Source organism: Numenius arquata, chromosome 24 (genome assembly GCF_964106895.1).
Source record: "Numenius arquata chromosome 24, bNumArq3.hap1.1, whole genome shotgun sequence".
Classification (NCBI taxonomy): domain Eukaryota; kingdom Metazoa; phylum Chordata; class Aves; order Charadriiformes; family Scolopacidae; genus Numenius; species Numenius arquata.
This window is the reverse complement of record NC_133599.1, coordinates 6,205,227-6,270,267: the sequence shown is the minus strand read 5'-3', so window position 1 is coordinate 6,270,267 and position 65,041 is coordinate 6,205,227. Positions and strand designations below refer to the sequence as shown.

At 47.1% G+C, this 65,041-nt stretch overlaps 1 protein-coding gene across 1 annotated transcript; it reads right to left on the bottom strand.

Moving 5' to 3' along the window:
- Positions 1-6,315: 6,315 nt before the first annotated feature.
- On the bottom strand, positions 6,316-44,704 carry IGFN1 (immunoglobulin like and fibronectin type III domain containing 1). The gene is made up of 34 exons (XM_074163366.1): positions 44,528-44,704; positions 39,281-39,420; positions 34,526-34,595; positions 33,884-34,006; positions 31,182-31,321; positions 30,829-30,928; positions 29,928-29,975; positions 29,318-29,363; positions 28,371-28,545; positions 27,648-27,761; positions 26,491-26,662; positions 25,625-25,897; positions 23,476-24,132; positions 23,101-23,394; positions 22,909-22,932; positions 22,810-22,860; positions 22,687-22,749; positions 21,856-22,518; positions 21,490-21,801; positions 21,184-21,417; positions 20,482-21,111; positions 19,651-20,421; positions 18,733-19,431; positions 17,332-17,456; positions 15,734-15,875; positions 14,906-15,202; positions 13,856-14,155; positions 12,782-12,955; positions 11,718-11,846; positions 10,961-11,263; positions 9,480-9,568; positions 8,056-8,251; positions 7,152-7,451; positions 6,316-6,656 (listed from the first exon to the last, which is right to left on the bottom strand). The coding sequence occupies exons 3-34, from the start codon at positions 34,542-34,544 to the stop codon at positions 6,316-6,318; spliced, it is 8,004 nt and encodes a 2,667-aa protein (XP_074019467.1). The 5' UTR covers positions 34,545-34,595; positions 39,281-39,420; positions 44,528-44,704.
- Positions 44,705-65,041: the final 20,337 nt, after the last annotated feature.

Here is a 65,041-nt window from a genome sequence, read left to right as displayed (position 1 = left end):
CGGGGGGGTCGGACTAGATGACCTTTGGAGGTCCCTTCTGACCTGGACCAATCTATGAATCTATAAATGACATAACAACTGTGCAGGGCGAACAGATGGACATGGACATCCACAGTGCACAGGAGACTGGGAACCTGTAGAGGAGGACACAGGGGCTTTCTGCCCCATTAGAGCCTTGGTCACTGACTGTGATGGATGGAGAAAAGCCTTTGCTAAGTAGGACCTCAGAGGAGAAAATCAAGAAGGAAGGAAAGAAGGTCCAGAGAGACCCTAGAGCTGACGTTGCTCTCAGAAAACAGCACAGCCAAGCACTGCTGATTTATAAGCAGACCTGATCGCCTTCTCCAGGTCACCAAAGATGACAGAAGTTGGAGCCCTAATGAGAGAATTTTTTATGCTGCAAATCAAATACACCGAGCACACCTACTGCCAGGGAAGGATCCTGCGTGAGGACCTGCTTTCTGCCCTAAGAGCATCCATCATCACGTACTCAGGGGCTAAGAGGGGATTTTTGCTCTTACGCTGTTGAAACCTGCTCTCCAGCTTGTTCATCCCAAGCTGGCACAGCTGCTTACCCTCAGCAGGGATACGTACGTCAAAATGAGCCAGGCCCAGCCCTACCTGTGAAGAGAGGGGAAAAAAAACCCAAGCGCTGGCAGAGGAATGGCTTAGCACATCCACCAACACGCCCCGTGTCCTCCACCTGGGGTGGCAGTGAGCAGAAGAGCTCGCTTGTCCCTCCCAGCTCAGAAGCAATGCTTTCCTTGGTGCTCAAAACCCGATTTTAGTGACAAACTCCACTAATCTGGTATCGCTGCTCCCACATCCGATGGGAACATGGGGGAACGGCTCCGAGGGACCGCAGAGGCTGGGCACTGCCGAGGGAAGCTGCAGCAGAGCCACACACCAGCAGCCTGACTGTGCCCTTGGGGGCATGAAGCCACAGGCTGTGGCAACCGAACGACTTCCTTTGACTGTGACGAGTGGTTCCTGGATGGAGGAACAGTCAGACTTACCCCAGCTCCCCAGTTACCCTCTTCCAAAGTTAAATAGTGACTGCAAGGAGTGATGGCAAACCATGGAAAAGGGATGTGGAACATGCTATAGGCAATGGTTTCTCTAATTCTCTAAGGCCACCAAGCTGGAGTAGGAGTTCAGCCACCCCCAGGGTGTCAGGAGCCATTGGCCAACCCAAAGGGAGCACGGCACGAGACCCTCTTGCCGAGCCACTGGCAAAGCAGCAGCACCAGGGACACGAGAGGGGTTTATCAGCAATGCCCGAGCAGCACCATTCCTCCCTCTCATCTGCTGGGTGATTGCTGCCGGTGCCGGCATCCAGGGAGCTGGTTTGGGACCGCCTACATGAGATTTTTGCTGCAAGAAGTGAGGGAAATGGAGCTCAGGACATCTCTGAAGATCCCAAGGTTTTTGTAACCTGCTTTGCTGTTTGTGATTCTCGGAGGCCGCTCATTTTCAGACCGGGGAAGTGTTGACTGGCAGCTCTCCCGACCCTGCTGCAGCTCTCTAGGGGCCACGCTTTCTCCCTTTGGGCTCCCCCTGCAGCAGGAGCTGCTCTTCCACTGGGGAGGGCGATTCCCGGGAGGGGGAACACCACTTTGCTGTAGCCAGAGTGCACAGGACAAACAAGCAGCGCTGCTGACTCCGAAACACCCGCTCACCTGCTTCTCACGCCGCCTGGTCACCCCAAGTCTTACCCGTGCAGTCACCCCGAGTCTTACCCGTGCAGTCACCCCGAGTCCTACCCGTGCATAGCCTGTTCCTCGCTGAATCACTGCCGATGTTGGTCGGGCTCTCGGTCCTGCTCAACACTCGCTCAGCTCTGCTCCCCAGGCACAAAGTACCAGCGCTTTAAGGACATGGGGCTGAAATAGAAACTATTTAAGAGAATAACAGCAGAGGACTAGCTTGAATTGATGCTTACATCAGGGATAAGTCTGAACTCTCAGCAAAACCCCCCGGCTCCTGCTGTGCCAGGGCCCTCCAGATATCACTCCAGCTTCAGTGTCAAACATTCAGGCCCCTCCAACAATCTTAGCCCTTGCAAAAGTAAACCAACTGCTGGAGATTTGCTACACAGAAACTACCACACGCTCCAACAGCTTCTCACCGGTGTAAGTCAATCTGAATCTAGTGAAAACTTGGTGTTTGTCACTCAGCCTCTCTCTCCTCTTAGCGTATTCAGAGTACAAACAGCAGCAAGTGCATCTCCAGGTATGAACCCAATTCAGGCCTGCTGGGATCCATAAACATGCAGATTCCAGGGAAGATTGTCAGGTCATTGCCAGAAGGGAAGCAGAAACAGCGACGGTCCTCCTCCAAGGGAAAGGAGCAGCATGTCCTGCTCCTCACAGGAATTAGTTTTCCATCTTTGCACGGAGCTCAGACCAGCTCAAAAGAAACATCTACATCCCTATGGACCCTCCTCCAGGAGCAGTACTGCGGGTCCCGGCTCAGCACGAAGGAGTCACTCAGCGGTGAGAACAAGCATTTGCTTTCCTGGCCACGGTCCCTTGCTTCTGGCCCAGCACAGACACCCCTTTCACCCACCAGCCCGCGGCAGACGGCTCAGTGGACACTCGCTGTCTGTGCCTGGTCTCCACACTCCGGAGGACAAGGAGCACGTCAAGGAACTCGACTGACCTGGCTACCAAAACTGCTCGAGATGTCAGCATGTCAGGGACAAGTGGCCTCATCATCACAAAGGGCACAGGAGCACCCACACTGCTCTGCCCACTTTTGTAGGATGGCACAGGCTGCAAGGCTGAAGCCAGGCAGGTCCACGCTGGCCCTCCTGGAAGCCCCATTCTCCTGGGAGATGGTTTCTGTAAGGAGATTTGGGGGGGTTAGGCAGCTGGGAGCACTAACCAGAGGTGACCACACGTGGTGGGAAAGCAAAGAACAAGACAGCTGTGGCCCTGGTGGAAGAAGACACTTAGAAGGGAGTAGCCCTGCATTTCTCTTGCATATGGACCGTACATAGGCTTCATCTGGTGGATCATGGAGGGCCTGAGACAGGGGTCACAGTACAGTGGTGAGTTATCAGGGTATAAGTAAGACAATCCTTGCTTAAGATTAGCACACAATATACATGTTCCCAATAGCTTCAAGGAAGGAGGTGTGGGATCGCTTGCCATGGGTACATCCTGACCAGTAAGTGTCTGACTCATGCTGCCAGGCACATTGTTATATTTTTTTGAACCTAAATTGCATGATTAGAGATGGCACTACTCTGCCACTCCGCCATCATGCTCAGATATTAGAGAGAAATAAACTTATAAAAGCCTTCTATCTGTTGTTCTTCTGTTCTTCCGAGATTAAACAGGAACCTACATACGCAGTACAGGGTGAGAGTGAACTCATACAGCCATTAGGTGTGAAAACTGCACCGGGCATGGATCGACATTCGGGAACTGGTTGGGCTTCCAAAATAAACACTTACTCACAGTAGATTTTACTGAATTATAGTTTAATTTCATAATCTTCTGTTGCTTTGTCTGTACAACATTGTACTAAATACAATCCAAAAGAATATTTCAGCCCCACACGGATGTTTGACTGGCTGAGGATCCAGTGGCTTTGAGTCGTTGATCCATACTCTCCTGGCTTCTAGATGCTGTCATCAAAGTCCTTTTGGTGCTAAGGCTACGATGCTGGATGTTGGGACAGTCACCATAACGTTTTTGTTTTCCAGTCCCCTTCTCTGCGCAGTGATGGAACCCCACAGCCATGGCAGAGGATCTCTGGTGGTACCTCACGCTTCTGGTCAAACATGAAAGACTTTTAACCTCTTTGTGCATTAGGCAAAAACATTCCAGCAATGTCACGAGGCAGGGGCAGTTGTGTTTCAAAGGTGATAATAATGAGGTGGTTGAGGACTGATACATCCTTTTTTACAGCACTTGCCATAGTAGGATTTTGAAGTACAGCTCACACTAATACAGCTGCTTCTAGATCTCCACTTCCATCCCCATCAATGCATTTTCCCCATGAGCAGCACTACCCCATGTCAGCCTAATATGAGAATTTATCTCTTGCCCAGATAAAACTAGCAGGCAGATATTCTTTACAACTTAGAGGTTAAGGGAAACAATATATTTAGCTGCTGCTGGTAGTGGAAAACATGCAGAACTGCTTCTACCAGAATTAGGAAACCTGCTGAGAATTGCATGGAATCTAAAATGATTGCTTCAGATTGGAAAACCACACGTGAAAAGGCCAGTTTCATACACCTGTGGTGTTAAAAATATTCTTGGTGCAGCCTGACAGCAGGTGAGCAGGGTGGCAGAATGATCTCTCGTGCCTGTCCCCTCCATGGAAAGTTTTGTTTGGGTCAATTATTTTTCCTCTCATCTTCTGTGCTCCTGAAGCTTCTCATCCATGTTTTAAAGGTCTAGTGGAAAGCCATGATCATTACAAAAAGATACAATTCTCTTAAAGCTTTTCCCCCCCACTTCCACTACAATGCAGCATCATGTTCAAAATGCAACTACTGGATCTGAAAAATGAAACACTCAGGCTATAATGCACATCTGGAAATAAATTCATAGCCTTCGTCTACAGCCAGTTCTCAGTGACAACCTCCTCGTTCGCATGGCAGTGCAGAGATGTTCTCAGGAAGGTCAAGCTACAGGGTGGAGTCTGAAAATAAGAGAAAGAGACAAGTGGCTCAATATTGCAATGAGGAGACAGTCTGGAACACACACTGGAAGGGGGTCCTGAAATGTCACAGGGCCAAAAAGACCAGTGTCTGCAAAAGGATTAAAGGGATTTAACTGACCCGTCTTTCCATTCATATTATCCCAATTGGGTATTCTGAATTGCATTACAGAATCACAGAATGATATGGGACTGGAAGGGACCTCTGGAGATCATCCAGTCCAACCTCCTGCCAAAGCAGGTCCACCCAGAGCAGGCTGGACATGTCCAGGAGGGTTTTGAATGTCTCCAGAGACAGAGACTCCACCACCTCTCTGGGCAGCCTCTTTCAGGGCTCTGCCACCCTCACAGGAAAGAAGTTCCTCCTCATATTTAGATGGAACTTCCCATGTTCAAGTTTGTGCCCGTCACCTCTTGTCCTGTCACTGGGCACCACTGAAAAAAGACTGGCCCCATCCTCCTGACACCCACCCTTTAAGTATTTATAGGCATTGATGAGATCCCCCCTCAGTCTTCTCCAGACTAAAAAGACCCAAGTCCCTCAGCCTTTCCTTGTAAGAGTTCTAGCCCCCTCATCATCTTTGTAGCCCTTTGCTGTACCCTCTCCAGCAGTTCCCTGTCCTTCTTGAACTGGGGAGCCCAGAACCGGTCCCAGTGCTCCAGATGGGGCCTCACCAGGGCAGGGCAGAGGGGGAGGATGACCTCCCTTGACCTGCTGGCCATGCTCTTCTTAATGTCCCCCAGGATGCCATTGGCCTTCTTGGCCACAAGGGCACAGTGCTGGCTCATGGGCATCCTGTTGGATGACTCAAGTAAAGGATATGGGTTTTCACACAGAAAAGATGAGGGGTGATAGGTACAAGTTACTCCTGGGGAGATTCCGATTGGACACGAGGAAAATTTTTCACACTGCGAACAATCAGCCATTGGAATAATGGGAAGTGGTGGATTCCCCAACATTGGGCACTCTTAAGATCCAGCTGGACGGGGTGCTGGGCCATGTTATCTAGACTGTGCTTTTGCCAAGAGAGGTTGGACCAGGTGGTTCTTGAGGTTCCTTCCAGCCTGGGATTCTGTGACTCTATGATATTTCATTATGAATGGAGTAAAATTGCCAACCGTATTTATCCATAAGTGTACCCACCATGTGTCTGTCCTCAGCCAACTACACTGGTTCTCTGTCCACACCAGGATACCTAAGGACCCCCTTTAACTCATACCACGTTCCTCTCTTTCCTCCCTTCTCATTGCCTTTGGCCACCTAACACCAGCATCTCTGCTTCACCCAACCTTGCACATCTGGCAGAATCTTCTGTTCCGCAGCTCCTGCACTGCAGAAAAATCTAACCCAGATATTATCTTGTTAAATGAAGATAGGATATTTCTTTCTAAAAGATTTGCTCAAGGGCAACCAAAACCTCTGGCTCATGTAGAAATCAAGTGTTTCTCTCACATCTGCCTTTTCATTCCTATTTCTGTTTCACACCTTACCACTAGTAGGTTAATTAAAAAATCAATAAAGAAGTCCAAATATACACTGCCTTATAGGAGATCGCTCTTGTCAGTATGGCTGCCATTTATAAGGCACCTTGACAGCAATGATTTATTTTGACATCACACGATGAAGGAAGAGAAGCATCAAAGATTGTTACCTTTGATAGTGAGGGAGGCTTTGCTGAATGCATGGCCCAATTCGTTGGTGGCTTCCACCTTATATTCTCCTTCATCTCGCTTTGTGACACCCAGGATGACCAGGGAGCAGACACCAAAGTCGTTTGTGCAAAAATAGGAAGGATCATTGGAGAGGTCTTTATTATTCTTGTACCACGTGACCTTTGGGGGCGGGTGGCCTCCAACCGCACAGCTCATGTGGCACTCGCTCCCGGTGGTCACCACGTGAGGCTTCAACGGGACGAGGAATCTCGGGGGCTGGTTCTGATTAACTCCTTTGTATTTCTGTGGTTTGACTTGACATTCAGCTGTAAAGAAGAACCAGCAACACACAAACACACACTCAGGTGCTGCTCCACAGCAACAGAAGTCAGGGTTTAAAGGGCTGGGTTTCAACCATGACACTTGGTTGTGCGGAATGTTCTGCACTGCAAATTGCCAGAGATCCCATGCACTGATGGATTGTAATCTGAGTTTCTTCTCAGATTGGCCAGAATTTAACTTTGAAGTCAGAAACTTTGGTTTCTACAAAGCTTAAGCCTCAGATCTGGCTGGGAATTAATTCTGTAATGAATTACGTGATATAATGACTGGAAATAAAGGATCTAGCTGCACAATGTCCATGCAAAAAGGACAAGCCTTCCCTGCCCAACTGGAATTTTTTAGGGTATCTCTACGCACTTTTGTTCTGGGTAACTAAATGCTCGCAGGAGGAGAGACCCATTTCAGGATGGTCTGTTAGAAACAATAAAAGAAACAAAGCATGACAACACAGAGATAAATACTTGTAAAAGCTGTTTTACCCTTTGGTTTTTGAATTCTCCAAGGCTGCACAGTTTCAGAGGGACCACTGGTTCCCAAGTTATTTTTTGCCACAACCCTGAAGTAGTAGTTGCGGCCTGGGATCAGTTTGGTGAATGTGAACTTGTTGGTGTAGATGAGGTCACCTATGACGTGCCACACGCCCTTCTGCGATTCGCGTTTCAGGACCGTGTAGTAGAGATTACTTTCCCATTTCTCAGATGCTGAGGGCGCCCAGGTCACTGTCACCGTATTTGGAACATTCTCTTGCAACTGAATAGGTCCAGGTGATTGGGGGATATCTGTCAGATGAAGGCAAGTAATATTAAAGGTGTAGGGAAATGGCACAGAACAGAACCCTGAAAACTTTGAGTGCGTTCTGTGTCTGGGGGCTGAGTCATCCTGGTCATTAGAAGGGGCAAAATTTGATTCCTTCTCCAGACACACAAGCTCATTTGGTATTGACTGAACTTGTGCTGCATTTCCTCTGCATCGCCGCCTCCTTCCCTTCTCACGGGGAGGAGACGAGGGCTGGCACAGCTCAACGTTTTCACCTCTTAGGGAGCCAGCACATAGAGTTGTAGCTACAACTAAATGTCCTACAGCCTGCTGCTGACTGTCACAGGGCACGAACTGCTCTCTGTGGTTTCACTCTCCACCTGTGTGATCGTGTTTTTTTAAGGAGAGTCACTCCGGAAGCCGGGTGTAAGTTTAATCAGTAGATTTCTCTGTCCTGCAGGCACAGGCAAGTGACAGCACAAAGTGCCCAGGCTGAGTCTTACAGAGAATTGTTCTCCAGTTGTCCCTGTTCCTGATGGGTTACCTGCTCACTGTGCTGAGCTCAGCTCGTTGCCTGCTGCCTTTCCACAGAAAACCTGTATGTATTTATGGTAATGAGTGAGTTACCTGTAACTTGAACTTGGAAGCTGAATGTTTCCCTTTTCCCTAACCCGTTCTGGAGCTCAATGGTGTAGGTGCCGGTGTCAGTGAACTCGGCGGCTCCAATCAGCAGCTGGGCGGTATCATCTTTAGTGTCTATTGTAGCCCGGTCTGTAAGAGGAAGCCCATCCTTTAACCAGGTCACCACTGGATCTGGAGATGCCTGGAAAGAACAACACGAGTTACAGCCCCCTTGTTTTGCCTCCAGATTGTGTCTTTACATCTTTAGTTTCATTATCTTGTCCCAAATGGATAACTACCTGACACAGTAAAGTAATATTTAGAAATATGGATCCAAGATGGATCTAAAAGCCCTGGATAAAGGGTTGATTTAAAGGTTCTTTGTAACTTTTCTCTTTCTCTATGTCTTTTAAGAATGTTACTGTAGTAAGGTGTTCAGGTTAACTATGTCAAACAAGGTGTGCTAGATCAAGAACAACAGATGAGCTCAGTAATTCAGATGAGTTCGGATGAGTTCTACTTTTAAAAAGATCTGCTGGTTTTGGAGAGAAAAAACATCCTCCAAGTCTTTATTCCCATTGTGCTGTAGGTGGTTAGGGTCTGGCGACCGGAAGATATCGCGCTGTACGGAAAGATAGGGCCCCTCCTCCAATAGTGTTTAGTTCATGACATAAGCGGACGGAAGTGACATCGCAAACCCAAGCTATATAATGCCATGCCACCTATCAATAAACACCATTTGCCGTCCACCATATTGGTGTCAGCGTGCTGATGGACCGAGCGGCCTGGGGTTGGTCGCCGTGCCGTTCCTGAACCAGGTCACCACGCCTGCAACAGGCAACATTGTGCCATCTTTGGTCTCTATTCTCCAAAAGATTAGCAGAAAGGCCAGTAAATACGCACACTCTGCCTTCCTCAACCTCTTCTTGATATCCCAGACTTGATCCATGGTGTTCCAAGCTTACGTCAAAGCCCACAGGACTCCTGTCACTGATGCCTATTTCTCAACTCCTACAGTTTAAGTCCTGCTGCTTAGAGAGACAAACACAGTCCAGAGGATGTTGCTAGAAGTGCTACCCCAAGGCCTTCCGAAAGAGCCAGAGGGAAATCAACTGATATTTAAACAGATTAGTTCCAGATGATGACAATGTTGATACGGGTGGATGGACAGCACTGGGCCTTGTTTGCAGAGGTTAATAACGAATGACCACAATCTCATAAAACACTAATGCCAAGAGTGACAGCTAAATTCTTGTTCATGTTTTCCTCGTGCAGAAAGGAACACACAGCAGAGGCAGGCTAAGGGATTTGCCCAGTGTCTTGTAAACAAAACTTCACGCCAAGAAAATAGTAGCTCAGTTTTCACGTCTGCTATTGACGACAACGTAGAAACAGGCGGGGAGTTCCTACAAACACATTTGAATACTTACTTCAAAGGGAATATTCACTCGGATGGCATTTCCTGCTTTTATAACCAGGAAGCTTTTCACGGTGTCATCGATTAGGAACCTGGGAGGCACTGGAAAAGACAGTGATTACAATAAAAAGTTGGGCGTTATTACAGAGTCACTGGGTGACAAACTCATTGCCTGTGATACCCAAATACCTTCCCAGCCACCGCTCTGCAGCTGTCCGTGAACTCACAGTAGCACCGGGGGAAAAAGTACCTTGATTCAGAACCAGAGTTTACACCTTTCACATTTTATTACTATTCGTTTATCACTATGACTAAACAAGGGGAAATGATGTAAAAATACATTCACAACAGTGTTTGTATACATGTGACGTCTCAATCACAGAGAAATTGGCTCTTTGACACACTTTACCCCATCACATGGATGATCTTTTGTGTAAAATGATATTTGGGGAAAAAGAAATTGTAAAGGACACTTATGAAATATATTAACATCCTCAGGAAACCAGCCTGAGTTTATCAATTTTTTTTAGTATTTAAAATACTTTTTCTTTCTTTTCTCTTTTCATCAACATAATATACTATTGTATTTAGCATTTTCCTAAAAAAATGCTAAATAATAATAATATTATACATATATTATATTTATATATAATATATTATTATATTTATAATATATATTAATATTATATTATTTAGCATATAAATGCTAAATTATATTAAGCATTTCCAGTTTCAAACTGAAAAAACTACTTCTCAGATGGACCTATATTTATCTGTTCACTGATTCTTTATAAAAGGAGTCTCCAGGCACAGGTCAAAAATCGATGTTTTCGCTTAGGACCCAAGTTGAGGAAGATGAATCCCTCACAGAATTATCTCTTATTTCTGTATTTCTGCAACATTCCCAAACAGCAGGGAAAAAAAACCCAAAACCAACAAAAACAGAGCTACAGATTGTAAATAAAGACGAAAAAGTGAAAAAGGCGAAAACTTTCAAACTAGAAAACTAAAAAGGAAAACAAAATTTACAAAAAACAATATAACAACTACAATTAAAGAGAATGAAATAAAATGCTTAATTCCACAAGACGGTATAAAAATAGACTGAAAACTCCATTTTTCCCATAGAAGAACAGGGGTAGGCATAAGGCGTGAGCGGCTTCTGTCTGTGATCATGACTGTGGTATAGCTCTGCGCAGGGGACAAAATGTAAATCTGAGGAGAAAATACCGTTTTGGGGGTTCTTTTATCCTAATGAGCCCTTAACACAAGCTGAACACTGGGCATTGCACATTTATTATCAGCTAAATCTTCAGAATCTCCTGATGAGGTGACCAAATAGAACCATACTGTAGAGGAACAATGAAGTACTTGTCCTTCTGTTACAGTCTGGGCCTTGAAAGAAGCTCATCACAGTGACCTCTGGAGCTTGCCTGCATCCTCCTACCTCTAGAATGACCAGGTTCGTTCTGATCGCAGCCCTCTTTGACTCACCTACAGGGGCAGCAGCTTCCACGAAAGCTTCAAGCTCTGCGGCTTCTCCTGGGCCACTGTCATTAAGGGCTCTCACCCGTAGGAAGTACCTCTCCTTGGCGTGGAGGCCTTTAACTGTGTAAGTGGTCACCTCTATGGGAAGGGCGTTGCATTTGGTCCAGTTGAGGTTGGTAGAAGATCGTATCTCCACCTCATAGCCTTTCACATGACTCCCATCTTTTGCATCAGGTCTCTTCCACGTCAAGGTGACACTAGTGCTGTTACTGCTGCTCACTTTAAGGTCCTGCACTCGACCTGGAGATTCTGAAAAGAGAAATTTTATTGAAACTATTTTTCTAGGATTTCTGTCCCCTCTTCTCAGTCACTTCCTGAGATCCCCCAACATTCCTGAAGTGGGACATCCACCCTGCTGTATTGCCTCCCCCTTGTCCCAGCTCTTCAAGGCTGGATCCAGGTGCTGCCGAGCTGTGCAGTAGGATCTGCGCCTCTCCTGAAATGGTTCGCAGCCCATCCTGAACACCTCTCCGTCCTCCATGTCTGCCACACCTTGACTTAGACATCACACAGGAAACCCTTCCATTCCTTCCTCACACTGACAGCAGATTCTCAGCCATGAAACATTCCCCAACTGGTTGATCTTTGTCTTCACATACTTTTACAAAGCATTTAAAAGCATCGCCTCTCCACTAACGTCACCCATCTACATCGCCAGCTTTACGTGTCCCCAGGCCAGAAGGATGGGACACACTGCACTTACTCGTGGAATCCCGCGCAAAGACAGGCTGTGACGGTTCACTGGCATCTCCAACGCCAGCAGCGTTGACAGCTGCCACCCGGAATTCATACTGCAGACCTTTCTTCAGATTGGTCATCTTCAGCTTCTTGTCTGCAGAAAGAAAAGGAGCACGTTGGCTCAGGTGACGTTTACTCAATGTAGAACCGTACAACGTACAATGTAGAAATGCACAATGTTTACTCCATGAAGAATTGTGGACTGCATAATTCTCAGGAGCTGTCACCCAATTCCCTGCCCTTTCCTACCCTACCCTACTGCACTGGGACATGTTCACTGTAGTTCCTTTCAAATCAAACAGTATTTGAGAGTTATTAAGTTGGAGAAAGGATAAACACTATTTTTCCTCATAGGGTAATCCTAATGTCTTCTCTACCAGGTAAGAAGTCCTAGCTTGCAACTGGTAGGTAATTGATAGCTATAGCCAAAACACATTTTGTGGAGCTCATACACATCACTTGGGTTTCTCTGTCTTCCTCATATTTGTAAATTCTTGTCTGGCAAGTTCCTAGCCTGAGGGCTAAGGACAGTAGTCCTGCATGGGAAGACTTTAGATCCAGAAACTGAAGACATCGTTTTATCTATAGAGGAGCCATGTCCCAGGGTGCAGCACTGAGCTTCTCCACATTCTTCTCCAGCCATGGGCTTGCACACAATCTAGAAAATATCATAATCGTCCTCCCAGGCATTCAGCTGTAGATAAACCCAAGACCCGGCCTTGCTATGGCACGGTGTAACGTTACTTGTGAAAAAACGCTACACTAGAGCTGTGAAAGAAAAGAAGGTAAAACTTCAGCCAGGTGTAATGTGGTTGTGATGGGGACAGTCAGCAGCTCGGGAATTCAAGAGGAAAAACACTGATGTGAAAAGGTGTAAGATCCTAAGCAGAAAGTGAGGAGTTAGAAGGCAGCAACTCCTCAAAGATCAGCATGTTACCTCCTTGTTACCCCCTTGCTACCCCCTGAACCCAGCTGACCCTTTTGTCTTTTCCAAGTCCTCCCATCTGTTCCAGGATTTAAGCTACCTACCTGCTATGGGCACGTTGTTGACCGGCAGCCAGGTTGTGGTGCCCTTCTTGCGTTTTTGAACCATGTACCCCACAATTCGGGAACTGCCGGTTTTACGAGGTGTTTTCCAGGATATTGTGATGGTGTCTCTGCTGGCACTGACAATCTCAGGGGGATCTGGGGCACCAGGTGAAGCTAGAAGGAGATCAGTGTTTCATTATTAGCAGATGTATTTTTATTGCGAGATAAGTGTTCTGTGTCATTTCTTCTTCCAGTTTCCCCAAGGTATTCATAAGTATGTGTTCTGGAAACCTGACTGAAGCCTGAAGTTGTGTATCCTATTCCCCACACAAACACGATCCAGCATGGACCTCTGCTCCTCAATTTTGTCTCACAACTGATCTGCCATCATCACAACTGACAATTCCACTGGCAGCCTACGGAGTGAGGCACGTTATTCTTACAGGGTAGGAAAAGTCAGCGTTATTCTTCTTTTTAATGACAGAAACTGGAAATGGCATGGATTTTCTTAACTCACAGGGCTTCTCATAATCATGAGAAGGAAAATGTAGTAAGAAGAAAATTGGTAATAGAGTATTGTTTTCTCTCTAGAACTACATTCTCGCTCATGGCAAAACTGTTCTAGTATTTAAATTCATTGAAGGACAAAGAATAGAATTAGCTGTTTGGAGATGAGGGGAATTAAGTTGTCGTACTGAAGAATGCTGCACGTGTGGAGACACCCCTTTGCCTGTAGAGTTAAGAAAAGGCCTCACATGTTCCCTTTGTAGCCACCCCGGGAAAAATTTTCTCTGATCTTGACACATCCTGCAATTCCCCCCTGAAACGCGCTTCCCAATTCAGAACGGAGCAAAACTGAGAACGTAACGCCATCTCACTCAGCATCACCAAAGCCTACAACAAACTCCTAATCTCTGTGTGCAACCTCTCAGATTCCTGTGAAGACTTCACAGCCTTGATTCAAGTTTAGGTCCATAGCAACATTCAAAGCACAGTGAGTTTTCTTTGATGTCAGCTTTGTTAATGAATTTCCCAAACGGTTGTCAAACACAGTCATGAGAAGTTCTTCCTTACCTTTACTGACAGCCTTCACTTCCTCTGATTCCAGCGCGTCACTGGTGCCCTCGGCGTTCACAGCTCTCACCCTGAAGTAGTAGCTCACGTCTTGTTCCACTTTGTTGGTGGTGAAGGTAGTGCAGCTCCTGGGGGTTTCTCCCAGAGTCACCCACTCGCTCTTCCCCACCTGCTGTCTCTCGACAATGTAGCTTTGCACTGGTTTGCCCCCATCATCCTTTGGAGGATTCCACTGAATGGTGATGTCGCTTGCGGAGCTTTCTACAATTTTCATGGGTCCTGCAGGTGGCTGTGGCTTGTCTGGAAAGATGAACACAGAGACACTGTGAGCTGGCTCCAGACACGGACGTGCTCCTGGGTTTGGAGCAGACACTATCTCTTTCTCACCCTCTGGGAGACTCTGTTTCTGGTGGAACACACGCAGAGTTGCAGAACAAGGACTGGGCACTTGAATTGCCTCTTCGAAACTTCCACTCTTCTAACTTTTGTTAAGGAAGAAGCAGGGGGAAGCCAGGTCCTTGCCCCATGGGCTAATTGTTCTCATAAGCACTGCACCAATTCACCTTGCTCATAAGGAAGAACAACATTTGTGGTCTTCCAAAAGAGCACAGACCTTTACTGTAGAGCTGAATTTGGCCTCGATAATCCATTTTGGATTTGCTCATTGTGCATAGTCCCACCTCCCACAGCCACCCAACATTCAAATCTCAGCTGCTGAGGCTGTGCAAAACCAAACTAGATTTGTGTTACCTGGTATTAAAGGGCAAGAAACGTGTCAACAACCTTTGCTTGTACCCTGATTTAGTGGAAAATTACATAGTCTTGTTCACGGAATCACGGAATTCTCAGAGTTGGAAGGGACCTTTAGAGATCATCTAGTCCAACTCCCCCACTAAAGCAGGATTGCCTAGAGCACATTACTCAGGACTGCATCAAGGCTTGTTCATCTCAGAACACCCAGTAGCTCTAAATAAGCTTGTCACCAGTGTTGATGGGTTTCCTGCCTACGCTTTACAATGAAAGCCACAGTGGATGTTATGGGGCTCTTACCTATCACCACAAGCTTTAAGCTGATATCCAGGACTCCACTGTCATTCTTCAGCCTGACTTTGTAATCCCCACAGTCCTTTCTGTTACTGCTGGAGATGGACAGCATGGTAAAGGTCTCTGTTTTGTCAACACGAATCCTCGTGTCGTCCATGAGCTCCATCCTGTCCTTCAGCCACGTTGCTCTGACCGGCAGGCGGCCCTCAAAAGGGATTTTGATCTTCACTTTCTCCCCTGCCTTGGCCACAGTAGGAACACTCGATAGGTTTTTGAGGAGAACTTTGTCAACCTGTGGAGGATCTAAGCAGACAATACAAGGTCATTAAGAACTGCAATCCAAAGAGGATAAGGCTCACCTTGCATCCCTGCAAGGCTTCCCTTAGGATGCTGCCAGTAATGTTTAGAAGCTCAGATCATTTGAAGCTTCACCTTTCATTGCATGCCCAATGCTTCACATACATGCATGTACTTTGCTACAGGATAATTGTGACAAACTATTTGTGGTATCATATTGTCCCTTTTCACTGGAGCAAATTTCTCACAGGCAATACACTAAGCACAAGAATGAAAGCTCTGGTCTGACAAAGTGTTATGTGCACCCCAAAATCTTTGAGTTAATAATAGAAGCTACTCAGGTCGGCTCCCTAGTTAAACTTGTAAATACAAAATGCACCAACCTGTACAAAAACTATCATCGCCCATTTACATGGTAATTCTTTATAATAAAGTTGTTCAATAACAACTATAGATCTCCAAGGAAATGTATTACGTTTAAAAAATGTTTAAAACACATGAAGACTGGCAGGCTGATTGGGGTGGGAATGGACTCACCTTCAACAAAAATTGAAGCTTCCGTTTTTGTATCTCCGCCTTCAAACCTGTATTTCCCAGCATGAATATCTTCCACTTTGTTAATAATTAGTTTGTGGACTAGACCTTCCTTTTCAAAACAGACTCCATCCATGCTTGTTAACTACAAGATAAAGCACAGAGACCCATTCTTAAAAAAAAAAAAGCAACCCAAACTGAAACTGGACAGACAAAAGTTTGAAATGTAATTGAAAAGACTTGTTAATGACATGCATTTTTAATTCCTATAATATTCTGGGATTACTCATCTGGTAACGTTGCATATAAGCATTATCAACGTACTCCCCACAAAGACTTGATTCAAAGTCCATTAAAATAAATTTTAGTAAAATCTCCAAGCTCTCTCTTTCTATCCTTAATGACAAAACCTTTGGCTCACGCTCAAGGTCGACACCTCTGAACTCCTACAGTCCCGTCTGGATCCCACAGCTGGAACTACTCTTCAATGCTGCTTTGGAACAGGATATGTCTATGCTTGACCTTAAGCACTAATTTGAAAGAGCACCCTTCATGTTACACCTGCCTGAAGGATCCTTTGAAGATTTTCCCTCACTTTTTGCATATTTCTCTCATTCACCAAGGAAAAGAAAAAGGATTGCATTGCAAGGGAGAGACCCACACCATCTCCCTCCATGAAAAAGAATGGAAAACACAAAGCCTCCTGCTGTCAGCAAGAATGGCAATATCTTGTAGCAGGAACTGGGAGAAATCTTGCTGGGTTTCTATCAAGAATTTTATTACCAACAGGCTCCTGCCTGGGCCATCCTCAGCTGCAGTAGGTCTGGCAGAGGGAAGGACACCTTGACACAACACTGAATAAAAGGCAGAGCCAAAGAGCAGAGCATTGCTAACCCCATGTCCTGCTTTGAGTGACCCAGGGCTAATTCATCTTTTAATGCTTGCGAAAACTGCACTTTTAGAAGACTCCGGTGTCTGAATTTGTGACAATATTTACTTTACAGCCAGCTCTGGGTGCAGGTTTCAAGGTCTCAGTGTTTTCAAGCTCCCCAGGTGCGAGGACGAGGAGAAGCGAGACCCGGGCACTTGACCCAAGCTGCCAACAGGGTTATTTCATACCATGAACGGCACATTCCATAGAAATTAGAAAGTTTGCTGGGTAGTGCTCTCTCTCTGTGTCTCTCTATCTCTATCTCTCTCTCCCATGATGGCTGCGACCCTGAGAACTCCTTGCCCCAGTGCCAGAGCCCTGAGCCCTTCCCTTCCTCCCGAAGCCGCAGCGCTCACAGTGTCCCACATTGGCTGTTCCTGCTGGGAGGGCACAGCTTCCTGGGATGGAATGGGCTGGGGATAGTCCTTGTGTGTTTTATATTGGTATCAGGATCAATATTGATTCTTTAGTATTATTAATGTTAAATATTTAGTCTTATTCTATTAAATCTATTTATATTTCAACCCTCAGGTTTCCTTGTTTTTCCTGATTGCCCTTCTCAGGTGGAAAGGGCTCATCGGGTGACAGAATAATAGTCTGAATGACGATAAATTGTTGTGGGTTTCTCAAACAAGAACACTCAAGAGAAGAACAGCTAGAGGACACCTACCTTCAATCCATCTTTAAACCAGGTTCCTATCACATCATGTTTACTGACAGTGCAAGACAGCTCAGCTGGTTCGCCTTTCTGGACTCTGACGTCGATTAAGTGTTTGTTGAGATGACAGCGTGGTGCTGAACATTCAGAAAAGGAAATGGTGAAAAGATGCTAACTCTGTGTTACACTGACAGAGAGAAATACCTAATGAAAATGCATGTGCACGTGAGGAGAAAAGAGAGCTTTTAAAAACTATATACTGTAGCCATGACAGGCTTTTGCACCACAACCCTGTGGGCCAGTTGGCATCAGCTCATGGCAGTGAAGGGGCGCTCCAGCTGCCCCGCACACAATAGAGTCCTCACATCAACCTCACGGGCAATGGATTCATCACAAACCACATTATCCATCTACAAATTTGCTATTTAAGTCTATGTTAATTGTCTGGGCTCCCTCTACAGCCAGTGGGAATAAACAGGCTGCTCCAGGATATGGATACATCACTTCATCATTCTTTTCCTCTGCACCGACCGACACAGGCTGCCCAAACACCTCCCTGTAACCAGCCCCAGCTCACACTGTTCTCTGTCCCCTTTATTCCTCTTTCCCTTCCCAAATTCTTCTCCATTAACAGCCTCATTCCCCTCTCTAATAAACCCCCTACCTCCTTCCCCATTAACTCCAGTTTTGTTGATTTAGTTTCCTTATCTATATTGGTGTTTTAGCAGCTTTTATAATTTCTGATTTGTCAGTAACTCCCTTAGTCAGTGGTCCCCTTCGGTTGTACATGTGCAGCTTCTCACGTCTACAGTTTTCACATTCTCATCGTGCCAGTGTAGCCACTGGTCCTGGTGAAGCGGCTGCACACACTTTACTCTCACTATATCTAACACTTTATTCTTTCTCCTGTCACAAGAGAAAAGAGCTCTTTACATCAGGCCCAATGTGCACATTAATCCAATATAATCAGGCACAGATTTGTTCCCAGAGCTTGGAAAACCACAGACATTTGCACTAGATGTAGAAGAAATAAAGTGAAACAACAAGGTCTAAATTGGAACAATGCCAAAGACACATGGCCATAATCCTCGGAACTACATGGGAACCAGTGTGTTTGTGAACTGAAGTCTGTTCCGTGTGGAACTGAATAATTTATTTGAACAGATGATACCTGTTTTAGATATTTTAAATAAAGATCATTTAGACTTGTAAGGTACTTTGAGCAAATTGTGTAAAGTCAAACAGCAAATCGGCAGTAGAATTAGGAATGGATCTCAGTAAAACCAAATTTCTACATAGAGCTACCTTCGTCGAAACCTTTGTTGAAAACGATTCAATTTCTCTCCAGGATGAGGAATGTGAGTATCAAAACAGAATGACCAGCAACAGAGAAGCCAGCAGTGAAACACATACCTTTCAGATCATCTAGGCAATAACGTCTTCTTTTTCCAATACTTTCCGTATTTGTCAAGAAATCATTTGCTTTAATATCAAGGCCAGGTTCCTCTTTCCTCTGGTTTATTGAAGGAGGTCCACCATAAAGATCTGACATCTGACCAAAATCCAATGAACCTTGACTAAATCCACCTGAACTGCTCCCACCAACAGCTCTGTTACGGGACTCACTCCCTGCCCCTCCAAAGGCAGCATTTTTGCCATAAGGGGAGCCAAACTGTCCTAAATCTCTGCCCTTCCCTCTGGCATCTCCTTGACCTGAAAGTGAATCTCTGTCGTCCGATGAACCTTTGTGCCCCGATCCTCTGAAATCACCACCCTTTCCAGTTTCACTTCCCATAGAATATTTGCCAGGATGGGAATCCAGCCCACGTTCACCACCTCGTCCACCTTCTTTACCATGGACTGAACGTAACTCCCTTTCGTCACCTCCCAACCTGCCAACACCTCCCCCGACAGCCCTGGCTCCATCTGACCCACTGTCCTTGCCATAGGGAGACCCAGCACCCCGTATTGCAGAGCCACCAACACCACCACCTTCTGAGGAAAAGCCATCTCTTCCTGCTCCACCTATATACCCTTGAACTCTGCTCAGTGCAGCATCCCTGCCATGGCGAGATCCCATAAGGTCATCACCTCCAAAAGGAAAATGAGCAGCTCCTGCCCCAGCCCCAGTTGGAAGACCATCCTTTCCATAGAAAGAACCAACGCCCCTTGCACCAGCAACTCCATCAGCGGCCCCTGCTGGGAGACCATCTTTTCCATATACAGAGCCAAAACCAGCTACATTGGTACCAGTCCCAGATCCCATCCCCACTGGAAGACCATCCTTTCCATAGGGAGACCCAACTCCTCCTGCACCAGCTATACCAGCACTGCCATAGGCTCCTCCAGCTGGGAGACCATCCTTTCCATAGGGAGACCCAACTCCCCCTGCACCAGCTACACCAGCACCACCAACACCAACACCAGCTGGGAGACCGTCCTTTCCATAGGGAGACCCAATTCCTCCTGCACCAGCTACACCAGCACCACCAACACCAACATCAGCTGGGAGACCGTCCTTTCCATAGGGAGACCCAACTCCACCAAAACCAGCTACACCAGCACCAGCTGGGAGACCGTCCTTTCCATAGGGAGACCCAACTCCACCAAAACCAGCTACACCAGCACCACCAACACCAACACCAGCTGGAAGACCGTCCTTTCCATAGGGAGACCCAACTCCACCAAAACCAGCTACACCAGCACCACCAGCACCAGCTGGGAGACCATCCTTTCCATAGGGAGACCCAACTCCTCCTGCACCAGCTACACCAGCACCACCAACACCAACACCAGCTGGAAGACCATCTTTTCCATATGGAGACCCAACTCCTCCTGCACCAGCTACACCAGCACCACCAACACCAACACCAGCTGGAAGACCATCTTTTCCATATGGAGACCCAACTCCACCAAAACCAGCTACACCAGCACCACCAACATCAACACCAGCTGGAAGACCATCTTTTCCATATGGAGACCCAACTCCTCCTGCACCAGCTACACCAGCACCACCAACACCAACACCAGCTGGAAGACCATCTTTTCCATAAGGAGACCCAACTCCTCCTGCACCAGCTACACCAGCACCACCAGCACCAGCTGGGAGACCATCCTTTCCATAAGGAGCCCCAACTCCTCCTGCACCAGCTACACCAGCACCACCAGCACCAGCTGGGAGACCATCCTTTCCATATGGAGACCCAACTCCTCCTGCACCAGCTATACCAGCACCACCAACACCAGCACCAGCTGGGAGACCATCCTTTCCATAAGGAGCCCCAACTCCTCCTGCACCAGCTACACCAGCACCACCAGCACCAGCTGGGAGACCATCCTTTCCATAGGGAGACCCAACTCCTCCTGCACCAGCTACACCAGCACCACCAACACCAGCACCAGCTGGGAGACCATCCTTTCCATAAGGAGCCCCAATTCCCCCTGCACCAGCTACACCAGCACCACCAACACCAGCACCACCAACACCAACACCAGCTGGGAGACCATCCTTTCCATAGGGAAGCCCAACTCCCCCTACACCAGCTACACCAACACCACCAACACCAACACCAGCTGGAAGACCATCTTTTCCATAAGGAGACCCAACTCCTCCTGCACCAGCTACACCAGCACCACCAGCACCAGCTGGGAGACCATCCTTTCCATACGGAGACCCAACTCCTCCTGCACCAGCTACACCAGCACCACCAACACCAGCACCAGCTGGGAGACCATCCTTTCCATAGGGACCCCCAACTCCCCCTGCACCAGCTACACCAGCACCACCAAAGCCTCCTCCAGCTGGGAGACCATCCTTTCCATAGGGACCCCCAACTCCTCCTGCACCAGCTACACTAGCACCACCAGCACCAGCTGGAAGACCATCCTTTCCATAGGGAGACCCAACTCCTCCTGCACCAGCTACACCAGCACCACCAACACCAGCACCAGCTGGGAGACCATCCTTTCCATAGGGACCCCCAACTCCCCCTGCACCAGCTACACCAACACCACCAACACCAGCACCAGCTGGGAGACCATCCTTTCCATAGGGACCCCCAACTCCCCCTGCACCAGCTACACCAACACCACCAAAGCCTCCTCCAGCTGGGAGACCATCCTTTCCATAGGGAGACCCAAGTCCTCCTGCACCAGCTACACCGGCACCACCAGCACCAGCTGGAAGACCATCCTTTCCATAGGGAGACCCAACTCCTCCTGCACCAGCTACACCAGCACCGGCACCACCAGCACCAGCTGGAAGACCATCCTTTCCATAGGGAGACCCAACTCCACCAAAACCAACTACACCAGCACCACCAAAGCCTCCTCCAGATGGAAGACCATCCGTTCCATAGGGAGACCCAACTCCTCCTGCACCAGCTACACCAGCGCCAGCGATGCCTGCCCCAGCTGGGAGACCATCCTTTCCATAGGGAGACCCAACTCCTCCTGCACCAGCTACACCAGCACCACCAAAGCCTCCTCCAGCTGGGAGACCATCCTTTCCATAGGGACCCCCAACTCCTCCTGCACCAGCTACACCAGCACCACCAAAGCCTCCTCCAGCTGGGAGACCATCCTTTCCATAGGGACCCCCAACTCCTCCTGCACCAGCTACACCAGCACCACCAACACCAGCACCACCAACACCAACATCAGCTGGGAGACCATCCTTTCCATAGGGACCCCCAACTCCTCCTGCACCAGCTACACCAGCACCACCAAAGCCTCCTCCAGCTGGGAGACCATCCTTTCCATAGGGACCCCCAACTCCTCCTGCACCAGCTACACCAGCACCACCAAAGCCTCCTCCAGCTGGAAGACCATCTTTTCCATACAGAGTCCCAACTCCTCCTGCACCAGCAACACCAGCACCACCAAAGCCTCCTCCAGCTGGAAGACCATCTTTTCCATACAGAGTCCCAACTCCTCCTGCACCAGCAACACCAACATCACCAAAGCCTCCTCCAGCTGGAAGACCATCCTTTCCATAGGGAGACCCAACTCCACCAAAACCAACTACACCAGCACCACCAGAGCCTCCTCCAGATGGAAGACCATCCGTTCCATAGGGAGACCCAACTCCTCCTGCACCAGCTACACCAGCGCCAGCAATGCCTGCCCCAGCTGGGAGACCATCCTTTCCATAGGGAGACCCAACTCCTCCTGCACCAGCTACACCAGCACCAACGACGCCTCCTCCAACTGGGAGACCATCCTTTCCATATAGAGTCCCAACTCCTCCTGCACCAGCTATACCAGCACTGCCATAGGCTCCTCCAGCTGGGAGACCATCCTTTCCATAGGGAGACCCAACTCCTCCTGCACCAGCTATACCAGCACCACCAGCACCAGCTGGGAGACCATCCTTTCCATAGGGAGACCCAACTCCTCCTGCACCAGCTATACCAGCACCACCAGCACCAGCTGGGAGACCATCCTTTCCATAGGGAGACCCAACTCCTCCTGCACCAGCTATACCAGCACCACCAGCACCAGCTGGGAGACCATCCTTTCCATATGGAGATCCAATTCCTCCTGCACCAGCTACACCAACACCACCAAAGCCTCCTCCAGCTGGGAGACCCTCCTTTCCATATAGAGTCCCAACTCCTCCTGCACCAGCTATACCAGCACTGCCATAGGCTCCTCCAGCTGGGAGACCATCCTTTCCATAGGGACCCCCAACTCCTCCTGCACCAGCTACACCAGCACCACCAAAGCCTCCTCCAGCTGGGAGACCATCCTTTCCATAGGGAGACCCAACTCCCCCTGCACCGGCTACACCAGGACCACCAAAGCCTCCTCCAACTTGCCAACCACCTGGACCATATAAAGCCTCCATCTCCCCTATAGAACTGCCATCTTCACTAGATATAGCCCCATCTCCAGCTGGAAGACCATCTGGGCCATACATCAAGCCAGACCTTCCTGACGCACCTAAACGACTGCTACCACGAAGCGGCCGGCCATCGTTACCATAGGGTGTCCCTCTTTGTCCCTCTCTGTTTAAACTTGCTCCATTCATATCACCTTCAGTGGACAAACCATCCTTGCCATAGGGGGACCTCACTCCTCCTGCAATCTCTGTACCTGCAGCATTCTTTCTAGCTCCAGTCCCTGAACTAGTCCTACTAAATAGATCACCCCTACCATCTCCCATTCCAGTTGAATCTGGATCAAGGCCATCTAACACAAAACTTCCATCAGTAGCACCTAATCTTCCAACACCCCCAAAGCCAGCTCTGTAACTAGTATCACCTAATTTCCCATCCTTGTTATGCTGGGAGCCCACACCTTCTTCATCATCCATGTCAATGTTATCGGCATCCAGCATACCCTCATGTCTGCCACCCCCAGAGTGCCACTCATTTGCTCCTCTCAATTCATCACCAGTATCTGCTCTGCCTGTCATACCATCCTTGCCATGGACGGGCCTTAATCCACTTTTGCCTCCAAAGCCCTTAAATCCAAAGGGACTACCAGCATTTTCCACTGACTCTCCATCTAGGTCTGCTCCAGAAGACTGCCCAACCCCCATCTTTTCATTTCTGTCTACTTTGCGTAGCCTCTCTTTTCCCAAAAATCTATGGCCTCCATCAGCATCAGTGGAGTGGCCCTGACTGCCATCTTGACCATTTCTGTACCAGCCATCATCTTCCATGCCAGTGTCCATAAGATGATCTTCATCACCATGATATTCTCTGCGTCGAAGTTTCTTAGCCACTTCTATATCTGGCAATGTTTCTTTCCGCCACTCAGATTTCTCTCTTTCACCTCCTTCATCCTGTCTCCTCTTTCCTTTGGCATCTGTATTGAAGATGCATTGTTTGATTGGAGGAGATATAATTTACAGGAAGAGAGGAACAAAAAAAGAATAGACAAACAATGTCATGTACTGCGTCAACAAACAAAGAAAATGTGTTAGCATTTGTTATAATTTCATTCTAGGACATAGAAACATAATATATTTAAATACATTTAAATTCAATTCAAATCCTGAATTTTTTCAGTGTCACATTCAGACATAATTTTACATTTCTTAGTTAAAAAGATGATGATTTTTAGTGGAAACATGCTTATTAAAAAAAAACAAAAACAAAAACAAACCCCAAACAATCAAACAAAACCAAAAAAGCAGAAAAACAATGCAAATTCCCAGCATGACAGGTCTAATCTAAAGGGACTTAGATTGTATTTGGGCCTCATTAGTTCCTTCTGCCTTCTCCCTCCAGCCCTGGAGGAGATACAGAATATCCCAGGCACAGAGTGGTCTCAGTTCCCACCCCTGACTTAGGATCTCCCTGCCACCGAGGCAGCTGGCCCGTGTGGTGCCTGGCATTTGACAGATGGCCAACCTCGAGACTAAAGATTCCAGTTCTGGGAACAGCTTTGCATTCACCCCAAATTCAGGTTTCTCTGAGACAGAGAGTGGAGCTGGCAGGTCAGGCCCGGTTTTGATTTCCAGGTTGGATATCATTCCTGTGGAGCATTAACAGCTCAGTGAATGCAGTGGGCAGTTTCTCTGTATCTCATACTCAACCCACCCTGTTTCTGAAAGGTCATCAAAGAGCCGTTATGAGAAAGATCACCTTCTGCTGTAGCAAAGTCTCAAAAGAAACCAAAGCTACTACCTTTTGGAAGCAAAAAATATAAGCCAGTTAAGTATTAATCTGCTTGCACTGAAAGGAGTGTTTCCCATCGTCCCAGCTTCCTTTGAGCTTCCTCTGAGCTTCCTCTGAGCTTCCTCTAACATGCTGAACCGCTAATTTGGAAAGCGAAATCCTATCTAGTGAGATAGTATTGAACAGTATTGATAGAATTGATAGAACTGAACACTCCTGGATCCCCTGTATGCTGTGTTCACACAGTGACAGCTTCATCAAAACACATGTTGAGATACAGAGTGCTTTTTGATAACTGACGGAGAACATGCTACTGCACAGCAGCTGGAGAGGAAATAAGCCAATAGGATTTGTCAGGACCAATCATAGAGTCATAGAATGGTCAGAGTTGGAAGCGACCTTAAAGATCATCGAGTTCCAACCCCCCTGCCTTGGGCAGGGACGCCTCCCACCAGACCAGGTTGCTCAAATAATAAGGGAAAAAAAACTGTCTCATCTGAAGAGGAAAGAGAATCTAACCAGACCTTCATTTTTTGAATCATAATTTAGGAACCAGAGACTTTGCATATCATTTCTCAGCATAGAACCATCTTAGTGAGCAGTCAGGCAGTGAGAGAAATATTATTTTGTTAGCACACCTCAAGAAAACACCGCAAGAATAATTCAGCGTCACTTACACTCCACGATAAGCCAGGCATTTGAGGAGCAGAGCCCAGTGTCGAGTGTGTACATGCCATTGTCAGAGGGGACAACGTTTTTGATGACGAGCTTGTGGGTGAGGCCATCAGGCGTGATGGAGATCTGGTGCTTCTCACTTTCCTCCAGGAGGTGGGTTTTGTGCAGCCACACAGGGTCAAAGCAGGGCGTGCGTAGGACACACTCAAAGACGGCATCTTCTTCCTCGGGACAACGCATGTCACTGAGTGGCTTCTCAAATCTCACAGGGATGGCTGCAACGGGAAAAGCAAAAGCTATAGAAAGGAAACACAGAGCTATCTCTGTTATCCAAGAAAAACTTGTTGCAGCTGAAGGAAGAAAGACAGGAACTTGCCGTGCCTGTGAGCACTGGTTTAAGCAGAAAAAGGTAACACTGAGATGTGCTCCTGTGCCCAGTTCTACAGGACAGAAAAGCAGAAAAGTGGATTTTTGTCTTAATTATCTTCTGAGCCATTTATACTACACATCACTCTGATGTGCTGTTTTTTGTAGTGATGAATGCATTCCAGCAGCGTGATACCTGTATCAAGTTGGTTAGTTATTATTCTGAACTTACAAAAGGAAACTACAGCATAGGGTAAATTTAGCTCCAGAATTCAGAGCCAAACTGGTACTTGAGCCTAGTTCTTTGGGCTACAAACACAACACCCGTATCACAGAATCATCCTCCTGTTTTTTCACCCCTTGTCTGGCAACACAAAAAGAGTCTTCTGTAGTTATCAGATTTTATTGCTGAGCTTTGCATATGTTCCTAGATAAAATTTTCCAGCAAAAAATAATTTCTTGTTACAGTGGCACATCACATATATCTAATTGAATTCCTTACCTTCAGCTTCCAGTTCAGTTGAGAAAACAGGTACGTCCTCTACCCTGACCTGATACAAGCCCGCGTCTTCTGGCTGCACATCGTTGATAATGAAATTATACTTTTTGCCAATTCGCCTCAGGCAGTGCTTTCTGTACTCATCCCCCGTTCCGTATCTGAGCCTCTCACCATCCTAGGAAGAGAAAGAACGTGCTCTGAAAGGCAATACACAAATGGCGCAAGGTATTTCAAACAAATCAGGCCAAATTTGTGCTACGATTGCCTTATTGATATAAATGAGTAACAACAGAGAAGTCTAGACTCTACTGCTACTTCCAGCGGAGAGCTGTAAGTGGACGGGGTTCCCGCTTCCGTGAGACACGGGCAATAGCAGGCTGTGCAGTGAGTCCTGCACAGAACAGAGCATCAGACTCGCAAACTAGGCAAAGCAATAGTACTTTGTGAAAGTAATTTAGAAGACAAAGTCCTCTCCTTGCTTAGGTTTTAGCACCCCCACAGATGGATAACGAGCTCACCATGTTCCCAGCTGTAACCCACTTGGGTTGCCTTCTCCACATGGCGGCCGCATAGACTTCATGTCATGTGTTTGGTTCAGAAGTTGATAGAGTTAGCCTGACCTCCTCTTTAAAGAATTCTGATTTCCCCTGCATTAAAGCCACTCACCACAGTTTGACTGAAATGCATCTTCCAGAAAAACCTCCACAGCACTGATCACCCTGGGACCACATCAGAATAACTACAGAACTAGAAGGGATGTTTTACTTCCTTGAGATCTTCTCTCACAGAAGTGAATTATAGTGGAATAACACACTTGAGAAAGTGAATAAAATCAGTCTGTTTTTCTTATATGAGACTGCAGAATTTCTGCAGCCTGAAAGACACCATTAAAATTCCCTCTTACTGGAAGAGCTCTTGATGCCAAAAGGATGTCAGTAACTGACCATTTCCCCTGTACTTGGATCTACAAATCCCAAGTGATATTCACCACCAAGGACTACCTGGACCCCTCACCAACACTTCTCCCCAACCAACCAAGGATCCTGCAATGGACAAACAACCTTAAGAAGCTGATTTGTTCTCAGCCACCCCCAGCAGATCCAGCATTGTCTGTAGAAGCCTTCAGCTGCTGCTGTGAGCATCTCATCTCGCCCCCTCACCTTAAGCAGATAAACTTTGCTGTTACTGCTTTTCAGGACCATCTCCAGAGAGAACGTAGCTTTTCCCTCCTTGTTGACTTTGATGTGTTCAAAGTTTTTGACACTGTTTATTAACTGCAAAGAAAGATACAATAACCCAGTAAATGATAAGGCTGCCATGAGAGAAGCTCTTCAGCTGTTGAACCGATGTGGAATCTGCTTTTTATCTGCATAGAAAAAAGCTATCTCTAATGTCGTGTGTAGAAGAAGCACCCGTAAGGTTCCACAGTTTCTTCCTTATATTCCTTATATTTTATGTGCTACCTCCTGGTCATTCACACACTGTGCAACCACTATCTGTCCAGGTTTCTACATGCCCCTCTATATGAAGGCCAATTTTGACCCTCAGGCATATAACTTTTCAATTTGGGGTCTGAATTCTCATCAGAGGCAACTGAATACAGAATTTAGCCGTGTGGTTTAGCAAAAGGGATACCCCCAAGGTCAGTATCTCCTAAAATTTATGAAGCAAACTTCAAAAAAGTCCATAGCATTTTCATCTGCATAAGTATAGAAGTAGGACTTTTTAAAACATTGTCATAAATTGTTCTATGTCATACAATAAAATTTTCATCTACAAACCCATTTAGGAAGGTTTATCCTGTTTTCAGAAGCTACTGAGGAACTGTAGGACTCTGCGGTCTGTTCAAAATCAGTGCTTTCAGTGGTTTCAGTTTATCTTACCTCTCCTTGTTCACTCTCTGTGTCCTTCCTCAACTCCTGCAGCCTTCTCAGCATCCCACGAAAGTCAACAATTCCATATTTCATACAGATTTTCTCATAATCTCTCCTGTCTGCATGCAGCAACAGTTGCCAGACTGCTTCTTTGTCCAAAGGTTTTGGTTTTGGTGCTGGGGCCCTTAGAAACAGGGGAAAGAAAATAATCTAGACATTTTTACAGACAACAAGATGCCTTGTTTTTCTATACTTAATCCTCTCATGTCTCTCTCCATCATTTCTGTAGTTCACTGGGCCCTGTAGATGTAGACAAGAAAGAATAGGACTCTTCCAGAACAGGTTTTCTGCATCTATACTACAAGCTAAATGCTGCCAGGGAACAATCTTGCCCTGGACCGTATGGGGCAAGACTGTAAAGCACTTGTCCATGCTGTCAAATGATCAGCAGAATCACTGGCACAGTTTGGCCCCAGCCACCGTGCACTCTCCCAAATAATTTCTCAGCACAGTTCAGGGTTTTGCACAGGCCAGAGATCATTCCCATTAGGCAACGTTTGGAGGTTCCCACCTGGGAAGTGAAGGGATCTCTGCAACGTGCAGGCGGCAGTTTGTGCAGCTGGCCTGGGAGCCAGGGCTCAGCCCCTGATTAGCCAGAAAGATCATTACGTGAAGCCTTGTCACTTGGCTTGTGAGTTAAGTTACTTGTGAGCTAAGAACAGGAAAGCAGAGAAACAGATCTTTAAATCTTGGGGTGCAAAGGAACATACACCTCAAAAGGAGGTTGGTACCCTGTGATTATCTCAGCCTCACAAACTGTTCTGTTACGTCTCTCCATACTGAGTCTCACAACAATTTTGGACACAAGAAGAGTTGCTTTGAAGATCTCTGAAGCCATCCCCTATCATCAAGAAACGTATAGGAAGTGTAACAATGGCTTCCTAATGGAGCCTTACCGCTTCCTCAGCATCCTCCTGGAGTCCTGAAGCTTCTTCTTTAACTCTGTTAAAGAGGAGGAAACAACAAACATTCAGATACCCAACACAGTGAAATATATCCCCAAAAAGAAGATAATGCAAAATACCCACTGACATTAGGCCATCCAACTATGCTGCTTACTCTGGTGATTTTTTCACACTTTGCAAAAAAGAAAAGTGTCATGAAACTCAGTGACAGTTTTCTGTGCCATACTCATGTCTTTTGAGTGCTATTAAAGTTCTTCGCTTCCCAAGAGGCTTTCCTCTTTCTAGAGAGGACACTCTAGAAACCCACTATTTTCCAGCTGTGTTAACATGTTTGATCCAGCTGTATTTGACATCACCAAATCATTTTCTAGCACTAATGATTCCAGAATCATCAACTAGAACAGCTCAAAGCCATGTCTAAGATCATCACTTTACCCAAAGGTAAATACCAAGCAGAAAGAGACAATAAAACATTAGATTAATTAACCCTTCTCTTACTTTATTCTTTACAACTTTGGGGTAGCAATAATGTGGTAGACAGAGGAACATTAACTATACCGCCAAAAAATAAAATATATGTATATAACTAACACTAACTTACCATCAGCAGCATGAACAGGAACATATTTCGCCTTCCTCTTAAAGCCAACTGATTGTTTATAAGAAAAAACAGGAAAAACAAGCCATAAGATGAAGGAGGTAACGGTCAGACTAACACCAGAAAACCAATGAACTATAAAACATCTGTGTGTTACCAATGCAAGAGGAAATCCCAGTCTGGATTTCCTTGTCAATCTGACATTGACTCCTATTAATCTCCATCTATAAATGCAATATTTCTATTGCAATTGACTCTGCGCCGACTGGATACTCTACACAGTGGAGGAGACTCTTTCTGCCTTATGAAGCTCATGGTTTAAGGAAAGGTAGGAAATATTAACAACTTGTTTTAGAGATGGGGAGCCAAGGTGCAAGGATTATCTGGCCAAATGCAGCCAGTTGCCTTCTAAATGTACTTTACAGGCACACAGGTAAAACAGACACTTCCAACATAGTCCATCTCCTGCTCAAGTGGATCCCAAGAATAGGTCAGTTATATTTTAGCCACAAAGGGGCCATTTCTCTCTCTTCCAAAAAGGAAAGCAAGGGACCAGGTCAGGTGGACACAAGAGACATCTGAAGTGGGATGGATCCCTCTGAGGAGAGTGGTTTGTTCAATATCATAAAGAAAGGATTGAGCCAATTCAACACTAAATCCAGAGCCTCTGGTTATGGTCTAGTGCAGTGACCACACCACCACTTCCTTCTCCCCAGAGCTCATTCAGCCATGGAGCCACCAAAGTGGGGGGAGTCACAGAAGACCCCAGTCCTCAGTGAGTGGAAAAATAGACCTTCACACCAAGGATAATTAGACAATGCTCTGGGTGCCCACCCCCAGAGGACAGCAAAGCCAACTACTTGGGACCACAGGACACAGGCAACACAGAACTGCTAAGTCCTACCTTGTATGATCCTGAGCCCAACAGAACAGTAAGCTTCCCCGTAGTCATTCACAGCAAAGCAACGATACAAATCGCTGTCACCCACAGTGATCTTGTTTATCTTAAAAAGAAGAACACAGTATGAGCTCAGAGCTGTTGTTCAATTCACACACCTTCAGCTTCTAACAAAACAGCTACTCAAAGACACCTCAGATCTTTCCTCTGTTCCCAAAATGACTCTAAAAAGCTTTGTTTGCTTATCTTTGTGCTATCTCAGATCTGGTGACATTTACACATCTACCTGCCCAGTGCAGTTTGTCCTTTCCATTGCTCTCTCAGTTCCATGAGTCCTGTCCGAAATATTTGATCTTTACCTGCAGAATGAATTCATTTGTGGCGTTATTGAAGAATATTCCATATTTGGCAGGATCATCCATTGCTCCTTGGGCACGTGCCCATTTCACCTCAGGGGCTGGGACACCTTTGACCACAGCTCTGAAAATGGCATCTTTACCTTTGAAAAGAGGCAAGAGATTAGTTATTTAAGACATCATGTCCAGGCTTGGACATGAGGACTCTCATGCCAGGCTCCCTGTGTTATCAACAGAGTGATCCCCAGAGTAAGGCCTCTCTGTTGTTTTAGGCAAAAACATTCTTCAAAAATAATTCTTTTTGTTTTCTCTGTAAAAGATGCCTAAATTTAGTTGCATTAAATGCCCAATTCCTGCAAGACATTTGCCATAATCTCTGCTCTAACTGACAGACTTTCAAAGAGAATACTTGGAAACTAACTTTAAAATTCACCACTGACACATACAGGGGTGACACACAGGTCTCTGCTGGTGTTTTTACTGCACAGCCACGTGGATGGAGAAATTATGTACCCAAGAGAGCACATTTTTGGTATCTTGGTCCGATTTTGAACTCCCTCAATATTTGAGCAGGGTCAAAGAGCAAACAGTTATTAGCTCAAGTCCAGGCTGGGCTATCTTTCCCCACATCAATAATATCACAGTTTGCCTGTATTCAGCAAGAAAAGACCTTTAAAATGTGGTGTTAGCCCGACAGACATGGCTGTTAACATCCTCCGATCATCTCTGAAATCAGCAGCGCTAGAGCAAGCTCAGCCCAGGCTTGCTTCTGGCAACATGTACACACTGCTTGCCCCACAGCCATGAAGCGCCCAAATCCATTCTCACCACACACACGTTCCCCTACAAGCTCCCATCGCTTCTCCTTTCCTTCAGACTATACCCTTCGTTGTGACCATGCTGGGCAGGATGTTAAATGATACAGGACTCACTGTGCTGGAGTCTCCTCTCTCTACACATCAGTAAATTCATCTGTGAATAGTTGCAGCTCCGATATCTTTTTCATTTGGATAAATTTGGATTCATTAGGAGGTGGAAACAAGAAGATACCCTCTCTGCACGCTTAAGAAAGCATGTTCATAACAGAAAACACTGCACCACAACGGGGAGGACCCGTGTGGGATGGGGTGTTTCCCTAGGTACTCCCTGCATGGCATCTTTCTGCAGAGCCTTCCTCCTCTGCCAGCCTGGCACCACCTCGCACCCCAAACACACCAGGATGGGGTTGACCTGGGAGCTCTCTCCTTCATCTCCGCTCCCCTCAGAACCCGCGTATCCTGCAACTGCCCACAGAAACCTCCAACAGCTTTACCACTGCCTCCTATAAACCTTTCCTTGCTCATCCACAAGGCTCTAAAGACACAGGAAACACTACGACCCAACACAACAGAGAAGTGACTCAGGTGTAGGTAAGTGGGAGTGTCACAGGGGAATCGAAATGGAGATGAGTGACCCATGGATAACTCAGGGAGGAAATGATTACTGTCTGTCTTTTGCAATAGTTTTGGTCTTCAGGTGACCAACACTGTTAAAATTTTTCTCCAGAAGGTCTTGCAGTGTTTCCCACACCCTTCTGCAGTCACCAACAAAACACTTGATGCAGCAAGCTCCTGTCATGTACCGAAGGGCATCTTGCAACTTTTTCTGAGACTGCAGTACTATCTATTATTAAAGTCTCTTTCCAATTGATTCTACCTTTGTCAAATGTTGACCATTCTGGGCTGCAATTTCCCATGCTTGCCGTCCACAGCTAGAACTATCAGCTAATCCATGCACCGAATGCAATGGGGTGATGATGATATAATTAAAGACACTCATCGTGCATCTGCATGGACACGGCCTTCAGTTTCCACAGTGACTGACCAGAACATCCTAACATTTTGTATGTGAACTATGAGGAACCTACTGTAAATGGAATAACTTGGAAAATGTAGATAGGATGACTGGCCACTGCCTTGGTTCATGCCTGAAACGTGCAGGTGGAGGAAGGTGGAGGAGGAGGAGGAGGAGAGAGGTACCACTAGAGGCCACTGTGCTCCTTCATAAAATCTCAACGGCCGGTGAAAATCAACAGATGGGTGTGACAACACTGAAATCCAGGGTGCTACGAACGGCTCAGCCTTGTGAGGGAAGAGGAGCTACACAACGTGCCCTGGCTTTCCCACTCCACAAAAGTAAGTGTCTCTCTGCAAGGGCAGAGATTGCTGAAAGGCTTCCAATCACTTTCGGTCTTGGCTCATTAGTTGCCTTCTCTACCCTATGCAAGATCCATATTGCTTCTTGAAGAAGAAATACAGTCTAAATAATACCAGCAGTCAGTATATCTTACTTTAAAAAGCAGTTAATTTTATGTGCTGAATACTCATAAATTAATTCAATAGGAAAAAACCACCTTTTTTGACATGCTCAATCTTTTGCTGCAAAACACTCTGGAGTGGGAGCTTCCTGCAAAAGTCACAGCATTTCTTGTATACATTAGGAGCCAGTTTTTGATCTCACATACACCAGGGGAAACTCGGGAAACCTCCATCAGTATGGAATTTTCATCAGTACAACAAAGATTTTGGCCACACAACACTTTTTTATGTTATAGTCAAATCTCTTTAGAAACTTGCTTGATTTAATTATGATAATTGTTTCATATAGGTTAGATGTGGAGCCAAGCCTCCCCGTCTATGACTTTGACTGTTTTTCAAGAATCTCACCTTCCTGCAATGTCAGAGAAACAGGTTTCCGCTCAAAGTCAGGTGTACTGCATCCTTGTGGAATACTATCCACAAACTGGGTGATAAGAACTCCTGGGACAGAGGATTTCTTGAAGGATTTTACTAGAAAGGCAAGGAAAAATACATTTGATTAAGATAAAATGTTTGTCCTTTAGAAACAGTCTCTCAATCTGCACTGCCTCCCTGCAGAACAGGAACTGTCTCTGCTCGGCTCCTCCTGCGCTACAAAGGACCCATCTGTTCTAGTACGACAGGCTCCAAGTGTGTCCAAAGGCTGGAGCACGAAGGTCAGTGCTTTTTGCTGATTTCATGCAAAGGTAGGGCTAAAGGGGGAAAATCTGCAATCAAGATCACAATCCAGGGCCACATTGTCTTACAGGTCTAGCACTGATTTGGATGGAGAATGCTTTACATCAGTTATTGTTCCAAATAAAACTTCAGAATCTGGCATGAGAAAGACGGTATTGGCAAAGGTCAGCAGAACCTGATGGGCCAGTTACTGGTGTCTCTCCTCATGGTGGTGGGAGACAGACACCCAAACACCAAACAACAAGCAAAGCAAGTTGGGGTTATTCTTGGGGATTCCCCAGGCAGTTTTCACAGCTGTGTCTGTTGTCTCACCTTCCCGATGACTTGTCATGGTGCTTTGCTCAGCTCCCTGGGGTCAGCACAAACAGACTACGGGGTTCTCCTGTAGAAAAATGCAAATCGTTTCATTATTTACAGCTCACAAGGGAAATGACAGACCTTGATGCTGCTCACTTTTGCAACGTGTTTGCCCTTCCTCGCTCGCCACACCCCAGCAGCCAAGTGGAGAGAGGGCTGCCAGTCCACATATGACATGTCTTTCCAAAACACGTTGTGACACAGTTTTGACCCACCACAAAGCAGGTATGAAAATGGCCAGCAGGGCTAACTGGAAAATACACACATCTAACAGCATCCCTCTGTCACCTCTTCCATTTCCATGTCATCTGGCTTCCCTCCAAAGACCTCCTCTCGTGTTTCAGGCAAATATTACACCACATGGCACTCACGTGGTGAGTTCTGATGGATGGCGAGAGCAGTTGCTGAGAAGAAAGCCACAGAGATGGATGTCTAAACTGAGGCATGAAGCAGAAGCACATCCTGATCTAAATTAGCTTGTTTAAATTAGCAACAGGCCTGAGAGCAGACTATAAGCTACTAATTACTTTAGAAGGAAATGGTGAAGTGTGAAGTTGGCATTAACTAGTTATTGTTACAGATCATTCGTGACCTTCTGCCAAAGGTGCCTCTTTCTCCATATTTATAAATTGGACAACATGTAATGTAACACATCACTATCTCGCAAGCAAACTGTGAAGGCAGATTCCTTGTCATATGAGAGATGCTCAGAAACTATAGAGTTACTGCAGCTCTGAAAGAGCAATTAGATTAGATTCCCCTGTGGGATTAATGCCGTGTCTCTATTTACCCTCTGCACTCCTTCAGTCAACACAGAGTCACACGAGAACATGCAGCTTTTAACACTTTTAAAAGGCAGATGGACGTGGTCAGCACATCTGTGATCTGAATTCTGCTCCCTCCATCAGACCTTCATCCCACCCGGCATTGCCACCCCACACCTGAGGAAAACTCGGTGGGATCCCAACATTTCCCAGTTAAATTTACTTCGGAGTTGCATTATCTGTGTGATACTTGGTTTCAGCTAAGGGTGGAAGACACCTAAGCTAATAAAACTCATCCACACCCTATGGCCCATGGATAGGCCAAACAAAGTGTAACTCACACTACTCATGCGTCAAATTCTGAACCAAAAAGATAAACTTTGTTTTTCCATTCATCAGTGGTTGCAAATAGGAAAGGAGACATCTTTCCACAACAAATCGCTGGCTCCACTGTTGTCCTTAACACAAATCTTATTTTAGGGCTCTGCACACTCTACAAATCTCATAAATAACTACCGGATCATGACTGATTACTTGGAAAATCATTCTGGAAGCCTCACTGCCTTCAGTGGAAATGCACGTGAAATAACGGGAATGGGAAAGGACTGTGGAACGACAGCCAAGTCCTCTCCTTCTGTCCCCCCCCCAGCCTGGTGTCCGGGGGCGGCTTCTGTTGCTGTCCACCAAAACAAGAGTTTTACATTTCGGTGTCCCAGCTTTTGTGTGTTGATATTTCAGCATATCACGTAGTTACTTCTTGATATTTTGGCGTATCACGTAGTTACTTCTGTTATCTATTTGTAGATGTTTTAAAAATTGCAAATGAAGGGAATGAACAGCTTGTGGGAAGGAAACCACACACAAATTAAACGAAAATAAGACGATTCCAGGGCATCCTGCCCTGTACCGGGCAGGGCATTGCACAGCAAATAGCAGAGATTTTCAGAGACTCTTGATCACCCTCTTCTGATGGACTTAATTTGTCCTCCAAAGTACTGAACTGTATTAATAGCAAACATTATAATCCCCTATTGCCTTTTGCAATCTTGTATCTTCCTAAACTTGTCACCACTCCTGGAGCTGAAATGTCTAATGCTTACAACTTTCAACAAACATAATTACTTGACAGTAGCTTCCAACAGTATTCCCTGAAGCTCTTCTTACGTTAGGCTCACATTTGTTCTTTGCTGCTCCCGACTTCTTCCCTCCACTCCAGGCAATACTGACAAGCATCTACACTGAAACACCAACATGATCCAAATTCTCAGGTCCAAAGCCATCAAGAAACTTACTATTTTCTTATGTTACCAAATGCACCATGTCAGACAGTTGTTCTCAGTCTGGTGTGACTGTGGATAAATGTTAATATAATTATAACCTACTGAGAGATGGCAACGTTTACATCTGGTTTTAAAAAAAAACAAATACTGACAATATTTTTATTGATAGTAATAGGCACCATGTACGCATCCTCCCAATGTACAACATGCACTATGTGCACTACGCGTATACTGCTGGCCTTAAATATTTCAGAAATTCATTTGGATTAAAGATAAGCTGCTGTGAGTCCTTAAACTCCTGTGAATTCTTGCCTTCTGGTGAGTGAGACAGAAGCATGTTAATGCTACACATTGATTGCACAGTTAAAATAACAGTGCCAGGATATGCAAGAGAACATTCCTTCAGCGTAATTAATCCAACCACATCATATTTTCTAGTGTCTTCTGTGTTAAATAAGGACCAGAAAATAATATATCAGCTGGCACAGAGTCATTCAGACCCTGCCCTGTTTACTTTTAACATTTCTACTCCCTTGTTACACGAATAACCATGTTTTTGCTTTGACTTCAGTTCAACCCCAGAAAAAGAAATCAGATTTTTTTTTTTAAAAGAAAAGAAAGATGGCAAAAGCCTTCCAAAAATTGTCAGAGTGTAATTCATATCTCTATTCACAGCTGCTTGAAACAAAGGTGTCCACAGCAGGATGATCACTGAGGCTCCTATTCAACAGAGGCAGACAAATATTTGCACAACGCAACCTGCCCCCCGAGATGAAGTGCTGTTGACCAGCACGCCCAGCGCTCCAGGGCTAACGCTGGAAGTAGCTCAACACTCTCCCTCCTCTGACAAACACATCGTTGTCATCCATTTGCCTTGCTCAGCCAAGACCTGGCTATTTCTCATCCCAGGAGTCTGTTGGCTTTTCAACTGTGGAGACATCCCCTTTGGGGACAGTGGCAAAACTTCCAGGGCTTCGATTGTGGAGCAGGAGCGAGCCCATGACTGCTGACAATATGGTTAATCCACCAGAATAAAGGAGGTAGCCTGATGGGACCAGAGCTCTGCCCTTCACCTTGTCCATCCATCAATCTCTCTGGATGAGACGGAGCGAGAGCCCGTTCCCTTTCACAGTCAGACGGGACATTAGAGATAGGGCCATAAATCAGAGAAGTGAATAAGCAAAACATTTGGGAGTCACAGGATTTGAAGGTACTAGTGCTGTCACATCCAGTTATTTATGAGGTTCAGACAGTGAAACACACAGACAAGAAGTGACATAATTGCTGGCAGAGACTGGTGAGCAAAATTAGCCAAACTTGTAGAGAAGTGCCAGGCAGGGAGGGGTCCGAATGGCGGCGATGGTCCAGAGGCTCGGGCTGTCCCACAGACATCGGCACAGTAAATGTGGGGTACAAAGCCATCAGGACAGACCACGGTAGAAGACTTGAATCATCATTATAATAAACTCAGCAGCAGCAGATGCAGCATTCTCTTTCTCTTTGTAATTCATAAAAGTCAGGACAGACCCGACACAGTGAATGTTCTAAGCAAAATACTAAATTGTTCTGTGCTCAGTCTCAAATTCTAGCTGTGCTTTACACCAGAGGACCCAGATACTCACTGAACAGAAGGATCTCTCACCTAAAATTTCTCTTTTAGCTTTGGGTAGGCTTTCTTTGCTTATTTGTTAACTTTAAGTAGTATTTTGTGCTTGAGTCTTCCCATTTCAGAAGATTTTTAAAGGAAAAACCTCAAAGACTTCGGTTAGAACCCCAGAGCTGAAGGCCACCAACTGCAGAAGTGCAGCTTCATGAAAACTTGTGAGCAGGTCAGAGAGGGGGAACGTCACCAGCTCCCCAGTGATGAATGGAGGGCTTGTGGAGAGTGGGGAGGGATGCCCAAGGATCAGATTTTGTGTGACTTATCCCTGCGGTAAATCAATACTTGACTTGATCTTCTCTTCTGCCTGAGGGATTAGGAATATAACATAAGCGATGGCTCATGCTGTCCACAATTTACGTACACATACACCAGATACTCCATAGCTATTTACTCATGAAAGTGGCATTGATATAAAATGCCAAAAGGAGACACACACCATCTATATTTTCTACGTGAAGGAAAGCAAGGAAGCCCTGACAGCAGTGAACAGGACAGTGAATTCACGCCAGTTTGGTGAGGCAGGTCTGGGATGAGAACACAAGAACAGGTCGGTCTGTTCCTTTCATCGTCCACAACATACCCAGGAATCCTTTCATAGCACAGACATGCCTTTTCATACAGTCAATAAATTTATAGAAATATTGCAGAGCAAATACAACCGAGTGTTACTAAATGTCCAGAAGTAAAAATAACAAATCCCTACTTATTGTCCCAAGAAACAACACATCCAAGATAAAAACCATTAGAAACCAGAGCGTGGCTGTGCCACAGGTCCCACGTTAGCTCCATGGGACAGTTACAGCAGATCTTCAACTGCCTCCCACCTTACCATGGAAATCAGTGTACGCTGTAGGAGATAGCTCCACCTGGAACATTTACAACAACGTTCAGACCTACTGCAACACAGAGCGATATCTACCGCGCCAGTGAAGGCGACACTTCATATCCCAGCTCTGTAACACTCCCACACAAATCCCTGTGGTGACACGACCAATCTCATTACCTTACAGGTTAGGCTTCTGAGATGATCCTGCTTGAAGTCAGTTCTGTGTCTCCCAGGACCACGGTGGCTTTGTCCGTTGATTCAGAGCGCAGAGCTCCTCATTGCCATTCACCAGGTTTCTGGGTCTTGATATTCACAATCTATATGAAAGAAACCACCTCCCTTATTAGTCTGTTGTAAATGTGACAAAGTGGTAAAAGAAATGACAAATTCTTGTCCCGCTCACACCTCTCCACTCTCCTAGAAGCTGGGTCTGTGCTCAGGAGCTGCCCAGCCAGGATGTCTCTATACTGCGCCGTGCGCGGTTGTAGGGGGCTCATTATACACCCCGGCTTCCTACGGCACCAGGGGAGGTGCCATTGAACCCGGTGCCTTTGGCAAGCCTCAGCCAAGGCAATGGGCCAGCTTGGTCAGATGCGACCATCAGTCAAGGCAACACTGGATTCCCAAGTGCAAGCTGGGTCAAGACTTTGTGCCTCAAAGGACAAACACTTGTGCAGATCAATGGCTTTTCCAAGGAAGGGACAAGCTGTACATCCAAGTTTTGTAGGACACGCCACTAGACTGGTTCTCAGAGGCCATGAGTCCTTAGGAGATCTCATCATTCCTTAGAAAAGAAGTAAAACCAGTGGATTATTGCATTTGTGTATGGGTCAACCATGCCTAGGCTTGGCCTTCATAGCTGGAGTCTTTCAGTCTGAGCTATTCTGAGAGGTCTGAAAGAAATCCAGTTCCTCCTAGAACAGCTTCACTGCTACAGCCAAAACAGACACCTCAATCTGCAGACACCTCAGTCTGCCATCTTTCCTTCCAGCACAGCCACAGGCTGATCCCTATTCCCATGAGCTGCTTATTTCCAAGGACAGGTGTACCCTAGGGGTGCAAGTGCAGCATATTGTGCTCCAAAATCTTTTGCTTCCAATCTGTAAACCTTCCTTCCTCTGCTCGGAAAGCTCAAACGGCCTGAGCTCACGTGAAAGCAAAGGTACCTCTATCTCATTCCTGATGCTCACAGAGATGGCCATTTTGGGAGAGAATGCTCTCTCCTCCCAGCAGCACTGGCAGCCCAGCCTGCTCCCTCTGGGAGTCTGCTTCCCTCCACTCTGTCCTGAGACCATTCGGTCTTGTTTCCCTTTGCATTGTGTGCATGTGATTCCTATTAAATCCTCTTGTTCAACTCTGAGATGAAGGGCTGAGTCCAGAAGTTGGGAATGGAAGTATTTTTATCATGGTGACCATAATTCACATGATGTCTGGGCTACCAGAACCAGAACAAGGCTTTCCTCTGGTATCCCATCAGATTAGAGTTCTAAAATATGTGGCTAACGGGGAAGGGAACATAGAGCAAAAGCCTGGTCCTACAGCTAAGACTCATGTTAGACAGGATGAAGATGGAAGAACCATTTCTTTTAGAAATGTTTTAGAAAGACAATCTTTCAGTGGAAAAGACACTGGTGGCAGCAGTATGATCCCTCAGCTGTTCTCATCCAGATATCAAAACCTTCTCCTTTGCAGGGCTGGGGATCACCATTTTAATCAACAATTTGAAACATGAATGTGAAAATGAGATTCTGGAGTAATTTTCTTCATTCCTTCTTTCTGTTTGACAGTTATTGCTGGTGACAGTACTTATACCTTCCCAGTTCAGAAGAAAACAACATCAATAGAGGAAAACGCGATTGTTCAAACTGCTGCCAGGGGTAAGATCATTCAGATCTACACCCTTCGTTACATTTGCAGTGATAGAAAAGTAGAAACAATTCCAAAGTCAAATGTAAACAACTTGGAAGTCAGCAAGTCAAGAAGCAAGGATTCTCCATTTGCTGCTGGAACATCCTCTCACTCAGTAGCAGACACTTTTCTAGCAGTGTCCCAGTGGGTTTCCCACAGCCCCTTCCTGTGGGCCAATGTTTCTGGCCAACGACCATCCCAAGGATCCTTCCACAGACATTGTCTGACTGGTCCAGGGCAGCATTTCTGTCACTCTGTTGATCGGATGCTGTAGCCTTAACATTAAGTACCTTTAATAAATGCAGTTGCTACACAAGTCTCCCAAGACGGTAACACTTCATGAAGCCATGGGAACGCTCCCAGAGGAAGCATTTATCAGTTCCTACTGAAACCTGCATCCAGCTCTCATCAACCGCAGCAGAACCTTCCACTTCACAGCATCAGCCCGACCAAAGGACCTGAGCCATCTGGAGCCACATGGTTTTCTGTGGTTCCCCTGCCCGTGTACCCTCTTTCCAGTGATTTGTCCCCACTGAGACGTGCGCCGAGATGATATTTAGTCTCAAATCGCATCTAGCTGTTGGGGTTTGCTTGAACAACTGAGGAACTCCTAATTAGGTAACTCCTAATTAGATAGCTACTTGGGTCTAGCAAGTACAAGGAGAGCCACAATTCTGCCTGGTCCACTGAACCTGGACCCGGCTGGGCTTTGCCTTATTTCCAGCCCTGATTTTACAGTTTTCTTGAGGGGACAAGAATGGAGACCTCTCCTACAGATGGACTGATAACTTAAAACCATCTGTGACAGAGCAAACTCCTGCAAGAGACTGACCTTCTTCCATTTCACAGCTTGTTTTCCACCCGCCCACCCAAAAATCCCGTTAACCCCTGCATGCCAGTGGATAAGTCATCGCATACCACTGAAAACCTGCAAAATGTCATAATGAAGCCTGGCACATTCAGCAGCGGTCACCGAAGGGAGAACGTTTTTCCCTGGAAGCAAGTTCATTCCCCTAATGAAGGGCAGTGAAGAACCGTCAAGAGGCAACAGCTGCAGGACAGTTATTTCAGGACTGAATTTAAAAGTACGTTTTATCTGGAAAGGAAACTCTTCCGATCTTCCCTGTAATTGCCTTCTTCTTCCCTATATCAATACGAAGTCTACCCCTTCTGACCGGTGACCACTGGCACAACTCTTCCTATAGACTGTTGGTGCCTACTGCACAGCTTAGAGCAAGAAGTGAAGAAACCAAGACCTGGTAGGACCAAAAACCTGTCTGGATTTTCCATCTCATGGTCAGAGAACCAAGGTCAACAGCTACTCTCATACATGAGTCACTTGGCCAAGCCACGCCATTCCCCTGCAGACGGGTGTCCGCTCAGTCCCCGTGCTGAAGGTCAAGGTGATGTCAGGGAGGTCTTGGGGCAGAAATATTCAGTTCAATGGCCAGGTTCAAAGTCTACTTTGACATAATAGCAAAGGGAACCCCATAAACACTACACAAAAAAAAGCTGCATTCATTTAAGGATGGGCAAGGGCATGGAAAATGGAATAAAGGTCCAAATTTAGTGAAGACAACCAGTTACCTGCACCCCTACAACCACCCAATGTACTGTATTGAATCAGGTGACTCTGACTGCTGGTCTTGCTGGTCACGTAAAAGGCCATCCTTTTGGTCAGATCAGGCCATGGACCAGGTGGGTCACAGGATGACATTTTGATTTTACCAGGAAAATGCCCTGCTCCAGGATGAGGAATAGTCACACCATGCACACTGGTGCCCCTAATGAGTTTTCTTCACTCATAATATTTGATTTTAAATAAATGTGATGCATTTAATAAATGTATTGAGTATTTGCAGCTCCCTCTGATTCCAGTGGAAGATGCCCATGCTCAGCCCAGTCCCTCAACACCACATCATCCATGTTGTACCATCCAGAAGAAATTTAAGGGACTATTTTAAGGCTCGAAACCTTGGTTATTTTACCTCCCACACCCAAGATGCCAGTCCGCCCCTTTGACACCAGTAAGCTGAGGTCTGTCATCGCTGTTCACACAGAGCCATGATTAGACCCACTGCAGTTGGCTGGACTTTCACACGCTGAGATGCAACTCAACATACGGAAAAGCTTAGAATCAGGGTAACGAATTCAAGAAGCAGCAGCGCTCTGCTTTCACACTGCAGATTAGCTGCCTCCTTCCCAGGGTGCACGGGATTCCTCCTGTTCCCCTGTTCAGGACGGATTAAATCTGTTTCCATCTGTGACTGAGCGGAGGGGTTTGCCAGCACAATCCATGATTTAGATGGAGCCTGGCTGCACATAAACCTGACATTCCCACCTTGTGAGAGCTGCCTCATGACTCGCTTTCCCGCATGCTCCAGCGCCCGGGCTGCCCAGCGGTGGGGTTCACTTTTCCCCTTCCATTTGGACAAAAAAAAATAATAGAGGGCAACAGACGGTTAATATAGACTCCCCAAAGATGCGATTAAGTATCAACATATTACAAGACATATCACCCCATCAGGACTTTTCACCCCTCCTTGAGACACCAAAGAAAACAACATTTTAACCCATCGTGTACTTTAATGAATGTAGAGACTCAGGCTTCTCTGTACCGCTTTCATTTGACCCTATATGGCCACTGGACTTTGCTGAATGTCTTCTTTTCCAGCTAAAATTAACTATGTACATTCGAACCGCTTTGCATTCACCAGCCCTCAGCCATGCTGAGGGTTAATAAAACTCACTGCATGCAGTAAAAAAAATATTGTGCTATTCAGATGCCACAAGGGATTAAAGTTATAAGGCTTTTTCTCATCTCCCCCCCCCTTCAAACTAGAGCACATAACAGTACCCCAGTTCTGATTTATTTATTTGTTTCCCCAATCTGCCAGTGGCAACAGATGAAAAAAGCCCAGTTCTCACACGACGAGCTATTTTAATATTTCATGCCCTAATGTGCCAGGGAGTTTGACACTGAAACAAATGCTAAGAAAATCTCTCTGAAACCCCAAGAGGCCACAGTATGTGCCACCTTCCTGCTTTCTTTGAGGGACACCTGAGCATTATTTTCAACATTGTTCTAGCACTCTCCTGCCTGACCTATGCTGCACAAGTTAAGGTCTGGCACCTACGAAGGTGCCGGAGGACTCCCGTTTCTGGGAATGCTGTCCCGTTCATGCTGAAGGTTGTCCTCTGTCAAACCCTCACCTTATGCAGCATTGAAATATCAGAATAAAGTAAGTGTCATCCAGAGACAGAAAATTATGCCAGCATCCAATGGAGAAATAACCAAAACAGAAATAATCCCGGTGGATTTTCACCCCTACTTGCTCCAGGAATCCGGCAGTTTCACAAAAGTGTTCCCCTTCGTGCAGGCATGAAACAGGCAGGGTCCGTCACTCCCCATCGGTCACCTTTTCTGCCTCGTGAAGGTGACCACAAGGACCTCAAACACACTTTAGCTCCCAGTAAACACAGCTACTTGTCTGAAAGGTCCACAGCAGCACTCACCTGTGTGTCACCCCAGGGGTTCTCTGCCACCCGGCTGTGTCAGAGCTGCAGCTCAGCCCTCTCCTCTCTGCAGCCAGTGATCAGCTGCGGGATCAGCCCTGGGATCCTTCTCAGCTGCTCCCTCGCCTTCTGCCTCCCCTTCTCTCACACTTAATCTCTCTCGCGCCCTCTCCCTCCGGGAGATGAAGCCTGTCACAGGGCTGTTATCCTGCCAGACATCCAGATCTTTTTATTTTTTTTTAATGGGCACCCGATGCACCTGCCTCCTATTCGTTATTATTTCAGTCCATACCAGTAATGGTGCCGGACAAATTTGAGATTAGCATAATTCTTCAACGTTTCACAAGTCAGTTGGAGTGGTGCTTTTTCTGCAGATTGTGTTTCCTCTTCACAGTGACTCATTAAAAACTTCCATACAACTGAATGGCTCTGGATGTTTTAAAGGAAACTGCAGCTTAATTGGCTTGAAACCAATCTCAAAAATAACTAATTTAGAGATGTGACTTCTCAAAATACTCTCCTTTTTAAATAACTCTTTGAAGAGCTAGTATTATGAATATAAGAGCTGGACAGAGTACTTCCCAGCCCCAGCTCACAGTGCTAGTGTGAATTTATTGGGATGTAGTTGGGAAGCATGAGCCTGCACTGCAGTCACACAGTGGAGAATAAAGGGGAATAAAAGGCACCTCAGCAGCACTACCAGGGGACTAGGAAACATGAGGTCAGACTGGAAATGGAGATCAGACGCACGGGTAGACAAGGTTCGGCTCATCCATAGAAGCTTCCTCTGCTACGGGACATTTATCCAGAGTCACCTGGAGCTGACCTAAATAAATCTTGAGAGAAACAAGACACAGTACCAGAATAAAAATGCCCAAGTCAGGGGATGAAGAGGTTTCACAGACAGTTTCCTCAGCTTGCAGAAGGCAGTGGGCACCCATGGACCACCCAAAGCTCTCCTGGCTCCCACTCCTTCCCAGGTCTGCAAGTTGCAGACATTTCTGGTATTTCATTGCCCACGTTGCTCACCACAAGGAGTGTCACACCTTGGGTGACCATGTCAGTCATATTCAGCAATTTCAAAGGCAACCCCTTACAATACTGTGAGGGAGGGCAGAGATTAGCACATCGATGCCTCCAAAAAGCAGATGGATAAAGTTCAGCAGCTCTTCTTCTTCAAATAAGAGTATGTGCCTGTGGGACAGGCTGTACACGAAGCACTTCAAGCGCTGAACAGTGGGCAAACTCCACGGCTCCAACGATGCCACCTGGCCTGGATTCACACCACCCAGTCCAGCACCACCCAACAGGGGAGGCAAGAATCTAAAACAAGCATCGTTTTCAAAGGTTTTGCTTCTCACCAATTGAAAGTAATCCCCCCAACACCAATGGGCCTATTGCCCACCTGCATGAAACTACATCTCCAATGCACCAAGCCTTGGTAAACACTTAGTTGTAAGAAGGCACAGCAAGAGGTGCAAAGATGAAAGAGCAGGAGGACTTCTTGTATTTTCCAAGAAACCAGATAACTGAAATGGGGTTATCGTTCCCTAACTCTTTTACTTTAGATTAACCAGTTTTTTGAGTTTGGATTCTCAGTTCCTTGATGTCACAGAGGCCAACTGAAATCTACTGAGGATTCCCTACCTTGCCCCCCAAGAGCTGAGCATCCTTCCTGCTGATGGGAGAGCTGGAGCTGTCGCACACTCTGCTGAGGTTATACTGTAACCAATTTAAGCCATAAACTGCAGGCGACACATCCCAAAGAATCACATTTACACACCTTTATGCACATTTACAGTCAGCAGAACATAGAAGGTCCCATTTAATGGTGTAGGAGAGCTAAACTATCTTCTGCCTCAAAAAGCAGAGAAGTGCTAACAACCCAGGAGATGTTAAAATCAGTCTCATAGACTGGAAAATGTGTCCCAGTTACCAGACCTCAGAAACCCAAAGGGCAGCCTTATGTAATGTGCTTTACATAGCAATCCCCTGACACATCCCTTTCCAATAGCCCACTTCAGTGATTTGTAAGCTGGGGTATTCCCTTCCCTTTGACAGCCTCATAAAGATTATTTCCTATCAGACATGTGAGAGGACTCTACTGGAAACCCACCAAACACTACGTCTGAGCTGCCCCGAGGATGTCAGATTCCAATTCTAATTTCATCTCAAATTAGCAAGTGGTTATTGGTTGTCTCCAAATTGCATTTGTCAGGAATGAAAATTATTTGCCAAAATAAGCCATTCAGATTTATTTACGACATGGACAGATTCTGTTACTCTCCCACAGAGTATTATCCTAAAACACTGTCAGCCCAGCCAGCCCTGGCCCTCTCCCCTTTCATGTGTGCAACTCAGTCATTAAGCTGTGTGTTAGGAGTTGTACTGAGGGCACAAAAACCTTCTCACTTCTACATCAGATGAGGATAAAACACAGAAATGAACTACTAGTGACAGATTACAAATGGCAGGAGGTTGGAACTAGATGATCTTTAAGGTCCCTTCCAACCCAAAGCATTCTATGACTCTGTGAATACAGTCCTCTTTGTGCTCTTCTCAGGCTTTATGCTCAAGAAGGATGGAGCCTCAAGGAAGCGGACATCAGAGACAGTTGTATAAATTCTCACATCTCAGCCGGTTTCCAGACTCCCAGCCTGTAGTCTTGACAAGAGCATCCTACAGAAAGGCACTACAACGCTGCTTCAGACCCAAAGCACAACTCTACACCAAAGCAGGATGCAGCCTGGTGGCAGAGCATCACTCCGAGGGGCCAAAGATCTATTTTGATCACGTTTGCCATCTCTCAAACATCCAGCCAGAATGAGACACCACAGTCCCTTCGGCACCTGAGCCTGTACGATTCAGAGCTGCCTTCAAAGGCCACGGTCCTCAGCACCACTGGGAGCCCTGCCTGCGGGGAGGCTGATGGCAGCTCCATTCTGTGGAGAACCAGCCCATTTGCTGAATGACCAGCCCAACAGCCGGGAGCAAAGCGTACGCACCCAGGCGTGAAGGGGAGGGTACAGGTCAAAGACAGAAACTCTACCAGGTAAAGTGCTGGGGACCCCTCCATCACCCACTCCCAGGGAGTAAAGTCAAACTCCCCTCTTAGATGCCCTACAGCCTTCTGCCAAGTGAGCACCCCTGAGGCAGAGAAGTTACTGAAGCATCCAAAAGCACTCAGAGCTTTCCAGGGGACTCAGCTACAAGACAAACTAAGGGCCATTCCAACCAGAGCTTCTTTTCTGACTATGCCACATCCCTTTCCCCCACCCCTCAGCCACCCACATCCACTGGATGAAAAATTGCATCTTCAGAACAGCAGCCGGAGGACATGAGAATGTTCCAACATTCAGTCACGTTAAAAAAAGACGGGTCAAAGCCTAAGCAGCAGGAACAACCAAACTGGGCTTCTGATTCACCTCTTCCAGCCTCCTTCACGTGGAATTAGTACGAGCCAAAGGGGATTCAGTGGGGTTCACCTGACCCAGTACTACTGAGAGAGGAGCCTTGTAAGCTCTGGTGGCTCTCTGGGTAACCCGACCTCCTGCCCTGGAGCACAAAACAGGCCAGATGACACTAAGTGTGACCGTAAGTGCCCAGCCTACAATCACCTTCTTGGGTCCAGCCCAAAGCAGGTCTGATATCACCCTGTCACTCTGCCTTGGCAGACAGTTGCAGGGCTCTTGATGGTCTTGTGAGGGCTTTTAACACATCATGAAGGCAGCTGAGCTTTTTGCCCCCAAACACGCCATGGCAGCCAGTTCCCTCACTCGCTCTCCCATGTGATAGTGACCCAATGCGTGGCAGATACAGGCCTTTACTGCTCACTGCCAGTGACAGGGACAGGCCAGGAGCCCAAGCAGGGAAATGCCTGTAGCAGCTGGGTGTTGGGGAGCAGGAAGAGCTGGGCTGTTCCCTGCTGGAAGGGGCAGAGGCGGGGGGGACCTTCCTGACCAGGTGCACTCACCCAGCACCCAATGGGGGTGAGCAGAGAGGTGATGGCAACAGGGTCCATCAACTGCCCCATGACCATCAAAGGCAAGGTAACAAGTCAGGTCCAAGGTCAACCTGGAAATCCAAACGACAATTCAGGAACCAGCCTGAAAAAAGGTACAACTACAGCGAAGTGCAGGAAGGGGATGAGGCTGAGGCCTGAGTTGAAGTAGAGCTCCTGGGCCATGGGCAGAAGGTGTGGGAAGGGGTCCCATGTGAGGTTGCTTGGGGCAATTAAGGCCTGCCCTCACAGCCCTGTCCCTGGATTTCAGGAGAACTTCATTCCTGTGACACACTAGCTCACCCAAGCTTTGCACCCAACAAGGACTCTCAGCATCATGCTTCAGATTTAGCCCCCCTCCCACCCCTCATTCCCTAAATCCTCCTGCTTCTGCAGGTGGGTCTGCTCTCCTGCTGTTCCCAGGCCCCGGTGACCTCTCTGTCCCCTCTGTGCTGCCCTCAGCAGCACTCATCTGCCCCACATGATGGAGGGGAATGGTAAGAGCAGAGCCATGGGAAGGGGCAGGAAGCAAGCAGAAGAGGCACCAAGCAATGGACAGGCATAGTCAAGTACAGAGAGGTTCAGCTCCCTCTCCTCTCACTCCCCAGCACGGGGCAGGAAAAACTGTACCGTTTCCTGAGTGTACCATTCACTACTTTGGAACTAAAGAGGAAAGTCCATTTTTTGTTGGGAGTTTCTGTTATGAGATTTCCAGTCTGAGATGTTGCTCCCTTCCACGCTCTCTCAGTCTGGGAATGAATCTATGCAATCCCACTGTCTTATCCTTCAAAAAAGCATTGAAAGACTTTTCACAAGGAATTTAATTTAATTCTTATGCCATTTCCTCCCTTGAGAATATGCAGTGGATTGATCATGCAGTCTTCATCCAGGCTCATCCCTGGAGATGCAACTACTGCCTTGCTTTTCACACTAATGTTGACTTTCTAAAAAGCATCACAGACATTAATCTTTATGTTTAGGATCAAAACTGCAACTATTTCTTGTGGGAAGATCTCAGCAGTCTTCGGCAAAGTAGCTCCTTGCTCTGGGGCATGCTCAGCTCATTGTGCTGTGAGGCTCCACCAGCTGTGAACCCTGCCACAGGGGCCCTCTTTTCCCAGTTATTTCCCTGGCCCAGGGATGGGACAAGCGCAGAACTGGAGATGTCTCGTAAAGAGCACCCGAGAACAACGGTCGGGCTGCCACGTGGCCCAGCCCTAGCAGTGGTAGACGATGAAGTCACTGCCAGGACTTCAAGGCTCCTGAAGACACAAAACTTCATTTTTAGTGTTAGTTTGAAGTGTTCAGACGTGACTAATGGGTACTGAGTACCCAGAGTCTTCACTGACATCATTGGGATCACCTGGATGCACCTGTCCCGGTGCCCACATGCTGGGAAGACCGCCAGGATATACCCATCCTCGTCCTTGTGGTTTCATGCATATTTGAGTCTGAATGAAAACATTTTGTTTTAAAATAAACCCACCTTCCCCTCCTTTAATGTGTCACACTGAGTCCTGTCTCCTCGTTGCAATGTTATTCCCTACCACACAGCACTAAGTTTGCAACTGCCTGGGAAAGGCAGAGCCTCTAATTGGAACTGGCTGACGATACTGTATCTTGCAGCCCAGTTTACAACTTGGTCTCTGACAATCTCCGGGAGCTACTTTTTCTGTACGGCCGTTGGTGACACACAGTCGCACGCGGTCTCTATTTTCCAGCCCCAAGCACGCTCGCGGCCGGGCAGACGGGCAGGCTCCGGGCTGGCTGAAGGGAGGAGGCACATAGTGAGCAGGTCACTGCTCGAGGCAGACGGATGGAGAGACGCATCGTTGTGACAGGCAGGATAATGTCAGGGGCACTGACACATCACGGGCAGAGCAGGAGAAGGGCGGAAAGGAGGAGTGGGTGTTGGAGACGGATCCTGTGTCGGGACGGGTGATGGATGAGGGAGGACCGTCTTCTGGGAAGGGCGGCTGGGGCAGACAATACCAGTGCCAGGAGCTGAGCAGGAGGAAACAAGACCCACGCAAAGGCTCTCATTAACCCTGCACTGAGACAGAACAAGTCTGTTGCTCTGAGGCAAACTGAATGGCAAGCAAATTGCTTGCAGTTTGGGCCTTTACAAGGTCCAGTATGTCTTGTCAGTCTCTTTGACTGACGGGTTGAGAGTCCCAGATGGTTCAGAGCTGTCTGTGACCACGACAGTGAACGGCTCGTCCTCTCAGCCATTCATGTGCTTTCCAGCTTCATTCAGCTGATTTTTCAGGCATATCTCATTTCACACTCGCCACTTACACCTCTCTCTTCACCCAGCGAGTATGGCTACTTTGAAGGGGTTGTAGCCAGAGCAAAGGTGTTATTCCTCTTGCAGTGACCATACAGGGGCAGAGCTGTCTGTGCAGCCCACAGGGGAGGCGAGAAGAGGAGAAACCTCATACGTTTATCATCTGAGACGGATGGTCTGTATTCCCCAGTGCCACTACAATTTTGGACTCCCTCTGGTTCCTCAGGACCAGCTGGGTCAGGCTGACAACTTCCCAGTCCTCGCTGGGAGCAGGAATGCTCTACTGAGATGCTCCTCCTGGCACCCTTATTGCCTTTCATGGCAATACTAAGGAACTTGGGTCCCACCCCAAAGGGGCGGCAGCAGCAGAGGGGGAGGCGGCTGATGCCAGAGGGTCAATCTAGCACAGAGAACAGGACCCCCAGCAGCCCAGGAAGAAACAGAGAAAAACTCTAAAGAGATCTAAAAAGCAGGGAGTAATCAAGTAAACCATTAATTGCTGCCGCTCACCTTCATATTCTGCAAGAATATGAAGACAAAATTTCTGGGCTTTGGGTTTATTAAGACTCCATTCCCATCTTTCAAAGTATAATTTTGGTTCTTGGTCCCGTACATCTACACTAAAATTTCAGGTTTTTCTTCCTGCCGTAGTATTTTCCTACCTATCACCTCTGGCTATCTCCTATTCCAGGTGCCTTTCTTCTCCCTGTCCTCTATTTATCCTGTTGGACAATTTGTATCTTCTTTGTAGCTTATGAACATACATCTCATTGATAAGAACATTGAGATCTACAGTTTGTCTTCTCTGGAAGGGTTTTGGCCTCCTTCCTGACTCTCTAGGTATGCCTGCAAAAATAGAACATGCACATTGCTGACTTATGACCATATCCTTGAGAAATAAACTTCCTTAAACAACAAGCCACAGCCGTCTGAGGCAGAAGCCAAGATACACTGGCCTTGCCACATGCCACAAAGGTCAACAGGCCCAAATTGCCAGATCAGACAGGACAGAATGCCAGAAGCAAGGGACATATAAATCTAATGACTGTCAGCTTAACTATGTCAGCTGATTTCTGAGCTCAGCCAGAGGGTGAAAGGAGAAGGATGGTCCCAGTTTACCGTTACAAGTCTCAATGAATTGAGGCCTCTTTCAAACACAAGTAGTTACAGCCGTTCCTTAAATGTTTCACCCAGGAAATGTGGTTTAACACTCAGCCATATGGTGTATCAGGCAAGTCATCTACAGGTCCTAGGCTGAGTCACATTGAGCTGGTCAGAAGGTGGTAGGACCACTGTGGAATTTACAGAGCAGCTGAGGCCTGAAGAGCTCTCTGCTGTATTTATTTAAAAGGATTTATTATTTGCCACATCACATTGCCCTAAGCCTTGTTTCCGGAGATGCAAGGTCACCACACTCATACAAGACTCGGGTAGAAGCAAAGCCCTGGTGAACCCAAAAGCCACCCAACATAGCAGTTGAAAGAGAGCTGCAGCTGTGTCACTGATGGTCACTGAATCACAGAGATGGCACTGAAAGGGGCTCTGGAGGTCCCCAGTCCAACCTCCTACTCAGGGCAGGACTATCTTGAACAACAGGTCAAAGCAGCCATGGCTTTTCCACTGACTCTTAACAACCACCTCATGCTCACCCAAGGGCAGAGGTTCCCCCCACTCTCATGGCCTGTCCCAGGCCTGCACCAGCTGCCTGGAGAAGTCTTTTCCTAGTGCCCAACCTGAACCTCCTGAGCTGCAACTTGTGGCCATTGCCCATTACAATCTGGCACCACCAAGAAGCATTTGGCCCCATCACGTTTGTGATGGCCCTTTGCTCTGCTGGCCACATGGCTTCCAACTTAGCCAAAGATGCAGTTAGCTTTATGATGAACGCACTCAACTGGTTCACACTCAACTTGGCATCCACCATAACATCTGTGTCCTTCCCTAAAGGATCCTGGGTCCTTTTCCAGGCTGCTCATTGTAGCAGCAGACACTCAACTACATAATTGTTGTCTCTGCAGACACTCAACAGCATGATTCGAAACAGATCTGAGGAATGGCAAGTTGGGGACTTCAGAAAAGCCACTCACATGGGAGGACATTGCCTCAGCCCCTTCCCCTTGGAGGCATGAGGATTTTTGCCTTGTAGAACAGCGCCCCAGGACTCAGGATCCACTGTATTTGGGATAGAAGCAGAGGTTGGGGGATGCAATCATGGACCCTCATTGGAAGGGAGTTGTGATGGTGCTACCAAATGGGAGGTAAGACAGGAAGGAGTAATACAGCATTGCAGAGGGTGTGAAAACTGTAAGAGGTCTCAGGAAAGGCCTCACAGAGAAAGTTTCATAGTTTTCCTTGGGACAGAACCTCCGGGATACAAAAGAAAGGTTAAGTAAAGGATCAGGCTTTGTAGCCAAACTGAGATGGCAACTTGGGACCCTGAGCTCAGATCTTGACAGCAGCTGTGGGAAGTGCATGTTGAGTGTGATGACTCAAATCTATGTGGTGACATTCTTCTGTCCTCCCTTCTCATATCCTAAACTCAAAATCCAGGCAGGGTATCCTCTTCAGAGGGACCTGGACAGGCTGAAAAAATGGGCTGAGAGAAACCTTCTGAAGTTCACTGAAGGCAAATACAAAGTCCTGAACGTGGGCCAGAATAAGCCCAGGAGCAGGGCAGGCTGAGGGCCAACTGGCCAGGAGGCAGCTTTGAATAAAAGGACTTGACGGGCACCAAATTGAACAGGATTCAGCAGTGAGCCCTTGCAGCAAAGAAGGCCAACAGCAACCTGGGCTGCATCAGCAAGAGCAGAGCCAGCAGGTCGAGGGAGGTGATTCTTCCCCTTCTTTAATGAGGCCACATCTGACATACTACGTACAGTTTTTGGCTCCCCAGTTACAGAAAAAGGCCTGGACATACTGGAGCAATTCCAGTGGAGAGCCAACAACCAGGAGGTTCAGTAGGGGGTTAGAGCCCCTGAGGCAGAGGCTGAAGGAGCTGGATTTGTTCAGCCTGGAGAAGAAAGGATGCCAGGGGCTGAATTTCAATCTCCTGCTACTGAGGGTGGCTTATAGGGAAGGCAGAGCCAAACTCTATCAGCAGCGTACAGCAATAGGACAGGAAACAATGGACACAAGGTGCAACAAGAGCAGTTCCAGTTAGATGTTAGGGAAAAAAAATCCCGTGAGAGTGGTCAAACACTGGAACAACAGACCAGAGAGATCATATCTCCATTCCTGGAGATATTAACAATTTTATTGGATAAGGCCCTAATCAACCTGATCTAATTTTGAAGAGGAATCTACTCTCAAAACTGGTCATTCCTTGAGCATGAGGTTTGACTCAGAATATGGAAAATCTAGCCAAAAAAGGGACAAACTGAAGGATAAAGGTATCAGTGGGCAAAAGGATGGAGAAGGAGGAAAAATAAAGCTGAAGTTAATGAAATTTGTCAAAATAGTAATTATTGCAAGTAGAATGATTGTGCTAATTTTAATGAGTAAACATGAGGTGGTCACATGAAGTTTCTGTGCACAAGTATGAGGGCAAAACTGAAGGAACTTGTTTTGTTAAAAAAATGTGGAAATGGCTAAAGGGTTAAAAGGGAGGTAGCAATTATGAATACAATAGAGATCAAGATGAAGGTGGAGTGACAGTGCACATCAGCAAAGGCATGACCATGGAGAAAGAAGGGCAAGAACTGCAGAAAAGAGAACTTCTGAGAGTCAAAACCCATCTTGACAAACCATCCCCCATGAGGCAGGCTGGGGTGGAAGCTTCAAACCTCGGCATGCCAGAGTCAGGGATTTAGGATTCCTGGCAACATTTCTCTTCTAATGGTTTTGTTTGCCATGAAGTCTGTCATTAAGGCTCTGTGATTGCTGGCACGCTGCAGCCTGGTATCAGTGATTGTTAACAACTGGGAAGTCCTAGCTTATTAAAGGAGTGAATTTGTGCATGATCAGAGAGGAGACAAGCTGCTTTCACTTGCCTTCAGTGAGGAAGAGACCTTAAGTGATCAGGTTCCTCTGACCTCGCAGAGATGCTATAAAAATGCCACTCCTGTCAAGGCCATTGTGGGTCGTTATTGCACTCAGGGCCCAGACTCCAATCCTCAAATCTTTGTCACGGTAAAAAGTCAGTTTTAAGCGTAAAATAGTAGTTCAGCTATTTCTTCCCTACATTGAGGCAGGTTTTCATCTATCCAGTCCTTGAAATCTATATGGTCCATAAATTTCTGAGACTTGGGTCTGAGACAGGCTCCAGTGCAGATACTCACAAGTGAGATACCCAAGTGTAGGGACCTCCACACTGAACACAGATGCAGACAAAATCTTGGGGTTTTTTTCTGCCATGACCTTAATCTCCTGGTGTAGTCCTTTCACACCTTTTTCACACCTGCAGATTCTGTCAGGTTTTTTGTTCTAATGAGTTCGAGAAAGGATGTTTTACTAGGTTTTTCCAACCTGGTATGTTTTCAAAATCAAGATGTACTCTGATCAAGTAAGAACTGACAAGTATCAACCTAAGTAGGATTGTACAAATTCTTTAAAACAAACAGTGAAAAAATCTAGACAAAAAGAAGAAGATGAAGCGGGTTCACTCTGCAGTGTTGAGAGGGTGAGAATGTGGTGAAGCTTTAGCTTTCAATAATAATGATGGTGATAGTGATAAGGACAAAGTTGACTTGAGAGGAGAGGATACAGAAATGGAAATTACTGAGAGCACTGGAAGGAAAACTCCAAGCGCAATTCCAGCACAAGCTGAATTGCTGTTAGAAAAATATCACTTGCTAAAGTATTGCTTTGTAGAAAAATATCACTGTCAGCATTTGATCTCAACTTTTGAGTCCTCCACTAGAACATGGGTAACACTGCTGTTTGTCCACACTCAAAAACAATTTGCTCAAGTAGGAAGATGTATGGAGATGGCATCATGGGCTGCTCAAGGGAGTGGAGAGAGAGCTGTATTAAAAAGGAGTGAATAAGGTTAGATTGTTCCACCCAACAAAAGAGAGATGGGGGAAAAAAAACTATTAAATACCTTACAAAGGTAAATACCAAAAGGGAGGACAAGGTACTAACTGACCATAAAGAGGAATATCAGGAGATTTTTAACCATCAGATCTGGCTAATGCTGCCTCCTAGCTGGAATAATGAGGTGGAGTATCTGACAGATATAACATAGATTTATTTCCTTTATAATGGGAACTCTGTGACACAACTTTCTGCCACTCAAACTCAGAGGTCTTTTCTAAGGTCAGGAACGAAGCCTGGGAGGACAAATGGCCAGGAGACACTGAACTCAGAAACTCTTGGCTGCTGTAAATGCCAGTGGGGAGTGACTTGCTATACAGTTATTTTGGCAATTTGTTGTCCCTACCCTTGGCATCTTCTTTCAATAGCCACACTATAGTGAACTTTGTGCACTGCATGATAGGGCACCAATGTACCGGGCCAGCAGCCGGGCAAATAAGAGAGCCTTAAGAAAGCCAGCGCACTGACTTGAATTAACAAGGCAGCATTACACGAGCTTCAAGCGCCACCAGCATCCCTGCCAGTGGAGCCCTTAGAACAGGAGGTCCCAGTTCTTACCTGCTGTAGCAACACCTCCCCATCCTTTAGGTAGAAATCACAGATTGGTATTCACCCAGACAGAAACACCACTTTTGTGTGTCTGTCTTCCCCTCTGCCAGTCATGGTGATGATTCCTCCATCATTTGGTGTGTACATGTATTTTGTGTACATGTCTGCATGACAGCATTTTATTGGGACCTGCTGAGTGCTTCAGGGCCTAAGAATCACAACAGTTGTCTTAGGGTTCATGACTCCACTGATTTGCGATCAAGAACGCGGGAAGCTGTGACCCAAAGAGTATCCACTCCACCTCCTTCGGCATCCAGCTGACAATCGAGCTGACAGCAGAGCTAACGCTCCAGCACAGTGGGTCTGGTGGGTGCGTCCCCTGCTGCGCACTATAAATTACACACCGCCAGTTTTAACACCTCTTGACATAGTTATGCATAAAAGCTTTCAGTGCTAGCGGCTCTGTAAGTGGTAACTGCATCTGTCTATCCAAACAGCCGTCAATAATAAGGAAATAACCCCCCAGTGAGAGGAATTTTAGAAGGTGTGAGGAGAGGTCACAGCTGCAAGGAGGACAGTGGCAGTGGCTGCGTGCACCTACTGACACCCCCGTCCCTCGGCGTCAAGGGCAGGAGGTCTCTCTGCAAACAGGTCTCCCCGGCAGAGGCTGTGCCAAACAATCCCTACAACAACAACAGCACCTGTACCCTGCCTTTTGGGTAAGAACATTTTGTTGGACCATGAATCCCCAGACTGTTTCCTGAGGAGGTGAGAAACACGGCTATCGCATGATATTTTAAACATGAAAAAAACGAGCATTCCTGAGGCAACTACTAGAAAAAAAAAAAATCTTTCTCCAGACTTTAGGACAAAACACACAAGACCTGACATGACCATTCTCCAGTTCACAGTCGCCTTCAGAGCTACAGAGAGCACCCAGAGGCTCTGATTCAGTTCTCCATGTCTGGTGAGATGCACTAATTTGGTTGTGAATCAAAGGAAGCTCCGTGCCAACCATTCAGAAAGGAAATTCATCACGGAAACAGTAGCCAGGAAGCAAAACCAAATAGAAATCTCTTCATACTCATAATCAGCTTTTCCTCACACTCCAGAGGTGCAGAATTGCCTTTGACTAATTTAGATGAGGTGGAAGAAGCAGACACAGTGTCCCGCCGTGCAGCCCTGTCAGCGGCCTCACGCCAGCACCCTGCTGTGACCTGGCCATTGGCCACCGACTCCCTGCGAGTCTGGGCTGGACCAAGCCCACGTTTACTCGTGAGTTCCCAGCACACACGTTCCTAATGAAATGATCCAGCAGAGCATCCACTCCAGCCACTGCCAGAATCCACCGCCCTGTCACGCTGGCTGTTGTTCTCTGAGCACTGTACACTGCAGGAAGGTGAACTGGCTCGTGATCGGGGCTGCTGGGCAGCACATGACCTTCAGCGTGACCACTAGTAGTCCCGAGAAGATGTCATTCCTGCTCAAGGCTTTTTGTCTCCACTGACACGGCCATAGCATACTTTCCAGATCACCTACTACAACAGTGTAAGGCAGCGCAACCCCATGTTAAAGCTATTTACTTGGCGTCTTAAAGGAAGAACTGGACCTGGGAAGTTGTGATCCTGTCACAGTCTTTCAGAGCACACCATCAAAAGAGGTCCCTGTTCCTCTGCCCTGCAGTCTGTGTGGTGAATAGCTCCCTCGAACCATCAATTACAACACACAATCAGCTCCACTGAGCGAGAGTGTCACAACACAGTCCTGGCAAACTGCCCTTCCTCCCACTTCCCCCTCATTAGGCTACTCCTCTCTTGCTAGATCTTTAATTAGCTTGTCATCAGCAACTTGGCCTGGATTGAATACCCTGCATTCTCCCAAATGAAACCATATAAGACAGATGGGACACCAAAAGCAGCAAGAGAGTAGGGTGAGAAGACATGCAAAGCAATAAATATGTGTCCCTGGCTTCAGGGACGGCCTTGCCAGGGGCAGTAGTAAGATTTCAGCTGGCCTGGACAAACTGGAGGTGTTCAAAATGTAGGCGGGCTGAGACGCAGCAACCTCATTTCAGCAAACCCACCGTAGGGCCAGCAGAAAGGAGAGGCAAAACCCAGCAAAATCAGTAGCCTTGAGGAATAAAGCTGTTCATTGTACCATTAAAGTGAAGAGCCAAGCCATGGTCAACTTACCAATTCAGCTTGGAGTTGCTTCACAAGAAAACTCTGTTTACACCTTGCCTGACTCCCTTGTTTTCACTAATTCAGAAGCCAACACTTGGCCACAAATCCCCTTTTCCCTGAATTCTGTGGCCAGGCTGTATTCCCCGTCTGCCACCCCCTGAGCCCAGCAGATGCTCCATGGTGCCGCTGCAAAACATTGGGCCGATCCCTGGCAGGAGGGGAGGGAAGCAAAAATGCCGGACAGCGAGGGCATCCCATAAAACATACACCTGTTGTCAATCAGAAGCCAAGGCTTATGTCAGGCTGCTGCAAATATTTTGCCTTCCACCTCGGTGACCTTTTCAATCATACTTCATGAGGGAGACTGCTCCCATTAAGTGCTACTTGATCCTCTGCTAATGCAGCAGTTATGAAAGGACCACAGCACTTGTCATTAGGATAAACACCTTTGCAGCGGGACACGAGTGCGGAGAAGGGGCACACACCCGCTCTCCCCTCGCAGCATCAGGGCCCTCTCCATCTGGCTGCCCACCACTGTCACGGCCCCGCATTTGGGGAAGGAAAGCTGAAGCACTAACCTATGTCCCGGTAGGCTCAGCTGCAGCACCTGAATTAGCACACGGAGAGGAGGAGCTGATTTTCTGACCAGTGCAGTGTTCCTCTGCAAGAGAGCGATTCAGGATACAACACTGGGTGTGCACTGTCCCTTCAACACTCTGGGTCACACAGGCTCAGTCAACTTTCACGATGGCTTCTACTGCAGCCACCCACTGTCCTGTCAGGTCTGAGAGCCCGTTTGAGCTTTCAGCATTATCATGCTCAGAAAAAAAGGTCTCGGGGGAAGCAGGAACCCACCTTCCTGCTGTAGCCTCCTTGGCACTGCCCTCCATCTTCATACCTGTGTCTGCAGGCAGCCTGTTTGGGTGACATACAGAGAGTGACATGAACAGGAGCTCCAAGGGGATGGGACTAACGGGTGCACAGGGACTACTGCCCTGCAGAGCTTGCCCAAAGGAGAAGAGCTTGGAGGTCAGGCCAGCCTCCCCTCCAGGACCATGCAGAATGATGGCCACCACTCTGAGGACTGGGACAGGCGGGATCCTGGAGGACACGGATCCCTGGTTTGATCTGCTGCCACGTTTCTCTGGCCTCTTCAGAGAATAAACTAGTGCTGCTATTAACCCCCGGCCAGCTGGCTCCTTCCAGCTCCTGGTCACGCTCAGAGGAGTGACCAGCACCAAGGTATTTCACCAGCCCTTTGAGGAGGGTAAATAAATTCATTTCTCTGCCCCAGAACAGGACTGTGCACACACAGAATCTATTCTTCAGCCCTGCAGAGAGACATAAGGACCCCCAAAAAGGGACTGACTTTGGAAGAAATAGAACACATAGGCAAATTAATGTGAATTAAGAGGTATTGCACTGAAATATTTGTCAAAGGAGAAGAAAAAGTAATGAAATGAAGTCCCTTTCTTTTCCAGCTGCTTTGTTGCTCCAGCCCTGGTTCTCTAAACTGTGGTAGATGCCTCCTGGGTTTTGAGGAGCAAGAGAACACCTTCAGCCAGCAGAAGCAGATGGACCATCAGCAGCAGCACTGTTTGGGACCACTTGGGCTGCAGGTTGCCTGGGGTGCAAGTGTTCAAGGTGTATGTGCCTGTCTTACCACTGTCTGCCTGGTGCGAGTGGCAGGAGATTGCTTTGGGGCAAACAGGAGAGGAGTCTGCAGAGACACTTGAGTATTACCTGCTTTGGCTTTGAAATAAATCCCTTCTGGAAAAGACATCTACGGAGCGGTACTCACTGGTTCCTGTGCAATGCCTTGAATCACATTTGTGTCACAAACACAGAATCACAGAAGGGAGGGGACTTTGGAAGTCTCTCGTCCAAGCCCAAACTTTTCTAGGTCTGTAACTACCAAGGTATTTTTGACAGACGAGAGCTCTGTCATGGGAACAAGCAGGAAAAATGGCAGTGGTTTTACAGGATGGCAGCTCTCTGCACCAGTACGAGCTGGTTAATGTGAATGCAGCGGTAATCCCTGCCAGGGGGACACCCTGCAGACCTGGCCACCATTCTGATGGACTACCTGGCCGTCCCTATATTACCAGTCATGAGTATTCCCCAACAAGGAAAGATTCATCGAGACTGGGAAGGGTCTGTGAAATCTGCTCATGGCAGCAAGATCAGTTTTCAGGAGAATTTTCCCTATTTCTGTTGCACCAGAAGACACAGAGAGATCTGTGGGGGCTCCTTTCAGCCCTTCTCACACGCAGCTGAGTGGGCTTTCCCTCAGCTTGCACTGTGTGCGTAGAAAAGACAAACGATACTGCTCTGGGAGATCAGGCTGTTGAAATATAAAGGAGAGATGTTATCTTAGCCCTCAGGAGAAATGTCCTGGCGTGTGACTGCCATCCAGGTGGTGATAACTGGGTATAATTTATTCAGGTAGAAATCCCTCTTCCCACTCTAACAGTGTTTTGTTTGCTCTGTCCCGAATAACAAGCCCACCAATGCCCTGGAAATGATGATCCACAACACATGTGCAGAGTTCCTAGTACTGTGCAATGACAAGAAGTTTCATCAACTCAGATAAATACCCCTGCCTTCTCGGTGACAGTCCCTCATTCTTCACATGTCTCACTTCCCCTACCTGCCAACATTTGAAATCTATAAATAGGGCCAACTGGAAGAGGAGCAGGGGCTGTACCACCCGTGAGCTATCTGTCAGGCTGGGGCGCACCTTTGAGGGGGTTAGTGGTAAGTAAACAGCAGGGCACTGGGCGGCAGAGGCCTGACCCTGCAAGGCTGGGGCAGTCTGGGGGGATCGCTCATCAACCCAGAGCTCCCTCCAGAGCAGGGGGGCTCTGGGCGCTTCTCCAGTGCTCCTGTCACCTCAGGAGCACCAACGCCTGCAGCAAGGCCCCAGCAGAGACCCCACAGCCCCGCAGCCCACTGTGCTGAGCTGATGGCAAGGTTCAGATGACTGGGATGCCTGGTGCAGTGCTCACTGACATTGGTGTCAGCCTTTCCGTCACTGCTGGTGAGTTTTGAGGCAGGATTCCACTACCTGCCTCGTAGCACCTTCCAGTAACCTACCAGTATCTTCCAGTGTTGCATCAAACACCGTCTGACGCAGCAGCCCCCATCCCTGCCTCTCTGCACAAAGGCATCTCTCAGCGGTTCGCAAGTCCCCACAGTACAGGTCACCCACGTTTCCACAGAAAGGGCAAGTATCTCCCTCCACAGACGTTCTTCACTCCGACAGCCAGAGGCTGAGTCTTCCTCTGTGTTACACACTCCTTTTTTCACTGAGCCCAAGAGAGCCATGGAGGGAAACCTGATTTTTGGCTGTGGTAGCGTCCAGGAGTGATGTCTCACATCTGCTCCGGCCACTCCTGTCAAAAAATACCACTTGGAACCTACTCTTGAAAAAAGTTCTGACCAAGCAGAAAGGCACCGCAGCAGTGGTGCAGTGCAGTCTCTTTGCCCAGGCCCTCTTTTGTCTTCCCTTCCAAGCAGAAGGCTCTTTGACAAGTACGGAATGGCTCTTTGACAAGTACAGAATAAGCTGCTTTCCAATCAGTGGCTGCTTGCTGGTAAAAGCTGTTAATTGCCTCGTATAGTCTTCTGTCAGCAACATTATCCCCTCCTGTCCTGCTGAGACTGGGACGAGGGATTGTGCTGTTCAGTGGCTGCAGTGGGACATGGAGAGGGGGAAGGTGAAATACAATATGAGAAATAATATCTACGGCAGCAAGCAAGACTAACTGAAAAGACGTAAGGGAAGCAGGATTCCAAGGACAGAGGAATGCTGGGGGAGGAAAAGCATGGAGTTCTCTTGACAAAGGTCCAGGATCATTTTAAAAGGGCCCAAGAAATTATTTTTTAAAGTCTATTTTTAATACAACCTACATGTGTGATGAGAGCACCGCCTGCCACACCGCTATCTCATTACCTCCAAGATTAGCAACAAAAAGATTAATTTAGACAGGATGGAATATTTTCTAACAAAAGTGTCACTGCCTGCTGGGGAGCAAGTCTGACCCGAAAAGATCACGTACAGGGAAATCCCACACCACGAGCAATCCTTCACAGACAGGAGTCCCCCAGCTGGAAATACAACAGTTTGGGTTCATTTCAGCACAGCTGAGGTGACTGCCGATGACAACATGTCTCTGTAATATGTCACTATAATTGGTCATAAATATATGTACTACACACATACTACTACAGCTGATAACAAAGCTGCAGAGACAACAGTGGATGAGGGTTACACTCCTGCTCTCTGAGGAAAGATCACCAGACAAGTATTAAATACTAAAATGAGCCCACAGTCTTTGGTTCAGGAAGCTCCCAAGACACAGACAGACGGATCTGCGAGGCAAACCTGGTGCACTCACACAGCTCTTGTGCCCGACGCATGGCTCTTACACACGGAGAGAAGCAGGCTCTTTGGCTGGATGCTCTGCTGTAATGCCATATAAATGTACTTATCCACTTGTATCAAAGTGGAGCCTTCAGGAGCTTCCCACCTCCATGTCAGGGCTTGCTTTTCCAGCTTACTTTTTAATTCCTCCAAGTAATGTGGAAATAGAGGGCTTATGATCACTCCCTGTCCCTTTTCCAAGGAGACAGCCCTCTCTCATGCTGGTCCACACAGAAGATGACAAGCTACTGTAGCGGGAGCCTCTGTTGCTCAACTCCTTGAGGCTCAGCCCTGAAGTGGGAGGCAAAACTCTCATCTGCATTGATGGATACGTAGGAATGACCCATATGGGGACTCCTGAATTAAAAGCTGATGGCAGAGCTGAGAAGGCACAGCCTTTGGGTGGTACTGAGGGCACTTGCTCACTTACTAACATTTTTGCATTCTCTTCTTTGCCAGAGAAACTGAGCATACACTTTACTTTTACACTGAAAATTACCTCCTCAGAATGCAACTGAATCATTTCTCCAAGTTGCTCCTAACATTTCTGGAGAGAACCCTGCTCCAAGGGAGCCAAATAGAGATGGGATCCTATAATTACAGCCCCCTCCCAGTCCTCCCAGTCCCACCAGCCCTTTCACACACTGGAAATTCATCCTGCCCAGGGGTCTCCACAGAACCCTTTCCAAAACAGAGCAGCTGTTCAGCAGTGGCTCAGAATGGCAGGTCAGATGATGAATCCCGTATCCAGTTGAGATGGGAATTTTTCAGGAAACAAAATCCCAGCTGTGTAAGTTGGAAGAGGGCTGAGACCCCTGGTCTAATACTGCTGCTCCCAAAATAGCACCAAGGAAACCCTCCAGACCACCAGGACTTGGCTTTAAACTGCCCCGAAAGCAGTGACCTCTGGCCGGAAAGACTTCCTTGGTCTCACGTGAAGTATTTTCCCTGGCTCTGAACCAGAAAGAGAGACCCCTGACCATCAGCCCAGCTCAATAGCTTGTAGCTGACAAAGTTCACAGGAGCGGATCACAGCATGAGGTGGGCTGGGATGGCTGCAGCCCAGCAGGAGCGTGACCTTAGAAAGTAAAACTGAGCCACAGCAGGCCTGATGCCAATCACAGAATCACAGAATCACAGAGGTTGGAAGGGACCTTTTAAGATCATCTAGTCCAACCAATGAAAAAAAAAAAAAAAAAAAAAAAAAACACACAACACAAAAAAACAAAAACAAAACCACCACACACGCAACCCACACACACACCACCACACCACCCAACACTAATCCATATTCCCAAGCACTATGTCAACTCCTCTCTTGAATACCTCCAGGGATGGTGCCTCAACCACCTCCCTGGGCAGCCCATTCCAATGCCTGACAACCCTTTCAGTAAAGAAATATTTCCTAATATCTAACCTGAACTTCCCCTGGCGTAACTTGAGGCCATTGCCTCTTGTCCTATCATCTGTAACTTGGGAGAAGAGACCGACCCCCGCCTCTCTACAGCCTCCTTTCAGGTACTTGTAATAAGGTCTCCCCTCAGCCTCCTCTTCCCCAGGCTGAACAGCCCCAGCTCCCTCAGCCTCTCTTCGTAAGACTTGTGCCCAGACCCCTCACCAGCTTCGTTGCCCTTCTCTGGACCTGCTCCAGCACCTCAATGTCTTTCCTGTGGTAGGGGGCCCAAAACTGGACGCAAATAATACACTTAGGCCTAAATGTTCCAGTGTTTCATGCCATTCCATCAAAAATCTTGGAAGAAACTTTTTTTTGGCTGAACCAGGTGTCACAGAAAAGAGTGCCAACTGCAGGGTTTCTCTGCCAAGCCAGGAGGAGACTTGCAGGGAAGCCCGTGCAGTGCAGAGGTGGGTACAAAGCAACCAAATAGCGGAGGACTGTCACCAGAGGCTGCGGCCGCTCAGTCTCACAAACATGATCCATCACACCCAGCCTGATTTTACCCCTTCCCTTCTTCCCCCACATCACACACACATCAGTGGGAGGATAACAGGAAGGGCGTCACCGATGCTTCACAGA

Bases quoted from the DNA above. Each gene is read 5' to 3' on its own strand.
- IGFN1 (XM_074163366.1), bottom strand. The intron at 24,133-25,624 runs GTAAGTGACGCT...TCTTCAATACAG, and splicing joins TGCCTGGCTTATCGTGGAGT to ATGCCAAAGGAAAGAGGAGA. The intron at 14,156-14,905 runs GTAAGAGCCCCA...TCATCTTTCCAG, and splicing joins CTTAAAGCTTGTGGTGATAG to ACAAGCCACAGCCACCTGCA.